The sequence below is a fragment of the Lemur catta genome, unplaced genomic scaffold (genome assembly GCF_020740605.2).
Source record: "Lemur catta isolate mLemCat1 unplaced genomic scaffold, mLemCat1.pri scaffold_55_ctg1, whole genome shotgun sequence".
NCBI classification, from domain to species: Eukaryota; Metazoa; Chordata; class Mammalia; order Primates; family Lemuridae; genus Lemur; species Lemur catta.
In genome coordinates, this window is record NW_025423860.1 from 773,281 (window position 1) to 839,846 (window position 66,566).

The window sequence follows — 66,566 nt, forward strand, 5'->3', positions numbered from 1 at the left end:
GAAAACATTAATGAGAAATATAAACAACTTTCAATGACTATACAATGTAACACATATGTGTGTTCAGAGTACTTAACTATTCTTTTCCTTAGGTTGCTTCTAATCTTCAATTTTATAAGGAATACTGCTATGAAACTTGTGTACATGCTCATTTTACATTATTGCAATAAGATAGGTAACTAGAAGTAGAATTAGTTTGTCACCAAGAGACCTTTGAACTCTAATATTTAGTCAGTTTGAGTATAGTTGGCCCTTTATATCCATGGGTTCTATGTCAGTGGATTCAACCAACGGCTTATCAAAAATATTTGGGGAAAAATGCTAAACAATAAAAAATAATACAACAATAAAAATAATGCAAAAAATACAATATAACAACTATTTACGTGGCCTTTACCTTGTATTAGGTATTATAAGTGATATAGAGATGACAGAGTATACAGAAGGATGTACACAGGTTTTATGCAAATGTACGCCATTTTATATTAGAGACTTGAGCATCTGTGGATTTTGGTATCTGCAGGGGGTCCTGGAACCAATTGCCCTTGGATCCTTAGGGGCGACTGTATCTGTTTGGGAAATCAAGTGTCCGTGGTCCAGGGAAAGACGGATGAGGAAGCCGCTGCAGCCCCTAATAAGAATGAGTGTGGAAACCGACACTTCAAAACTCCTGACCCGGCGGAGGAGCCAGCAAACCAGACGGAAGTTGAGCAGCGGCAGAGAAAAGAGCATTGATCAGCTTTCCATCTTCTCAGGACACCTATCCAACCATTTCATGGTGATCTTTGCTCAGGCAAATGGTTTTTAAGCATAATAGATTTTTGCTGAAGACCCAGTTGCTGTTTCAATGCAAGGGAACAGTGAGAGGCAAAGGAAGGTTATGTGAGGTTGGTTCTTCTCAACATAAATACAGAGAAGAATTTGCTGGTGCAGAATGAAGAACACATGTGAATAGAGCATTAGGATGAAAACCTCTGACGGTGTGTGAAATAGATACCTACTAGTTAGGGAAACGTCTTAGCATCAAATAGGATAATATCCTTCAATATTAATACAAAATTATAAAATGTAAAGAAATGATTTGTTTGGATAACTTAGGAACAAGGTAGTAGAATAATTCTGGAGGTAATAACTACACCTGTTTTCCTACTACTAAGGCCCTTTTCCTCCTTTCACAGCTGCTATTAATCTTGATCAGAGTTTCCCAAAGGGAGGTTCCCTGACTAATAGCATCAACATCACCTGGGAGGAAATGCAAATGTTTGCACCCTCCCTCCTACTCCACTACCCAGACCTACTGAATTAGAAACTCTGAGGAGGAGATAGGGTGCTTTGGAGCCCAGCAATCTGGTTTTTAACAAGCCCTCACAATAATTCTGGGTTTTTGTACATGAGCTTTCTGTTACATGACACATAGGCAGAGGACTTTAATGATAAGACTTTAATAATTCAATACAATTTGCTCTCCGTTAAATGAAATACATTTTTACTTCCCTGAGACATTGATTTTAAAGAAAAATGATAAAAGCAATATAACATCTGAGATCCTACATGTTTTAAGCACTATATATAAAAAAGTCTTAAAAATCATTCCATATAAAATTTTCATGTAACACACATTCATAGTTCAGTTTATTGGTAGGAATTTGTTAAAAATTTCCCTTAAAATTTGAAAAGTTAATGCCCTCATATTAGTAGACATTTAATATTCTCTATAATCCCAATCACTGTTCCTGAGCTCTCCATTTTAAAGTACTCCACTTCAGCACTTCCAACTAGACATAAATTAATTCGTTCTCAACAAATACTTATTGTGAACCTACCATGTGCCAGGTATGTTGCAGGCACTAGGAATACAGCAGAGATGGCCCCACCTTTCCTAGAAGTTACATTCTAATAATGGTATACAGATAATAAAATCGTAAATGACATAAAAGTAAGATATTTTCAGGTAGCAGGAAGTACTATGAAGAACATAAAACAAGATAATGGGAGAGACAATGATTTGGGCTAGGAAGTCATTAGATTGAGAGGTTGGGGGCACCTTTCTAAGGAGGAGGATACAACCTGAGACCCCAATAGCAAGAAGGGATGATTTCTTGGAAGAGGGAACAGGTAGCATAGGGATGAACCGGGATGGGGACAAACTTGTCCAGCCCTTAGAAGACAAAGGCCAATGTGGCTAGAGCCTAGTGGACTAGCAGGACAGTACCAAGAGATGAGAATGAGGCAGATGGAGACCAGTTCATGAATGGCCCACTGAGCTATGATAAAGTGTTTGAATTCTATTGTATGTTTAGTGAGAAGCCATTACAGGGTTTAAAGTAGCAAATTGACATGATCTAATTTTATGTCTCAAAAACTTAGAACAGTTACTGCTTTACAGAGAAAGGAAGGTATACTGGTGGGAATGGAAGTGGAAGACCATTTAGGAGGCTATTGGAATAATCTATAAATGAAAAGTCATGGTGGATTGGGCTAGGGTGAGAACAGTGGGGAAGAAGAGAGGAAAATGCCTTTAGGACACTTTTCAGGGATAAAAGAACAGGATGAATATTCCATTAGATGTGAGAGTGAAGCAAAGTTTTTGAAGTAAGAAAGACTAGAGGAACAGGGAGTTTGGGGTAGAAATCAAGGATTTAATTTTGGCCACATTAAGTTTGAGATGTCTATCAGATATCCAAGTGGAAAACTCAGGTAAGTTGTTGAATATAAGTCTAAAGTTGAGGTGAGAGCGAGATGTAAACATCGGGTGAGCAACAATGTTTAAAGTTAGGGATGCAGATGAACATATTTAGACAGAACTGGAGAAGAACGAGAGCTAAGGACACAGCTCTGGGGCTCTCCAACCTTAAAAAGTCACACAGAGAAGGAGGAACCAGAAGAGAAGAATGAGAAGAAACAGCCAGAAGTGAATAGGTTAAACGGGGAGGGAGTGGTGTCACATAAGCCAAGAGAAGAAGGTGTTAGAGGAAAGACTGGGCAGCTGTTTGGAATGTGATTGAGATCAAGTAGGCAGAGAGACAAAATGGCTGAGGGATCTAGCAACACGGAGGTCACGGTGGACTTATCAAGAGTGACTTCAGTGATGTTCAACAAGGAAGCCATTCTCAACGAGGATGAGGAGAGAACAAGAGGCATGGAAGTAGGAACAGTAACTCAGTAACTATAAGCGACACTTTTTTGGAAATTTTGCTGCAGACTGAAAGGGTAGCAGGAAGGGGGAGGGGAGCAGACGGTGAGGTTAGGGAAGGGGTGTGGATTATTTCAGCGCAAGTCCTGCAGTTGTGCTGTTAATCTTGTTTTTCAATGAAACAACAACAGATGATTCCAACGAATCCTATAAGTCCTCAAACATATCATATTCTCCCCAGTCTAATCAATTGGATCATAACTTCCTCCACTCACAGTCTTGAGTATTTTACTAAATGATTGTTATTAAATGGCTGTGTTAGTCCAGCACCTTTTTGCCTCACTATCCCTCTCCATGGTTTAAAATATTAATCTGTTACTGTCCTCCCTGTTAATGAGGCCGAAATACATCAGAATTAGATAACATCTCAGAAGTGCTGTAAGTCTCCTGGAAGTACCCTGTATCAGTGAGGCTTTTATTATTTTTTCCTCATTCACTCATTTCCTTTCTCTCTCTGGGAGGGCACTTTTGAGATTACATGAGGTTGGAATTTATGAGTTAGACAACACAAATACTTAACACAGTACTAGCACTTAAGGAAAAAGGGGTAGGGATCATTGGAAAATATTGTAAATTTTGGGACTAACAATTTGGTTTTGTGGGCTTTCTTCCTGAGGCTGTGTTCCAGAGAGGGCAATAAAGGGTAAAACTCGTTAGTGCATCATTATCTTTTGTCTGAAGGAAACAATGTGTGGTTTCTGGGCAGCCCACTTGGTGTTTGCATTGGTCCTGGAAACATTTCAAAACAAATATATTGTTTGAACAATTCCCCTTCTTGAACATGAAAAGACCACCACTAAACCACAGAGTTGATGCTAAATTACTAGATGATGACTCCTCTGGCTCCTAAAGGTTTCTAGATCTCAGTCATTGAACTCATGGATTTTTCTAATGTGAAAGATCTAAGCCTTTATGGTAGATCTCCCATGCAGTCCGCCACCCCATGCCACCCCCCACCCCCCCTATGCTCCATGGACTTCTGAGAAGTTTGGTTTGCAATCAAGGTCATTGAGCTCTCTCCACCCCTATTTTTCCCCTAAGAGATGGGGTCTTGCTATGTTGCCCAGGTTGGCCTTGAACTCTTGGACTTAAGTGGTCCTCCCCCCAGACCTCCTTGAGTAGCTGGGACTATAGGCATGTGCCACTGTGCCTGGCTTAACCCTGACTTCTAATAGCAATTCTGTAGGAACTGCAAAATAGTCTTAGATCAAATCTGCAAATTCACAGTTATGAGTAACCATATAATTCATTAATAGATTTGATAATGAAAATCCAGTCTGATTTCTCTTTATCAAAATGAAGCATTAAATGGATGTTGGCGATTTTATTTGTAATCTGTTATTCTCTAACCTTATGTACCTTCCATAGCTTCCTTGGTGATTTCATTGGTCTCTTTTTCTTTTTTTTTTTTCTTTTTTTGATTGGTGATAATCAGAAGAGCATTTATGAGGAAACCGTAAAACCACATTTGGGGCCATCTGGGAAGAAAACTCCTTTCATAAGGAATTCCAGTAAGTATAATGCCATATATGGTGTCTCTCCAAAAGAGTATTATTTGATTTGTTGCTTCTTGTAATCAGTTGTCTAGATTTAAACAACAACAGAAATAATTACCTATCTCCTGGTTTGTATTATTGCCCAATTATGAGAAAGTTCCGGGGTTGTAATGTCAGAGACCTAGAAAACTCTAAGTGCCAGAAGAGTCATCGTATAGTAACAGAGCCTTGATTCTGAGCCTGAATTGTGGGTTTTAATTTTTGTTATTATTATTATTCTACAATCCAATGATGCATTAATAACATATATTAGAAGATGGTAGTCAGGCAGGGTGATTTTGAGTGTGAGCCCTGGAGCTAGATCACCTGGGCTCTAGCCCCGTTTCAGATACTTACTATTATACTAATGAACACGTTAGCAAGTTTTTAAACCTCTTTGTGCCAGGATTTTCTCATATATTAATTGGGGAAAAGAATACCACCTGCTCATGATGTTATGGTGAGGATTAAATAATATAAATCTTCCAGAATAAGTAGGTTTGTCAATAAATATTTGTCAAAAAAATGAAGTCCCATTTTTCAGATAAGAAAACTGAGCTTCCACCACTATTAAGAGCCAGGATTCAAACTTATAACTTTCTGACTAGAAGTTTCTTGCTTTTTTCCTAATATATCACAATCACTTCCCTTTACCTTTTTATAGTTTAACAATTTCCTTTCCTATTGCATCATTTTAAGTATCTAAGGAAAACTGTAAACTAAATAATATTTAAAAATTGACACAATCCATTGTTGGGTCATCTTGAAATTCTTAGTAAATTTTGTGCAAAGAGACCCACACTTTTGGTTGTCACTGAGTCCTACAAATTATAGAGATGATCCTTCATGTAATCTTATTTATTTGGAAGGTTTATCTCACAAATACAAAATGACCCAGACTTCCTGGCCCTCTAGATTGGAATTATATTAGTGATGCTAGGATAAGCCATAGCATAGATTCTTACTTCTTTTTGGGCTAAGAGACTACATAGGCTAATATTTTAAGGAAATGAATAGTATAAACAATGAACAATGAATGACAGACAATGGAGACTCGGAAGGTGGGGGAGGAGGAGGGTGGATGATGAGAAAATACAATACCCTAAAGCAATCTACACATGTAACAAAATTGCACTTGTGCCCCATAAATTTATATAAATAAAAAGAAAATGAGCACTAAAATTCTCTTAAATTCATCCATCAGACCATACTTATTTAAGAGTTTACTATATGCTCAAAGAAGTGGTTCCCAAATTAATTGCGCACGTCATGGCACATGTGCACAAGCACAGAGATGGGAACACGCAAATCAAAGGGCTCCTGGGGGTCCATACATGAGCACGTTCAAACCTCAAGGCCAAGAATTCTGGGGCTTGGCTCCAGGCCTCTCCTGGCCATCCCTGATTTCTGAGGCACATTTATAATGTCTGGCATGTGGATTAGCAAACCCTTCAATAAATTCAAGAGACATTCCATGATTTTCAAAACAATTATGAATGTGTTGAAAATAACAAAAATTCTGAAATATGACATTATAGCTAGGAACACCCATAGTGCCAGCCAAAAATAGGAATCCTACTATATAGACTCACAACGTACCCTCAGCTTGCAAAAGCCCAAATCCTATGTGGCATCAATAAAATGCATTTTGGAGATGCTGAGAAAGTGAAGACGCTACTTTGCAAAGCACCAGCTTTCACCAGCAATGTTACCTCTATTCAGTTTCACAGTAAGGACAAAATTTTGTAATGCCTGCAAATCATGCCCGTTAAACTCGTTTCACAGCAGCTAAAGAGTTGGTTTTCACGTATCTAAAGATATCAATTTCTCCCAACTAAACTGGGGTATCATTGACCTACTTGTGCTCTGGGAAGGCACGTATATTCTTGGAAGGGCAAGGGAATAAAGAGATGCCGGTGTAGAAGCAAAAATCACAAAATCACAAATTTGGATAAAAATTTGCATGCATGGTTTGGCACTGCTAAACATTGCAAATTGGAAAACAAAAACTCTCAAAGTACGTATGGTCTTTACAAATGACAGCTTGCTTATATTTCTTGATGAATTTATTTCTTGACAGAAGGTCAGTTAATTCTAAAGACCAGTGTTCTTATGGGTTTTCAGGGTGCATTAAATTTTTGTTCTTATTGAGAGTATGCTGCTTTTTCCAGGTTTCCTGAATTTAGGGAAGGAACAAAGCTGATTGTCAGCTTCAAGATACATCGTCTTGGTGGAAGCCAAATATTAGGAATTGATTCATTTTTATATGTGTTAGGCTGAAAGCTCATAACTATGTGAAGGAATCTTACAATGGTTCTTTTAAAAAGCTGATATTTTTGGAAGGTGAAGATTCACTCCCTAAATTTTCTAACTGTACAATTCACATACTAGTTTAAGGAAAAACAAAGATTAATGATAACGTATGGGGCTACTTGCTTGCACAGTGAATGGTCGTAGATTGGGGGTAATTGGTATTTATTCTCACCCTGTCCATGATAATACAGGTAGCTCCTTGCTGATGTCACTGTTTGGAGACAGGGAGGGACAATAACTGAAATTTCAAAGAAAACCCTGAAATGAAGAGGAAAAGATTATTAGAGAAAGAGCCCATATTAAAATGAAAGAGGAAGTATAGAGCACAGACTCCTGAAATGACTCTGCCAGGCAAAGCCATGAGGAACACTCTGGGCAAAGCCCCACCTTGATCACAATGACTTTGGCTTGTGGCACATTCAAGGACCCAGTGAATGCTCTATCTTGGCAAAGCAGTTTTGGCGCAGTAGTAACTAAGAAGGATAGTAGAGATTTAATGGTAAATACATTCTACAGCCTTTCTGTTAATATTAACATCCAGTGGGGAAACAGAACAGGAACCACTAATAATGAAAATGTACAGTAAATTTATGAAATGATTCCAGGGAAATCTTTAGAGGTCCTTAGAGAAAGTCACCAGTGTCAGCAGTAAAAGGCACCTCTATGCTATCAGTTCCTTTTATAAGAATGTTTGTCCTTGGCCCTGAGAAAACATTGGCTTACACGTGTATAACTTCTAGTAAATTAGGTTACAATTCTCTCCAGTGTTTGCTGGGACCAAAGCCTGTTTGGTCAGATACAATACATCAAAATTCCACGCCCCTATTTTACTCTATTGTTTGGAGGACCTTTCCAGGAAAGAACACTTCTTCCATGTTGAAACAACTCGTGTATAAATAGATGTCTTGAGCTTTTCAAAAGAACAAGGAGCCATAGGGAAGAAACAAAACAAACAAGTCAAATCAAAGATTGTTCTTTACACCTCCTAAAAGACTTCTTTGTAAAGAGATTCAACAATGACTTTAAAAAAAAAGTAGATGATAATGCTACTTATTTATTTTTGCATGAATAGTGTATGTACATATAGGAACATAATTCAACAATTAGGAAATGGAATACAGTGAGGAGTTTCTAGCCCTCCCTAACCCTTGGCCCAATGGGTATATGATATAATCAGTTTGTGATCATCATTCTAAAGCAGAGTTTCTCAACCTTAGCACTGTGAACATTTTGGGCTGGACAATTCTATGCTGCAGGGAGCTGTCCTGCATATCATATTAATAGAATGTTCAGTAGCATCCTGGCTTCTACCCATCAGATACTAGTATCAGTCCCTCCCTCTCTCCCCAGATACCACACCAAAAATGTTCCCCACACATTCGCAAATGTCCTTCAGGGAGACATTTAACAATGTATCTAAAGAAAACTCTGTAAGGGTACATAAAGAGTATTCTCACTGTTTGGGGGAACTGCACAGTCATTCATTAAGTGAGTTCTGAAAATGTATTTAGCTGGTAACTTATTGATGATTCTTTATATATGTTTGCATTATTTGCAGTTCCATGCAGGGTTGCAATAAAAAATTTTATACATAGGTCTTTTAAATATAAATATGTAAAATTTTAACTTTATTATAAACTCCTGGAAGAAAAACTGCTAGGTGAAAGGCTGTGTGTTTGTAATTCTGACAGGTATTTCCAAACAGTTTTCTTTAAAGAACATACAAATTTACTTTCTCAGCAACAATATATTCTTGCCAACAGAGTGTGATGTTAACATTTGGATTTTTGCCAATCTCATAGGTAAAAATTGGTAGCTCAGTGTTTTTTTTTAATTTTCATTCCCACATTAAGAGGTTAAGTAACTTTTCATTTGTTTAAGATCTTATATATCTTTTTATGAAATGTCTATTTGTATCTTTTACTCCTTTAGACTGATTTTTAGAAGCCATTTAACTATTATGCTCTGTGTCTATTACATGCATTACTATATTTTTTTATCCAGTTCATTGTATTTTGATTTGATTTGCTTATGGAACAGGATAATGAGTTCATAAAAAACATGGTGTATGAGTGTCATGTGTGTGGTGTGTGTGGTGTGTGATGTGTGGTGTATGAGTGTCATGTGTGTGGTGTGTGGTGTATGAGTGTCATATGTGTGGTGTGTGTGGTGTGTGGTGTCTGTGTGACGAGTGCGGTGTGTAGTGTGTGTGTGGTGTGTGATGTGTGACTGTGTGGCGAGTGCAGTGTGCGGGGTGTGTAGTGTGTGGTGTATGAGTGTCATGTGTGTGGTGTGTGGCATGTGACTGTGTGGTGAGTGCGGTGTGCGGGGTGTGTGACTGTGCGGTGTGTAGTGTGTGGTGTATGAGTGTCATGTGTGTGGTGCGTGGCGTGTGACTGTGTGGCGAGTGCAGTGTGTGTGGTGTGTGGTGTGTGTGATGTGTGGTGTATGAGTGTCATGTGTGTGGTGTGTGGCGTGTGACTGTGTGGTGAGTGCGGTGTGCGGGGTGTGTGACTGTGTGGTGTGTGGTGAGTGTCATGTGTGCGGGGTGTGTGACTGTGTGGTGTATGAGTGTCATGTGTGCCGTGTGTGGTGCGTGGCGTCTGACTGCGTGGCGAGCGCGGTGTGCGGGGTGTGACGTCCGTCGCCCACAGGCGCAGGCCGGCGCAGCCCTGTCCCTGCCGAGCAGGCGCCGCGTCTCTGGGGCCGCAGAGCCGCGGCCCGCGGGAGCGAGGAGGAGCCCAGCAGTGGCGCGAGCTGGGACTTCGCATCTGACACGGGAGGACCCGGTCCGTGGGCGCGTGGTGGGGACACTGCGAGTCCCGGGACTTTTCCGGGGACTTGGTGTGGGGCGGTTGGAGCCGCGAGGCCCTGGAGCTCGGGCTGTCCTGGGACAGCAGGGCTGGTCCCGTGCTGAGGACGCGGGGCGCCCTGGCGGTGCGGCTCGGTCGCAGGGGGCACGTGGCCCTCGGCCGCCCGGGCGCTGGGACCCCGGCCCCGCCTCCCCGCGGCTCGGGCCGCAGCCGCCGCCCAGGTGCAGCCGCCGGGCGTCCCCGCGCGCCCCTCGCCCGCCCGCGACTTCCTGGTTTGCGGAAGGTGCCGCGGCGCCGGCGCAGGAACTGCGAGGCCGGCTGCGGGGGCGGCGGGGGCGGCGGAGAGGGGCCGGCCACGCCGCTGCTGTCGCGGAGGCTTTGGGGGGTGGGGGGCGGGCGTGGGCCCGCCGCCACCGCCACCGCCGCGGCCGTGAGGAGCCCCCTGCCCGGCGGCGCGACCCCGGCGCCCGGGGCAGCGGCTTCCAGGCCGGCGGGTGGCGCTGCCCGGGCGCGGCGGTGGGAGCGCCGGTGTCGCCGCGTCGGGGGGGAGGGGCGGCCGCGGCGCCGCCCGCTGAGGGGACCGGCCCGTCCCGGGTGTGTCCGGCGGGACGGTCGCTGCCCTGTGAGGCTCCGGGAGGGAGGAGCGTTGAGGTGGAGCGGTCGCTATTTGAAGCGCTTTCTGAGCATCCAGGTCACCGTGTCTTTCTGACTTGCATTGACCAGTGTGTCGCGGCTGTTCCTTCTGCAGTTTCTTCTCGTTAACTTGGCCTCTGACGTTTGTGGACGAGGCGCCGGGTCTGCATGGTGCCCGCAAATGCCACGCGACTAGACGGCACTTTGTGTGTGCGCTACAGTATCCGTCAGTGGCTATGTTACTTCAGGAGATTGGGTAAAAAGCGGTTTAATAACGATGGTGATTTTGTTTCTAGGTGTCTCGGAGGCGTGAGCTGCGCATTTCCCTCCTGAAACTCCGGGGAGAATCCCCCTCCCCGCCGCCTCCCGCCGCCCGCGCCCCGTCAGCGTCGTGTGTTCCCGTCACTGGGAACGGCCCTTCGGATCTCACAGAAGCATGACTGAACCAATGTTTAACTTTTACCCCTAAGAGAGGTACTAAAGGGCATTAGGCAAATAGGAAAATTGTGTCATTTGGAACTGTTTTCATTGTTTGACAGCTGGTGGAAAGGGGGAGTAAGTCCACCCGGGAGGCTGCAGAAGGAATCAGAGTTGAGATTTTTTCCCACTGAAACCGGTTAATGGTGGGAGGGCTGAGGAAATGTGTATCTGTGAATTAATTTATATGGCTTGTCACTTTCTATGTTTCTAGATCATGTCTTGTAACAAAAATTTTCTAAAAATCAGTATTTATTTAGAAGTCAGAGCTGGCTTTATTTTCTTGAAGGAGGTACGTGTTAAAAACAGCCAATGTGTAATACAGAGACACTAAAGTCTCATCAGCAGGAATAACTGAAAGATGGTAACACTTTGGACTTGTGGTATCAGACTAGGCCTATTTTTACCCTCTGATGGAAAGAGAGATAAAACAGAACTCTGTTTTGAAAAAAAAGTGTCTTGATAGATTTCAATTTACAATTTGAAATTTAACCAATGAATAGGTTAAATGTGTGGCAAGTTAGTAAAAACAGTAAGTTCTGACTGATGCAAATCAGCCTTACAGTTTGTAGCGGGAAAATTTAATCTGGGGGCTGATGTCCAGTTTCCCCAATGATAATTGGTATGAAAGAAGTCTTTTTTTGTTATCTTTCGAGTCTCTGAATAGTTTGCTACTTTAAACATGCCTAAGTACCGTAAATACATCTCAAGGAAAGTATACGCAAAGTATCCCATTCGTGGACCTTTACAAATGTCCTATGGTGATCTATTAATAGAACGTGGCAGGTGGAGCCAGGTATTCGTCATTTACACTCAGATTGCAAGTCCTTGGAAGAAAGGCTGAGAGCTTGTGTTAAGCTCCATTGGCAGGATCTAAAAACACTTAGGGACACACTGGCCTTCCAATTCTGGATGCAATAAGATAAAAGCGATGATTTGCATTTATACAGCACTTGATTTATAATGTAATTGCCCATATATTATTTGACTTGTAATACAATTATTCTGTGAAGTGGACAAGGCACTTTATTTTTTTTTTTAAGGTAAGAAAATAGTCTCAGAGGTTAAATGCTTTGCCCCAAGTCTCAGATCTCAGCTCCTAAATATCAGTAATCTTAAATTTCTAATCTGAGAAACATTTTCATTGTTATTTCTGCTATACTGTAGTCATATAGTTACATTTAATATGTAGAGGTAAGAACAAGATTAGTCTTAGAATTAAGAAAATACAAGCTTTATGGAGATGCTTATTTGTTATAGGAAATAAATATAACAAAGTTTTTTTTTTTTTTTTTTAGGGCCAATCCAGAAAGAACCTTTGACTTGGTATTGAAAGTGAAATGTCATGGCTCTGAAAATGAAGGTATGTGTGTTCTGTAAATTCTTCAAATAACTGATTGAGTCAGTCAAAGCAAGTGTTAACATTGTGGAGTACTGGAACATGATAGTATCAGAAAATAATAGTACTAAATGTGTATTCTGCATTGAGTGTCTCAGGTTTCTGGTAGTAACATAGATGCTAGGTCTTTGCCTTGGGGATATAGAAATCATGAATGTTATCTGTGCAGCTTGAATTTCAGGTGTGTGTTAAGCCCATATAACTTACAACTCAACTTTACCATGATTCATTGATAAAGTTACTGTTAGTTTTGGGAAAGGGTTTGTCTTTTCATTTTCTTTCATTTGTGTTTGAAAATTTAGCATCTTTTTAAAAACATTAAGGCAGATTCTCTGCCAGTATCAACGGAAGCTACACCAATTCCCTTCTAATGTTTCTGGAATGCAGAATGTAGACTGAGTAGCCCCTTGGGCTGGATTTACTTCAGTGGCATAGCACTTTCAGAGAGAGAGAAACAATGGCGTCACATTACTTGGAAGGGTTTCAGTTGTCAGTTCTGTATGATTTCCTGAAAATATGAGAGTATAGTACTTTAATATCATGATTGTTATAATTTCCCCCCACATTTGCTATATTGTACATGTGCATGTGTGTGTGTGGGCATGGGTAGCAGACAAGAATGAAGAATGTCTCCTTGCTTATTCTTCTAATATTTCTTTGCATGGTGCATCTTCATGGATATCTCCAGTGTAGGACCTTCCTTGTAGTGCACTCAGATCCTGGATAGCATGATGGTTAAGTGTGGGGTTTTGTGGAGACTAGTGGGCTATCCTAAAGCCTTGGTGGAAAGTTTACTGACACTCTTATCTCCAGAAACCAGCCAGCAATTATCTTCTCTTAAGCAGTTTAGAGCTGTACACCTTAAAATAGAGGAGCCCCACCCAGCTGTGGTGAAATGGGCACAGCTAATTTTAGGTAGGAAGTCACCCACATTTCTGGCTCCACCAGCCCTGCCTGCTGCACCTCTGGCCTATTTGAACTGCTGCTGTTGTCAGGTATGTCCACGGGCAGAGAGTGATCCTAAGTTGCAGGGAACATTCTCTGATTAAAGAAGTTATTTTGTGTTGTCCTACATGGAGTAAAGTTTGTCCATTTGCATTCTTTGCAGGCCCAATGAAGTCCTCTTTGCAGAATGGGTACTCAAATGGATATATTATTTTTTCAGTTCCAGTTTAAATCTATTCTGTAGTGTATTTGTTATGAATTAATCTTGAAAATAATCATAGCATTACCTAAGGTGTGTGGAATAATGCTCACCTGATGTTGTTGGTAAAATAGGCTAAATTCATTTGGAAAATGTGGATTTTCCATAACTTTAAATTCATGCTAAAGTGATCTTGAAAGATAGATCAGTCTGCCTTATATAACATTCAATCTATGCACGAGTAAGAGAGGTTGTTACCTTTTCATAAAGACTTGTGAGTGGTTTACTCCCTCCTTCCTCCCTTCACCGGTTCCTACTGTTCATGAACTGGTCATTCCAGTTTGTATCTTCTATTCCTGCCATGCTTTTATTACTGTCTTTCTGCTGTTACTGTTTAAATCACTAGTTTTTAGAAACATCTTCATGTGTATTTTAAGTTTATCCAGCTTAGTAAAATTTGAAATATAATAAATGATTAAAGTAAGCAATTTTGGTTTCTCTAGGTTGCGATTAATACATTCTATATGGCTAATTGGCACAAAATTCTAAAGATTTTTTTTAAAAGCTAAACTCACCCATGCAAAAACCAGTAACCTTTCTTCTTTTGAAGAAGGACTTAAGTAGTATGATAACTAATATTTTAGTGTCTAACAAGTTACAACTTTTTGTGCCCTAAAAGTAATGCTATCTGTAAAAGTAAAATTTTATGTTGAATTGAGTGTTTATGTAATGTTTTCTCAATTTTCTGTTTTATCGCTAAATCTTAAATGGATAAAGTGCAGAAATTATTTAAAAAGTTATTGGAATATTCCTATTTAACTGTCAGTACTTATTTTTTTTTTTTTTTTTTTGAGACAGGGTCTTGCTCTGTCGCCCAGGCTAAAGTGCAGTGGCATCATCATAGCTCACTGCAACCTCAAACTCCTGGGCTCAAGTGATCCTCGTGCCTCAGCCTCCTGAGTAGCTGGGACTACAGGTGCGTGCTACCACGCCCGGGTAATTTTTCTGTTTTTTGTAGAGATGAGGTCTCATGCATGCTCAGGCTCATCTCGAACTCCTGGCCTCAACCACTCTTCCTGTCTTGGCCTCCCAAAGTGCTAGATGTGAGCCACTATACCCGGCCCTTAGACTGTTATTTTCATCTGCATTCAAAGCTGGGTCACTAACTGTGTCCAAGTTTAAGCCACAGGACAGGCAAGAGAAATACTTAAGGGAAGAAATTTCTTAGGCAAGGTAGGGGAAAATTTGATACGTTACTTTCCTTGCTAAGAACTTAGTCACACAGTGATACTACTTAGGTATAAGGGAGATTGGAAAATGTCATCTTTAACTTTATGACCAAGTGCTGAGGGAAAAGGGAAAAAACATTTAAGTAGATCAACGGTCATTTGGCCACTCATGCCTGTACTGAATCGGCATCTTGTATGATTTTAGGAGCTCACCCCAGTCCAAGCAGCTTGGACACGTTATTGGCCCAAACTTGTTTTTTGTTCTTCCTTTTGTTTTTCATCCTTCACCTCTGATGCAAACCCTTACTTATCTAATTTCTAAACTTAAGCTGCTGTACGTATCAATGGATTTAAAAAGAGACAGCAGGGAAGAATGGTGGGAATGGAGTTACTCTTTGTGCTAATTCTAGCTCAGCTGGCCAAAAATGGCCAGTTACATTTGTAGTAGAAAAGCACTTAAAACTGTGAACAAGCTTCATAAAAGTGTCACATATTAGCTAAAAATTAGTTCTTACAGGAAAAACCTTGACTGGCCTCCATCATGCCATAGCATTCTCTTTTGTAGCCTTCCGTTATGTTTCTCCCATATTTTCTTCTTCCTTTTCTTCCCTTGTGCTTCATTTATTCTCAGAATGATTTATTTCTAACATTAAGCTTTCTTAAATTTTTAGAAGTTGGAAAGTTAATATATTTTATCATAAGCCAGATCAAATTTAAATTTTTAAAGGAAGCATTGAAATTCTTGATTTTTGGTTTGTTGGAGGAAGTGACTATACAGAAGTACTTTCAAATAAGAATGTTTTGTTATAAAGCATTCTTGTTTCCAAAGTTAAGTTACTCTATAAAATAATTAATTTTTCTATTAACTATGATAGTAGTCTAATGCTGATGGATGTATTAATATATAGTATATTTATGAGTATATATGCATACTTACTGATGGAAATTTGGAAAATAAAGACATGCATATACAAGAAAATATAAATCATGCCTAATCCCATATTCTAGAAATTACCATTGGTAAATGTTTCCTTCATGTCTTGAACGTACATACAATATTGATTTTTAAGAGTCATGGTTAATTGGTTGTCTCTTTTCCATCATTTTACTTAGGCATAATTCATGGACAGAAAAGATATTTAATGATAGGCATGATAGATCTATTTAATCTTAGGTTTTGTACCATTCTGTTAACTATTATACATATATAGATTTAACTAAATTTATTTTCTTATATTTTTCTGTTTTATCAAATGTTCCTTTTAATTTTGTTAAATTTTGTATACATTTTTTTTCTACAGAAGTAGGAATGAAATATTTAACATTTCCTGCCAGTCATTGCTTATGCATTTTGTTCCAAAGTCCTCAATTTAAATGGTGTTCTTTGCCAGGCTTAGATTTTCATGTGACTCTTTTTTTTTTTTTTTTGAGACAGAGTCTCACTTTGTTGCCCGGGCTAGAGTGAGTGCCGTGGCATCAGCCTAGCTCACAGCAACCTAAAACTCCTGGGCTCAAGCGATCCTACTGCCTCAGGCTCCCGAGTAGCTGGGACTACAGGCGTGTGCCAACATGCCCAGCTAATTTTTTCTATATATACTTTTTTTTTAGTTGTCCAGATAATTTATTTCTATTTCTAGTAGAGACGGGGGTCTTGCTCAGACTGGTCTCGAACTCCTGACCTTGAGCAATCCACCTGCCTCGGCCTCCCAGAGGGCTAGGATTACAGGTGTGAGCCACCGCGCCCGGCCAATTTTCATGTGACTCTTAAAAGAATAGCACATACTTCTCCAAATCAGACATCTGCTATGTATAAGCATTGATTTTTTTTTTCCTCATAAGAATAAATTTATTTCTTTTGTGAAGTTTGTTGGTCATGACCTATTGAAGTTGTCAGGCTAATCATCATTATGGGTTAAAAAAGGGCATGTTTATATTTCTCCTAAAATTTGGGGAATCAATTTATATTACTGTATGAACTATGTAACCCATGATTTATTCTTGAATTCTGAATACTATAGTCAGTGGTTGCACTCTTACCTCTCATGAATTCCTATCCATTGTAGCCTTTTGAACTATTCTGATTATTCTGCACAGTTTATTTTTTACATTATTCATGTTAAATATTATGGACAATTTTGAAAAAAGGAAAAAGATTCTTTTTATACCAATAACATAAAAATATCTATTTTTGTGCATTTCGTTTCAGATTTCACTATGAGCTTATTTAATATGATTATAATCATATATAATAAGTTTTCACTTAATAATTTTCAGCATTAGTTGTTTCCATGGATGTGAATTATAAGGTTATATTTTAAAAACTGTAGTCCTCCCCACAATCATTGTAAATATTCATGAACTCACCCATAACTTAACATACTTAAGGGAATTGTTTTTCTACTGACATCATATGACCAAATTTAAATTTGTTTAATGTGTTTAACATTTTACAGGTTAAAAAAATTTACAAATAGTTTTTATAAGTATGATTTGTTTTATGTATGACTTTACTTCTGTTTTAAAGCTTTAATTGAATATCTGCTTTTGGTTTACTATTTGTCTTTTGTTCAATATTAAAAACTTGTAAAATATATAAATATTAAGGGATGTGAAAAGATATGACAGTTTTCTTTTGACTTCTGCATTTTGACCAGTTCCTTCAGCGATAAACACAATAGTAAACTTTCTAACGAGAAATATCTAATATAAAAACTGCAAATAAAAAATGGTCTATTGTAACATTTTTGAATGTATCCTTTAGTTAGATTTTTAAGTGCAGGAGATTAGAATGTCATAAATAAGCCTGTGTATTATTTTAAGAGAGCGTATAGAGGAAGGGGTTGTATGTTAGTAAAATACATTTACTGACCCATGTGTGAATTGGTGACCGAGATTGTTAAAGCATTGAGTTCTAAAGGTTTTTCTCTTATCTTTATGTGCAACAATGGAAAGTTTTACCGTGTGGTCACATAACATCTTCATCAGGTTCTCAACAGGATACCTTAGTTAATTTTCAGCTGAGTGCTTGACAAGATTTTCTCTGGCTAGCTGGTTGGGTGAGAGTCTAGACACCGAGAGGCCAGGCTTTCGTTTCCTCACAATCTCATCATTGTGCGTGTTGAGTAGGAGCAGCTTCCTCTGATGTAGGGCTCCAGGCACAAACAAGGAAGACAAAGACACAGCTTTTGTTCTCCAAGAGAGGAGCTAATCCCACTGCCGCACACTGTGAAAAACCTTTTATAAAGAGAGGAAAAAAAACTTTCCTGGAAGGTGAAGGGTTAACAGTTTAACCTCTGACCGCAAAATAAGCCAGTAAGAGGGGAAAAGTGTTGGGTAAGGTAGAAGAGCAGGAGAAACACTCATCGAGGTCTGTGTGTTGTGTTTATGAAAACAGGTCAAGCAGATGACTGTCAGCGATGGATACTTGAGTTCTGATAGTACACATGTATTTCCAACTGTGTCTTTTGACTTACAGTACTTAAGCATATATTTAAACTTCTTAATTTGGAAAGTATATGTTGCAGACCACACTATAAATGCAGGAAACAATAGATATGTAATGTTTGTCTTTTGCTCTTTTTCCCTAATTAAAAAGCTGCATTACGGACTTTTGTCAAGGTATGAATATTTATTTCATTATACGAGAATAAAATCTGGATCCTTTTTATTCATTTTTCCCCAGTTTCCTTATTTAATATGATCGTGTATCTCTGCAGAAATAGAAAAGTTGGGTAGAGCACGTCTCTGGTACATATTAAGACTCCTATTTGGTCTGTGGCATTTTGGTGCCTATTCTGTTAGTACATACAGGTCTTCAGGTGGTCAGTGTTGTTATGAAATAGTATACAAGTCCAGGTAGGAGATGGTTGTAGTTCTAGTGTAAAAAGAATTTGGAGATTTCTGTCTGATCTTATATTGATATTAATGTTATCAATACTGAGAATTTAGTTATAATCCATTTAGAACTGATGGAAGTTAAGGTGCTAATCCCTGTGTCACCTGCTGGCTTGGACCTATCGATCTGGACCAATTGCTTCTCCTTCTCCTGTCAATCAGATATCAGTCTTGAACAATAATTAAGGTTTTCTGCACTTGGGCTCTTTGCTTGGCTGTGTTAATGTATGTAACTTATTCCTGAGAGTAACCACGTGTAGATGTGGGTGAGCAGCTGCTTGTGTTGTATTGTTTGCGGCTGTTCTAAGGTGCAGGATGCTGTGGTGTCATCTTGTGATGACTCTCCTCTTGCTCTGACTCCCTTTGGTAGTATGAGGCGCTTGTTCCCGTGGTTGCCTCGTTTCACTTTTACTCTGAAAAACAGAAAAGGAGAAAGAGGGGGAGAAACAGAGGCTAGAGATTGTGCTGGCTATCCAGTGATAAAGAGGTAAGGGCGAAGAAAAAGGGTAGAAAGTAGAAGGTGGCAGTGAGCTGAAGGAAAGAGACAAGAGGTGAAACACGTGAAATGTACACGTTAGGTCGGAGTGGGCGGTGAGCTACTGTGCAGCGCTCTAAGTTTTCAGCTAATAAATAGTTGATGAAAATTTGATAAGGAATCATTCCTTAAGACAGAAGTACGCAAGGATGGTGTAAAACAAGTGACCAGACTTAGGAAGGTCCTGGGGGTGGAATGAGGTAGATTTATGTGAAGATAAAGAAAAAATAACAGCCAGTCATTTTGCCTCATGCATTATCTCCATTCACCATGGCCAAATGTCTGCATCTGTGTCTTACCATTTTCCCCCTTTTGCCTGACAGTACTGAATATGATGATAGTTAATGACGTAAGGCTTCCGAAGTGTCAGGCGCTGTTCTAGGCAATGTGTGTATGTAGGCTCACATGGTATTCATGAAATGTTTAATTATTTTTCCCAACATAAAATTAGGTGATTTTTTTTTCATAAAAATTCTAGCTTTTCTTGAAAAATCACAGTGTCTGTCAACACTGGGCCCACTTTCCACGTGGCTGGAGCTGGATGATGCTGCCTTCTTGAGAAGGGGTCTGGGGTCTCTTTTTTACTGCATCCTTGTGTTGTTTCCTGCAGGCTCACTGCACTGATTTACACCACCTGCATCTATATGTGTGGGTACACCTGTGTGCTCTAAAGGCATTTCACCTTGAAATCTTTTTCTCCCTTGTACCTATAAAGAGGGAATATATTTATGTAACAAATAAATAATTATACCTTGACTTTTTCATAGGTTTTAAAGAAGATCTTAATTTTTTAAAAGCTTATGCGACATTTAAACATGATTTTATGCTGTTTTCTAAATTCTTTGTGTTATGCCTGTGCTTCTCCACATGGAGTCTGGGGGGCTGTGGGGATCCTCTGGAGTCCTTCGGGGGTTCTGTGAGGTCAGAACTATTTTCATGATAATCCTGATATGTTATTAGCCTTTTTTACTCCCATTTTCACAAGTAGGTGGTGGACTTTTCTATAGGCTTTGGGATGAAGTTATTGCTCCAATGACTGATGAAGTGTGTACTTGGGACAGTAAACATCATTTGCAGTAACTCACCTAAACAGTAGTTCTTTGATGACCTCAGTGATATCTAAGAGTAAAAATAATTCCTGAGACCAAAAAGTTTGAGAACTTGTGTTCAACGTTATGGAGGCTAACTAAAACACATCAGCAGCCAATGTCCAAGGACAATTCTGCATAATTACTATTTATTCTATGTAATTACTGTTTAATTGACCATTTATTTCTTGAAGCGTGGTGCTTTCTTAATTAGTGATGGCTTTACCCTGTTCATTTGCTTGTTATCTTTAGTGAAAACATATAAGGGTGGAACACTTGACTCTCTTTGATATCAACAAGTATTTGATTCATTATATTGCCTTTAAATCAGAATTGATCAGACTTATATTAAAGTAGGCTAGCTACTTAAAATAAGCACGTTGATATAAGTAAATTAATGTCATGAGATTTACTCTGAAAAAAGTGATATGATAGGGAAGAATTTTATATGCATTATATATTTCCATTGGCTGGAAGGAATGAAAAATAAATTCCATGAAAAAAAATTGAAAAGACTGCTTTTATGAAGTATACAGAAAAAATAAAAAACATGATTTCTGCCTTCAGGATCTTTATTTAAGTGAGGAAATATAAAATAGTTAAGTAGAAGTGTAAGGCAGTATAACATATTTCAAAATAACTGGCTTAGATGATATGTATTGCCTGGAAGTGAGACCGTCCGTGAGGTTGCAGTGTTTTGGGAAGGCCTCACAGCAGTGGTCCAGAACAGAGCAAAGAATTTGGAGATACAGATAAAAGTGAACATAGTATTTGAGGAAGGGGGTACAGCATGTATTGAAGTATGAGTAAATCCTTGGAATTTGTCATTTTATGTACGTGAAAGACTGGATGCCTGGATTGAATAGAAAATTTATATTGGAATGTAGAGGGAAATAAATTTTAGGTAGGATGGAATTGGGTCAGAAGTGCCAAGTTTGCTACATTGACTGGTCTTAATATGTAGAGTTATTTATTGTGTTAAAATTTGAATATTCTACTTGAGGTATTAAATACCAACATAGATTGAGGAATTGGGTTTTCTCAGTGTAAGCAGTGAGAAGCCACTGAATATTTTTCTTTGAACAGGGGCATAATAACATTATTTTAGGCTGGGTGTGGGGTGGCTCATACCTATAATCTCAGCACCCTGGGAGGCCAAGGCAGGAGGATGGCTTGAGCCCAGGAGTTCAAGGCTCTAGTTAGCTATGATTGTGCCAGTGCACTTCAGCCTGGGCAACAGAGCGAGACCCTGTTTCTAAAAACCAAGACAAAGGACAACACTATTTTAAGGAATTAATTTAGTGGCAGTGGGATGAGAAGAGCTAAGTGTCAGCCAGACTAGTTAGTAAGAATTTAGAGTAGGGTTAGAATATGACAGAAGAGGAATGGATGAGAACTACATTTCAAAGGAAGAACTAACATGATTAGCAGCCGATTAGATGTAGAGGATGAAGAAGGTGTGTTAAGGCTGATTCTGAGATTTTCAGCTTTGGTGCCTGGGTTTCATTAGTAGAGTGAGAAGGGTATGATCAGTTTAGACACTAAGGGAATGGTGTAATGAAGTCATTGGAAAAATTTGGCTTAAGATACGAAATTTTGCTTTATGCTTATGAACATCTATAAAAAACACTAATGTTTTACATGTGGAATTATGTATTATGTTGTAGTTTTGAGTCTAGTTTGAAACACCTGAAGCTTGAAAAAAGGCTGAATTTTTTTTTTTTTTTCCAGAAAGATTGAGGTAGTTGTTCCCAACCAGCGCTACACATTAGAATCACCTGGGGAGTTTTAAACAAAAATTAATTGCAGACATTTAGTATGGTATGGGATAGGGTAAAGAGGCCACCTTTTTCTTTTTTAAATGATGTTCCTTAGGCAATTTAATGAACAGAAAGGGTTGAGAACCACCACATTTATGTAGAGGAAATAATTTGTGAGATACGGGAAATAGAGTTTCAGTAACAGCTTTTGGGTTTGTTTTAAATTACATGTGGTGATGTTCCAGCTTTTCAACAAGAGAGAAAAGAGTTAAGTTCTCTTGTGAGAGATTTAGTTGGACATGGGGAAGAATTTTTATTTATTTTTTAAAAATTTTTATTGATTTGTGGGGTACGTGTGCAGATTTGTTACATGGACATATTGCATAGTGGTGAAGTCTGGGCTTTTTATGTCACCTTCACCCAGTGAGTGTATTTAGTACCCATTAGGTAATTTCTCATCTCCCACCCCTCTCCCACCTCCCACCTTCCACCCCCCTGCCCCTCCGAGTCTCCAGTGTCTGTTCTACTGGGAAGAACTTTTTAAGACTGGTCAAGTGAGGCCATGGGAGTGGAGAAGGGACAAAGGAATCTGTAACTGGTTGTGATCAATTAGTTGTAAATACCACTGCACTCAGACCATCCTACTGGGAAGAACTTTGAACCATTAGATTTATTGGACACTGCAGGAGGGAAACTTGGGAGGTTCGTGGTAGTGTGTGTGCGGAGTGTAAATGGATACACCCAGTTTGGTGTAATGTGAAGGAGCCGGACACGCAGGGAGAGGGAACAAGGCCTCTTGTGACCCCTCTAGCCTATAATCTCCAGTACATGGTTATTTTCATAGGTAAACTCACGTGACAAATAATCCGTGTGAAATTGTGTTTGCTCTTGCAGTCTGTGTATTATAGAAGTAGAATTCAGTCTAGTTGGCCTCAAAACCAGATCACTGTTTTCTATTCTCAATACCTAGCAAGGTCTTTCTAATATAATTCCCAATAACTTGATATTATGTGTTTTAAGAAAAATGAGTGAAAATTACTCTAGGAGTTAATAATTGGTAAGCATGTTCAGACTAACAGCTTTCTGTCCCTACAAGGAAATGATTCTTTTTGCCAATATCAGTGTTATATTTACCAATCATAATATTGACCTCAAAGGTTAATGGTATAAACTCATTATTAGTTAAGGAAGATGCTATCAGGGAAGATTTTAGAATTAAAAAAATGCTTAATTAGTAACAGTGAAATATTTGTTCACATCTCTACTTCTTTCATAGTATAGCAAGAGAGACCTGAAATATAATACCTGGGTTATGCTTGTTTTGCTTATCATTGTACTTTGTCATTAACAAGTTTCTTAATTTTATCATAGATATTTTAAAAGTGTTGCCCACAAGTCCGTAGGCATCACTAACTTGAGGGTGGAGATGACACATTGAAATTCAGACTCAGTTGTTGCAGCTTGATGACCTTTATCTGAGCGCCTTCTGGGTCTTAGTCCAGTTTGAGGTGTTCACTTTGGTTCCTATGTCCGTGGTCCCCCAGGGGCGTCTCACAGGTGGAGGAATTTCTCGTCTCCCTCAGCTGCTGTGCCTCATGCCTGTCCCTGCAGTCGTCTCCGTATGACTGACGCAGTCGTCTCTCCAGACCTTGCTTGGTGCTCCACCAGGATGATGCTGGTGACGCTGGCTGGTGCTGGCAGGGACGCGTGCCATCACCTTCGAGCACTGTTTGAAGTGCACCCTGTGTCACTGCTACTGCTCTTGTCACCTGGGCTGCCATTCGTGATGGTGTTGCCGGTCCTTTGTACTTTCAGCGCCACTTGATCCTTCACAGCCCGGACTGTGAGTCCAGTCCCTGCAGAGTAGGGAGGCAGCTTCTTATGGTCTGTGTTGAAGTTCTGCAGACCTAGAGCTCATTAGTCATTCTGTGAAACACTTTCCACAGTGCCCGCTTGCTGACAAGGTCCCTGAGTTAGATCAGGTTCATAAACACCCGCTGTAATCCACTGGGAGAGTTTCCCTCTGACTCATAGGCCTCTATTGCTCTTGGGATGAATTCTGTCTCAGGAGGGTGGATCATCTTATAAATCTTATATTATTTGCTGTCTTCCCTGCTATTTCACCACAGATTGTCAATATATGTCTGAATTCTAGTCCTAGTATCTATAAGGTGAAAGTTCTTTTCCCAGGATGTTCATTTAAAATATTATTTGAATTATTCAGTAGCCTCATACCTGGGCTCATTATTTTGTCACTTTTCAGTTTATGCTCAACACAGAAGCCAGAGTGATCCTGTTGAAATATGTGAGACCATGTTACCTCTCTGCTCAAACTGTTCTGTGGCTTCCTTTCCCAGAGTTCAAGGCAAGTTCTTCTTTATGACTCTTAAGGTTCTTTATGTTCTCCTTGTTTCCTCTTATCTTTCTGGCTTCATCTAGTCTCCTTTTTTCATTTAATACTGTATTTTGTACATTTTTTTTCATATGAGCAAATGTAATTTTTTCAAGACTGTAATCTTTTTCAGGGCTGTATAGTATGTCATAGAATAATAATAATATAACCATTTTCATATTGATGGACATTTAAAGTTATTTCTAAAACTTTGTCAATTGCAAACAGTGCTTCAATAAACATTGTTGTATATATTGGTCTGCATACATGAAATATATGATTTCTTGCATTTTACACTTTCCTTAGGGAGAATTATTCTTTTTTCCTGCTGTTACAATCTTTAGACACTCCTTTAGTGAGAATCTGTTCTTGGTGCATGTTTTAGTTTTTGTCTTTCTGAAAATATCTTTATTTTGCCTACATTTCTGTTTACACGGTTTTAAATGACAAGGATACTTTCTTAAAGGTTTTGAATATATTATTCCACTGTCTTCTGGCTTCCATTGCTGCTATTGAGAAGTCTGCTATCAGTGTAATAACGTGTCTATTTTTCTAGTTATCTCTTTTCTCTGTAGGATACTTTTAAAGTTATTGACATCATTTTGTGCTTTGCAACTTCGTTATCAGGCCTCAAATGTCTTTCTTGAGCTCTAGCTTGGGCTTGTTGTGCTTTCTGAATCTGAAGCTTATGTTGTTTGCCAGTTTTGGAAAAATCAGTCTTTATTTCTTCTAATATTATTTTCTTCCCTCCCCCATTACACACACTCCATTCTCTTTGGTCTGATTTTTTAGAACTCTAAATAGATCTGTGTTGTTATTTTGGTCCCCATTTTTCTTAACTTCCTTTAGGTTTCTCACTGTTTTTATCCTTGTGCCTCATTCTGTTTACTATCTTTTGTGTCTGATTTATTTCACTATTTCTCTTCTCAGTTTTATAAGATTTGCTATTTATTCTATCCATTGAGCTTTTAATTTCAAAAATTATATTTTTGAAGTTCTAGTTTTCAAAATCTGTCTTTAAAAATCTCTTATTGTTTGCTCATACTTGGAATCCTTATTTTCTTTTTTAAACGTTTTAGATATTTTTATTATATATGTTGTTTCAGATAACTTTAATATCAAAAGCCTTTGAGGCAGGAGCAAAACAAAATATTTTAATTCTGTTTCTGATGGGTTATAATCACAGGTGTTTAGATTTTCTATAGTAATTTTGAATTGCAAATTTATGTTTGGCAAGACCTGAGTTGAGTATTTCTTCTTCCAAAGGATATTTATATTTGCCTCTGTCCTGTGCCTGATATGAGATCTCTGTGGGATTACAAAATCAATTCCTAGGCTTTGTAGATAAAAAGATAAGTAGTTATTGCATTTACAGTAAATTTCTTAGTGAATTTATTTGTTGAGTCTTAAGTATATTCTACATTTAATTTGATCCTAACTTGGATGTATTCTGAAAGAAATGTGACACATGGCTTAATTTGGTTCTTTAATATTTTGTTTTATTGTATTTTCATTTTAAAATATTTTTAGTAATTCTTAATGTAGCTTACAAATATTTTCATCTTAGTAAACTTTGAGTCATTTTAATAGTAGGTATGATTCTACTCATAAATTTTAGCTTATTTCCAAATTATTGAAACTGTGTGTTATATCTAGGAGTGCCAGGAGTCTGTTGCACTTCAAACTATCTTTATGTCAAATGGGAAAAGCCTTCACTAAGTTTGCATTTCTACACAGAATTATTTTTTGGTGTAATATGAAAATTAAATGTTATGAATAAAATGAAACTGTTTTATGAGAGGGTCAGTTAATTTTACATTTCTGAAGTTTCACGCTAAGGCTGTGTTTCTTTAAAATGTTTTAGTTCAAAGAGTTAAATATAAGGGATATTGTGAATAAAAATACATGTTGTCTTTTTGTTTAATCACATACTTGTAGGAAGAATTATTAAAAAACACTGTCTCATGCTAAATTAAAACATGGCCTCTTGTCTTCCTTCCTCTTTAAGGGAATCATAATAAAAGCTATTGCTTTAGGATAGGATGCACATCTTAGCTGACTAAAAGGTATATCAGGTTTTGTATGACAGATCATCTTTCTGCAGGCAACCTATTAACTTCTTTTTCCCCTGTGTTCTTATAAAAACTTAGTGTTGGCTTTTTATGATTGATATCTGAAAAATGTCAAAACATTGATTCTCAGTTGGAAGTTCCTTGTCATAGATTAATCAAAATTGAACATCTGTGGAACAGCATTTCTTTCCCTTTTTTGTTGTTGATTTTTTTTTTTAACTCTCATGAAGGGCCCTTGGGACAGATGGCCCCTTACTGTTGGTTTGATTACCATGATCACCCACAGCTTCAGAGGAGTGCCAAGAAAAGAAATTGCTTTCTTTGTCAAGGTGTTTTCAATTCAATTCTCACCCATTAGCCCTGTTTGGTTAAGTTTGGAATTACTCTATCAGGTGATTGATGAGAGTTTTCATTTTATTATAATAGGTCTTATTTAAAAGGAGTGGAAGTAGTAAAATGATATATCTAACACGGTATGGATTATATGAGATTCTTAGAAGTTTCATTTTCATTACCTTAGTTAGAATTTGCTAATCTATGAGCAAAAAGAGCTTCCTTATTTTGAGTTGTGATGCTAATTTTAGGTTATTCTGGGGAGAAATATTTAGAATGACTAGAATTATCCATTAAGTTGTTTCTATGGTTTGCATTTCAAAAGCACCAAAATTATTTTACAGTAGTAGAAGCAGTTTGATTTTCCAGATGACTCTTTAGAATGAAGATAATCACAATGGGATCATTACATTAGATTTTATTTCTATCACTGCTTATGTACATTTTTAGGATGGTGAACAAATGGACAAATTTCCAAATTTGCTTGCTTTTAAATGTGTACATCATATAAAGCAACAAATAGAAGTGTGATCTCTATTTTTGCAACTGGTTATAAAGTAAAAGATCTTGAAATAATGTTTTCATTTCTATAAGGTTTTTGTGCATGTAAGTCAAACTTAACATGATTATATGAAGAATTATTTTAATTCCAGATTGAGAGGATATTAATTTGAATACTATTAATATTCTTTACAAGGTTTCTTCACATACAGATTTCCAAGTATTGTTCAGAGGAAGTCTGTAAGATTTAGGCCATTGTTTTACAAAAAAAAATTTAAATACTTGTTTTGCTGAAAATATCTTCTTGTAGATAATTAAGTGTGAATGTACTTTAAACTAGTGTCCAGTGAATGACCATTAAAGTCAAAGGTAACCAACCAGAGCAAACTGGGTTTACTTGTGTGGTGCTGTACGTGCAGCGGCGTGTTTCAGAGAGGATGTCCTGCTAGAAGCCGGGATACCTGGATTCCAGTCTTGGCTTCGATAGTTACTAGCTCCAGAACCGCAGGATGAAATATAACTTTCCTAAGTCCGAGTGGTAAAAAGTACCTTTAAGGTCCTTTCTCATTCAGAAAATTCTAAGATTCTATCCATATATAATGAAACTTTTTGTGAAAATACAAAATAAACAAAAGCCTTAAATTTTTTTACATTCACAGATACACCTACTGTGCATTTACCCTTCTGTTGTTCAAATTGGAACTTAATTGCTTAAATTCTACAAAGCAAAGCATTCTAAGAAACCACAGCAAAAAATATTTCCTCACGTATCTGACATGGAAAGGTACAGACAGATGTCTGTCTTGTTTAGATATGGACTGTCAATGTGTCTGTATGTGGCGTACATAGAGGAAATGAATAGCCAGTATATCTTTATGTTCACATAACTAAAGTTCTCCATCAATTATATAGGTCCAGTGTCATAAAACACTCAATTTTGAAATAAAATTCTTTTCTTTGGGATATGGAAGTAGAATTATCCTATTAGTAGACTTACTAGCACAGAAAGGGTTTTAAAAACATTTTGGTAGTGTTTTTCTTTCTAAAAATATTTCCTGCTGTAATTGCTCTGGGTGGTGTTTCTTCTTGGCCCTGTGAAGATCTACCTATCGTCAAATAAAAAAATATGTAATAAAGAGAATTTTTAATTATTTATTGCCATATTAGAAAGAATATTTACAATCAGGAAGTATTAAATTCCTTAACATGTGACACATAATGGTAATCGTTGTGAGAGATACATGATCTGTGCTATTAGCTCTCAAAGTCTGGTGCTTAGACGAGTAGTGTCAGTATCACCTGGGAACATGTTAGAAATGCATTTTCTCAGACCAGCCTCAGAAGTTCTGTGAGTAGGACTCAACAGTGTGGATGTGTAGACATTTCTGTTGCATGCTAAAGTTTGAGAACTGCTGAACTAGACCTTTAAAAAGATACTAAAATTCTATATTCTCATCTACATGTTAGCTTTAAAATAATTTGTACACACATCTGATTATGTTTTATCAAGATTATTTTTAGTCTGAATTTAAGATTTTTCAGCAATGAATTTGTTTTTGTTTTCACTATTGCTTGTAGTCTTAACGTTTGTAATGTTGTGCAGTCTGTAATATTGTGTTTTTTTTATTACTGCTTTGTCAGAATGAGTGATATTTTTCCATCAATGCTGTAAATCTGTGTTTTGCTGGGGTACATGCAAGGAAAAATGGCATGGTGTTGGTTCTCTGGCTTTCTGGTTTCGCCAAGGTCATTTGTGGCCCTAAATGATTGAGATACTTCCTGAAATCCTTTTTTGCAATCAGGCTGAATATAAAATTACAATGATTAGTGGGTTTGAAAACTACTTTGCAGATGTAATAAAAATTATAATTTTAACTGTAGTTATTAAACTTCGTGCTTTTCAGGCTTTTTCATATACTAGCACATGTAGAAAATGATAGTTACATAGGATACTTGGATAAGCAGATGAGACACTGTTCTTTTAAAATCAACTTAGAGAAGTGGAGAAGGAAATTGATTCGCTATTTTTCAATACCTGCGTCTGATCACAGACGGAAAGCATTGTGTTACTCATAGGTAGAAGACCAGAACTTAAGCTGCCTAATTTCATAATTCTACTTATGCTTCCATTTATTTATTTCATCTTATTTCTCAATCCTACAGTCTTCATATATATGTAGTATATCTTCAACTGAAAATAGCTGTTTTAAAATGTATTTGCATGTTTTGGTGGCAGAGAGCTTCCTACTAAACAAAAAAAATGAGCAACTTTTACACAAAACTCTTATTTTTGTACCACAACAGATTTACTTAGATTTATGGCTTTCTCTTCTGTTTTTCCTGTAACAATGGCACACGTCCTCCAGCTTCTGTCTAAGGCTCGTCTCACCGTCCTGACCAGGATTCCAGCCCTGGCTGTGTTCTCAGGGATCTTAGGCTCTTTCTTTCTCTGGTGCTCTGCTAGCTCATCACTTCCTGTCAGCCTTTAAACATGTGCAAGTCTGTGCCCGTCTGAAATTAAAACACAACAAATCTGTCAAACTTAACCTTTCTACCCACCTTTACTTTCTTCTGCCTTTTATAGCCTTTCTTAAATAAATTGCCTCCATACAGTCTCTCTTTCCTCACACTCTTTCCATAATCTTAAATCTGCATCCTTCTTCCTGCCTTTCAATTGAAGCCCATCTGACTGTGGCTGTATGTCTTTAAATACAGTTGCAGTTCTTCAGTTGTCACTTTTCAATGTTTGCAGCATTTTTGAGGATTTCTTTTAGATGCACTCTGTTCCCTTGACTTCATGACAACACACACTCCAGCTGCATTCACCATACCTTTCTGGTGGTTCTTCCTCACCTGGTTTGTGCCATGTCTGCTTCAGTGGCTTTCCTTGCCAATCCGGCTTCATCTCTTGACGTTGTCTCCCTCCCAATCTACATTCTAGATATATTAGATTTTTTTTCAGTTTCTAAAAGGTGTTCTGTTTTCTTGTAACCTCCAAGACTTCACGCATATTGGTTCTCCACTCAGTAGCATTTTCCCTTGCCCACTGTATGGCACAAATCATCATTTTCTTATCTAACCTGAGTGTCAGTTTTCCTGTCCTTTCCTTCTGAAGTCCTGTAGTGGCTCTCTAAATAGGTTAGATCTCCTTATTATGTGCTCCTGCAGCATCCTATGCAGCTAGTACCATAAAATTTTACTGTATTATATGTTTTGATGCTCCTCTTTTCTATGAGTGGTAAGGACTCTGCTTTGTTCACCATTGTATCCCTACAGGTGAAAGAACAAAAATCACACATTTTCTTTAATGATTTCTGCTCATTTATGTTTAGAAGACCTCATTCCTTCATTAGTCGTGTTTTCTGACGTTATTAAGCCAGTGACTCTTCAAGTTGAGTTGAAGAGTTTCTACCTGATAACCGTGCCTGAGACAATGCTTTGAACAACTAGGTTTCTTCCATGGGTGTCGTAGGTCAGTGCCCGGCAGGGACTTTTCCCGTTTCTTTAGTACCGCATAGCTTTTTCAATGAAATAAATTGAACTTAAGTTAAATGTGCCACAAAAATGTATGAATTATTGGAAATTATTTAAAGTAAGTATTCTTTCCATCTCAATTAAGAAAGCTCCAGGCTCTGACATTAGCTAGCTGTATGGCTAAGACAAACTCCTCATTGTTTTGACTTTAATTTCCTCACACTAAAGTTCTGATTCTACAATGTAGGTAAACCAAGTACAGAAAGCTATAATCATGCAAAACACTAATAGGATACATTCTACCTTTTCAAAAGTAGTCTCTGATTTGCAATTTTACAAATGTGTGATTTTAAAGATATTGTATATTTCATCATTGAATTCTACAGAATTAAATATTATTCACTTATGAAAATTACAAACTTCTTCCTGCATAATTTTATAGTGAAGTAGAATCACATTAGTATTCTAAGTAATTTTAACTTTTGTTTTTAATTAAGGGCCAGAAAATGTGAAATATCTGATTGGGAAAGAAAAGACAATACTGCTGAATTTATCTTATTTTACATTTTAAAAAACCCTTAATGGATTTGGAATCTTTGTGATGGTGGCACACAAATCATACTTTAAATATTCACCTTCCAAATTTACTAATTTAATAAAAATTTGTATTTTTTTTACTACACTGTAACATTTCTTATTAAAATAAGAAATATTTATGTCAAAATGAAGTTATATATTTTTATCGTTACTTGGTTTCTAGATTGTTGGCAGCAAAGTTTTTTTTTAAATTAAGATATGGAGTCTCTTTTGAATTACTAGTAGACGTTAGCAAGAAGAAAACGCAGTGTGTATCAGTCATCACTGGCAGCGATTATTCCCACCAGCGGTTCTCATCCTTTCACTCATAAAATCAGCATAAAATTGACCTAATATTGCCAGATCAGATTGAGTATCTGGAAAGTAATCCTCAGGGAACAGAAAATTCGGTCTTTGTGCATAAAGTTGTAGAATCGGATTATTTTTTTCAGAGCTCTTTTGTTTCTTCCTTTGCAGTACTTCTGAAAAGTTGCCACAAAGATGCATCAGATGTGCTCTAAATCTAATCACATAGGCAGGAACCAAGTTAATCCATCTCAAAATATGGATGCACATGATTATAATAAAGTTTTGAGTGCTGAAGGATAAAATTCATTTAATGAGAAGAAAAGGATATTTTCCACTTCGTGATGAAACCAGTAGATGCTATTTTCATGTATTTACTTGTTTTCCCTGTGTGGAAAAGCAGAGTGTACAGAAAAAACTGGTGGAGTAAGAGATGAGGAAAAGCGAGACAGGAAAACACACTTAGGTAAATGCTGCAAACAGTACAGGCAGACGGTAAGGGCTGCACAGCAACGTGTAAGAAACTTGTCACAAACGTTTTCTCAAATGAGAACTACAAAGTTGAGTTGTTTAGAAGGGTTGTTTGAAATATTCACAGTGAAACCTCTTAATTCCATTGTTTATGAGAACATTATGTAACATTTCTGCATTATGATTTGTTTACATGGCTATTAGTTATTGTAGTAATTTATCAAGGTAGTAACTTTTGTTTCCTATTTGATGGAGATTCCATCATATACTTTTGTCTTATGAGATTTAGATCTTAGCATCTACCATTTTGCTAAAATTGCCACATATGTATATTTTTTCCAACTGGGAACATAGTTATCCACAGGACATTAATGTTTGAGTATTTTATGGTGATGAATAATGCATTTCAAATTTATTTTAGAAATGGAAACATTTTGTTTTACATGAGGACATAATCATTTAATATTACCTTTATAAGTTTGTAATACATTATTTTCATATAAGATGTTTTAAATGATTTATTTATGTTAACTTATATGGGAACTTTTTACTCCTTAATAAGTAAAAAGTTTAATTCTAGAAAGCATGCTTTTTTTTAAGTTAAAATATTTGAAAAATATTCTGTTAAATAAAAACACAGGAGGAACTAGCTCCTGCTAAAAATGTTGCTAGACATTTATTAAAGTTTGGAATTAAAACTTTTGAAATTATACATCCTTAAATAATATTTCTTAAAAAGCAATATGGAGTAGTAGAAATAAACTGTAGATTTCCATTGGTTGAGTACCTGGAGTGTGGATCTTTGGTCCACCAGGGCCTTTTCCTTGGAGTGGAGTTCGAACCCTGTCATATAGGTTGTACTTGTTGTTCATATTTTATCTTGGGCTTTCAAAGGTTTTTGTCAGAAGTAATAATCTATTATTAAACACTATCCTTTTAAGAGACATTTAAAGTATTCAGAAGTTTTTGACAAAATTAAAAAATAAGTGTATGACCAACATATTTATTAGTGATTATTACAACTAAAACTTCACTTTCTTATGCTAAACAGAAGAGAAGTATTGTGAGAAATAAAGAAAACAAAAAGCTGATGTGAATATTTATAAAGCAATATTGATTTATATAAATTACCAAATTACTAGCTATATTAGAAAAATTTCTCTGAACTGTCCTGCAAATACCAACTGTATTTTAAATAAGCTGCCTTATACCTGCCTGCCAACTCACCTATTACGGCAAAGTCTAGGACTCTTAAAGCCAATATGAAGCAAACATTATTACAATTTTTGTAAATTTTTATTGGGGATTTTAAATGGAAATTTAAGCTGTATATTTTAGACTAGTCCCTGAGGGCTATAATGTATGTGATTACATGTTTACCACATTTAAAATTTTCTTTTCAAATTAAAACCAATATTTTTGTAAGCATAGTTAAAATTGAAAATTCAAAGTTCAGAATCTTTATGACATGTAAATAAAAAAGTGAGTTGCTAAAAGAAATACAGTAATGGTTTTTGATGGCCTAAGTTACTAATTTCATTTATTGTATTCCAAAGGTCATTAAAACCCTTAAAAGTTCAACATATTTAACTCAATCAAGGAAAAGAAGTGAACCTCATCAACTGTAAATGTTTCAAGAGAAATTTAAAAATTATAATTAAAGTAGCTTTGACAATTTTAAGAGTATTTAACCAGGACTGTTGCTTTAAATGTGTTCTTTTGCCTCTGTTTAAGGATGTGTGTCAATTATTTACAGATCCTGTGGTTTTGTGGAAATTCCCAGAGGACTTTGGAGACCAGGTTGGAACCACATAATTTTTTGTAAAAAATTTAAAATTGAAATATTACAATTACTCCTACTCTTGCTGCTGCTGCAGCTGCTACTACACTACACATAAGTAGCTATAATTATTTTCTCTTGATCAACTGTGAGGAAAAATCTTTGTCAGGTAATTCTAACATTTCTGTCAACTTGATGTTGGAATCTATTGATTATCTTTTTTCTTTCATTTTGAGATCTTCCTAGTTCTTGGTATAATAAGGGATTTTCAACTGAAACGTGGACATTTTTGTATTACATTACAAGACTTGGATCTTTTTTAGCTCTTTTAATTGGCTTCCTTTCTTGGGTACTACCTCATCACCAGCAGGTGGGGGTAGAAGTCCAGATTCCTCACTCGGCCTCCACTGACAGGTGAGAGGGATTCTTGTTACTGCTGGGTGGGGATGAACATGTTCTAGTGCCCTTCCCCGTGGTCTCCCCTGACACAGTAGCAGGGGCAGAAGAGCTCACTACCCAGTCAGCAGAAAGCCCCAGCACCCTACTTGGTCTTCTCTGACACCCCCTCTGTGGGGGTGTTGGTGTGCCTTGTTAGCCTTGCCAGGGTGGAAGTTTAGGCTCCCCATTTGGCCTTTACTGGTGTGGGCCATAGTTTTTGCTGTGATGCTTGGGTAGAGGAGAGTGGTTATTGTGTAAGAGTTTTCTCTCTTGTTCAGCTGCCCCTTTCCTGGTCCTGTAGCTTCTAGAGAGAGCAGGCTTTTGTTGGGACTTTTTTCATCTGTACCCATTGGCATTTCTCGGTTACCAGCTTGTTCTCCTTCAAGTCTGAGATATATGAGGCAAAAGGAAAACCCAGGAAACTCACCACCATAGCATCCCTCAGGCTGTGAAGTCCCTGGCCCGTCTGCCTTTTTCTCTCTCCCATGCAGCGTCATCTTTTTATGTATATGTGCAATCCGCCACATCTCTTACGCTCTCTTTCACATGTTCTGTCTTCAACTCTCTATAATATATAAACACACACACATATATAGTATCTAGGGTTTTTAGTTGTACTTAATGAGTGAAACAGGGAAAACTACTTATCCATCGTCCTGGAAGCAGAAGTCCACCTTGGCTTTAAGGGTAGTTTTTGTACATCAAATGGTACATTAGGTTGTTTTCATGCCCCCCATCCCCCAGCCTGTGCATATAGGACCCCATTGCTTCTGACCTTTGGAGTCTAGACACCGAGTTTCTTTGTGGGGAATTTTTCCTTTTTTTTTTTTAATTGCTTTTACAGCCTTTGTCTTTGGTCTGCAGTTTCACAATTACGTATTTATGTATGGATTCTTATTTATTCACATGATTCAATGTTATTTTTTATTCTAACAATCCTTTAATTTTCCTTCTATAAAATTTTCACCCATTAATTCTTTTAATGTTGTCTCTCTACCCCCATTCTCCTATTTCTTTTTTTAATTCCAAAATGCCTTTTAGACCCTTTCCTTCAATCCTCCCCATCTCTTAAGTTCTCTATCATATGTTCTATCTTGAACTCTCTATACTGGTGCCTGGTAATTTCCTCCAGTTTCTATTCTAATTCACTACTTCTCTCTTCAGTCTTGCCCACTTTGCTTTCTAACATATCCATTGAGTAATTTTAATTACTGTAATTTTTATTTGTAGATATTCTAGATTCTATTAATAGAAATCTATTAATTCTTTCAAGACATCCTATTCTTTTTTTTTTAGGATTCACTTCCTTTTTTATGGTATTGATCATATTGAAGATACTTTATCAGGTTGTTCTTTTTTGTGTGTTTTGCTTTGTTTTGAGACAAGGTCTTTGTCTCCCAAGCTGAAGTGTGGTGCCACTATCGTAGCTCACTGCATCCCCAAACTTCTGGTCTCGAGCAGTCCTCCTGCCTCAGGCTCCCCAGTAGCTGGGTCTACAGGTGCGAGTCTACAAGTGTGCACCACTGTGCCTAGCTAATTTTTTTTATTTTTTGTAGAACAAGGTCTTGCTGTGTTGCCCAGGCTGGTCTCAAACTCCCGGCCTCAAGCGACCCTCCTGCCTCAGCCTCTGAAATTGCTGGCATTACAGGTGTGAACCAGCACACCCAGCCTATCGAGTTGTTCTTTTATTGAAATCTTGAAGGACTAAAGTATAGTCTGGCTGATTCACTCCTGGTGGCTTGTTTCCTTGAGTGTTTTGTGGTCTTACGTTTATTTTTGAAGCAGCGGTGCGTGTGGGGATTGTGTGTGTTGGGTGAGGATATGTCCTTCCAGAGTGATCTGCGTTTGCTTCTTCTGGGCATCTCAGTGATACTCCTTTCTAGAGCCACCTTTATTTTTGCTAATTTCCTAACTTGGGGGTTCATTGTCCACATGGTTATTTAAATTTGAATCCCAAGCCTACTTGTGGTACCAGCCCATAATTAATTTTCAAAGGGGAATGTTTATCCCATTCTGCTGAGAGAGCAGGCAGAGTCAGGGAAGATTCCTTGCCTGCCTGAGCTAGTGAGTGTGCTTTTGTTTTTCATCTCACCCTTTCACTTCTGGCCTAACCCTGAAGAAAACTCAGATTCAGTTCCGTACTCTCTCTGTCACGTGGACACCAGCTCTTGTCCCATCCCAAACAGACACTAAAGCCAATCTCAGTCTAGCAGCCCCCCACCCAAGGCCCTCATTGCTTTTTTCAGTTTCTTCTCTGTTCTAAGCATCTGAAGATTTCCTAAAAGCTCAGCTATGCATTTTTAAAGTATGATATACTTTATCTAGCATTTTTATGTATTAATATTTGATCCCAAAAGGTTTTCAAACCAAAAGATTTTATATTTACTCTAAATAATTATCTTTTTGTTTGCTTATTAGTTTTTATTTTTAATTATTATGGATATATAATAAGCAGTTGCACATATTTATGGGATACATGTGATATTTTGATACAAACATATAATGTGTAACATTTGAGCTACAACTGCAGTCTCCATCCCCTGGGCCATGGACTGGTACTGGAATGTGGCCTGTCACTAACCAGGCTACACAGCAGGAGGTGATTGGCTGGAGGAAGAGCCAGCAAAGCTCCATCTGTATTTGCAGCAGCCAACCATCACTGCCCAGTGCCCGCATCACCGCCTGAGCTCCATGACATATTTGTAAATATGGTAATTATATATCTTTTGTCCAGCAAGGTACAGTTCAATAGATATATTACCCTTTGGCTAGTTGAGACTATGATGCAAGCTGGATAGTAATAATAATAGAGTATATTTAAGCAAAATTACCATAGCAGAAAATGATGATTTTTTTTTTATGAGACAGAGTCTTGCTCTGTCACCCAGGCTAGAGTGCTGTAGCATCAGCCTAGCTCACAGCAACCTCAAACTCCTGGGCTTAAGAAATCTCCTGCCTCAGCCTCCCAGGAAGCTGGGACTACAGGCTTACACCAGGACACTTGGCTTATTTTTTCTATTTTTAGTAGAGATGGGGTCTCACTCTTGCTCAGGCTGGTCTCCAACTCTTGAGCTCAAGTGATCCTCCCACCTCAGCCTCCCAGAGTGCTAGGATTACAGGCATGAGCCACCACACCTGGCCTGGAACAAATATTTCTTAAAGTCCATGCTTAGCTATATGAATAGTTTAAGTTCCAGGATTACACGGATTTGTGAAATTCATTTTTCTGTGTACCTATGTACAGAAACATTTGAATCTTTAAACTGTGTTATACATTGTTCTTTTTCTCTCTTAAGACATGCTATTGCCTACATGTTGCCAGCTTCTTGACCTGGTTTTCTTCTTCTCTTTACAACTTATACAATGTATTGGGCTTTATTTCTTAAATAGAAGAGGGTCTTGAACAAAACTCAGAAATTCCAATATTTGGGCTGGGCACAGTGCCTCACGCCTGTAATCCTAACACTCTGGAAGGCTGAGGCGGGAGGATCGCTTGAGGTCAGGAGTTCGAGACCAGCCTGAGCAAGAGCTAAAACCCCATCTATACTAAAAATAGAAAGAAATTATCTGGACAGCTAAAAATATATATATAGAAAAAAATTAGCCAGGCATGGTGGCACATGCCTGTAGTCCCAGCTACTCAGGAGGCTGAGGCAGGAGGGTCGCTTAAGCCCAGGAGTTTGAGGTTGCTGTGACCTAGGCTGACACCACGGCACTCACTCTAGCTGGGCAACAGAGCGAGACTCTGTCTCAAAAAAAAAAAAAAAAAAAGAAATTCCAATATTCTTGTTAGTCTGACGAGCTTGACCATTTTCCCTTCAATTTCTTGGGTTGTAAAAGTACTCAATGAAAATGATTAAGCCTGGCATGCATTATTTATTTGTTTGTTTATTTTTATTATGGCAAAATATAGGTAACATAAAATATACATTTTATGTGTACAGTTCATTGGCATTAAGTACAGTCACATTGTTGTACAGATGTCACCACCATCCACCTCTAGAGCTTTTTCATCTTCCAAACTGCTGCTCATCCCCATTAGGCAGCAGTTTTCCACTCTCCCTCCTCCTGCTCCTGGCAACCACAGTTCTTCTTTGTGTCTCTGTGAGTTTGACTCTCATTTAAGTATTTGTCCTTTTGTGACTGGCTTATTTCACTTAGCACAGTGTCTTCAGGGTTCATCCATGTTGTAGCATGTGTCAGAATTTCTTTCCTTTTTAGGGCTGAATAATACTCTGTTGTGTGGATATACCACATTTTGTTTATCCATTCATCCTGCTGACATAATCCTAACAGCACTATTCTTTGAGTTCAATTGCCTGTAACCATCTGAATATCATGAGAAGTTGAATAGGGTTCACCTCTGAGTGATGATGAATATAGTTCTTAAGAAACAGGCAGGGCTCAGTGGCTTATGCCTGAAATCTCAGCACTTTGGGAGGCCAAGGCAGGAGGATTGCTTGAGGTCAGGAGTTCAAGAACAGCCTGAACATCATAGCAAGAGCCCACCCCCATCCCCTACAAAAAATAAAAAAAATATTAGCCAGGTGTGATGGCATGCACCTGTAATCCCAGCTTCTTAGGAGGCTGAGGCAGAAGGATCACTTGAACCCAGGAATTTGAGGTTGCAGTGAACCCACTGCATTCTAGCCTGGGCAGCAGAGCCAGACACTGTCCCAGAGTGACAGGGCTGGGCCAAATGTCAGGAAAGAAACAGACTATTGGAGCTTAATGTGGGGAGGGAAGGTAGCCAAGGTTAGGGAGTGTTTGATCTGGAAAAGGAGGAGCGAACAAGGGAGCCAGGACTACGGAGCAGGATGTTCCAGGCCACACAACGAGCTGGGCAGCAGTGGGGCTTGGTGGTGGTGAGTCAGGATCGTGGGTGAGGGCTGGGCTCGGCAGTGGAGTGAAAGGGAGAGGGAGTTGGTGTTCTCCTAAACACTTCAGTTACTGTGCTAAGCAGAACGCAAGTTCTTTGCTAACCAGAAAAAGTGAAGTGACTCACCAAGGAAGGTTAAGTCTCCGGTGGCCTGGCACAGTGGGCAGGGGGACAGCCTGAGCACAGGGCTGGCTTTGAGGACTTGGGCTGCCCTGGAGAAGGACTAAGGCCCGCGAGGCAGCGGGGTAGCTGCCAGGCGACCGCAGCGTGGGGGCAGAGGCCTGGCGGTGGTTGGGTGCGGAGGGTGCAGGTGACAGGGGAAGGCGTGCCTGGAGCAGGATGTGTGGGGTGTGAGGGATGGGACTTGGCCGGAGATTGAACGTGGAGGTGGACAAAAAGGAGTCGAGGATAAACGTGGGGGTGATTTGCTGTGGAGCCTGGGCGGGGAGTGATGCCCCTTCCTAGGCCAGCATGGGCCTGGAGGGAGGGACCAAAAGGAATTCTGTCTTGTAAATGTGAAGTCTGCCGTGTTTATCAGGCAGTCTCATGGCCATGTGGGGGCATCAGTGGGGTCTTAGTGAAGCAGTCTGAGCTGGAGACAAAATTGGAGTCGAATGTCACCAGGAAAGAGAGGCCAGGACCCACGCAGTGGAGCTGCAGTCCCCACAGGGCAGATTGAGAGGGTCCGGCGCTGGGGTGGCGGTGGCCGGCAGGTGCGAGACCCGGAGATGGCGAGCCGCAAAGGCGGGGTGGACGAGGACAGGAGTGCCCACTAGTTTTGGGCACACGGAGCTGGGGGACCTCGGCAGGCTGCTGCGGAGAGTGTCAGAGACAGACCCAGGGCGGGCGCAGCAGAGAAGGCGGCGGAGGCAGGGCTGAGGACTGCGGGCGGCCGGAGGGAGAGTCGCCGACAGGACCGCCAGCATGTTTTTGGTTGGTGTTTTAGGATGGTAGGTGCCAGGGCCACCTCTATTTTGCTGATAGGAAAAAGATACAGCAAAGGGGGAGAGATGGGTAATGCGGGGAGAAAGCGTGTTACTGAGAGAGAACAGTCCCGCGAGTGTGCGCAGGGCACGGGGCCGGGGCTCGGTCTCCTGTCTGGTGATGGGCAGCGGTGACCGTGGATCCTGGCCGGGAGACGAGGCGGTTCCCATCTGAGGACATCCCTGTTCCCTAGAAGAGGCGGAGGGGACTCTGGGGAGCCCGCCTGGGCTTGGCGGTGGCTCTTCTGCCTGCAGATGCCTCGCCCTCCTCAGGAGTCTCAGGGCAAGGTCCACTCGTGGCTGCTTTGGCCCTGAGAGAGCGTCCTCCTGTCCCAGGCCGGCCTCCCCACCTCCTGTCATTCCTGTGACCTGGTTTCAGACAGCACAGCTCCCCACACGTGTGTTCAGTGTCTTTCAAACGTTTCTATATTAGAACAACGTCTGCCCTGTGTTGTGGTTCACAAAGCAAACGTGGGTGTTTTTGTGGGAAGATGGTATTTAGTAGTGAGGGTCTCAGCTGGTTGGAAGTAAAGCCAGTGTCACTCTTCCAGGTCCGTGACAAGAAATTACTACAGAGGCGCAGCCGGGGTGCTCCTTGTCTGCGACATCACCAGGTGATGCCAGCTCCCAGGGTAGAGGAGGCCGCCCAGCACCGCGTCTGCAGCCCGGCCCTGGCAAGGCGCCCTGTGTGCCGTGTGTGCCGTGTGCTGTGGGTGCCCGGGCAGGCAGTGAGGCTGTCACCCAGGTGTCGGGCAGGCGGTGCGGCCGTCACCCAGGTGCCCGGGGCAGGCGGTGCAGCCGTCACCCAGGTGCCCGGGGCAGGCGGTGCGGCCGTCACCCAGGAAGCCCCTTACTTCCATCTGGATCTGAGAGGTCTTGGAACGAGCCCCCACCACTACTTTACCACGTAGAGAAACATGTTTACAAGGTTTTAGGTAGATAAAGCAATTTTTCATGTTTCATTACATTTCTTAACATGATGCCTGGACACTTTCCTCAAGGTTCACGAAGCTTTCTGTGTGGTGAGTTCTTAGAAGTGAGTTACTCTGGGTGGAGATTGCCTGGGTTCCAGTCCTGGTCCCGTTACCAGCTGGTAACAGGTGCTTCAGCCGCCTGGACCTTGGTTCCCTGGTCCGTAGATGAAGGTGATAATAATCATGTCATCCTCGTGAGGTTATTGGAGGTTTAAATTAAGTTAACGTGAAACATTTATATTGTAGCTATTAGCTACCTATGGCAATTTAAATGAAATTAAATAAAGTAAAAAATTTAGTTCCTCAGTTGCACTGGCCACGTTTCAAGTGCTCAGGGTCCACGTGTGGCTGGTGCCTTCTGTGTTGGACAGGGCAGGTTAGAGAACATTCCTGCCCTGAAGAAATTCCGTCAGATAACCCTGACCTCAGTGTTTGCCAGCACAGACCTAGAAAGGTGTCGTCTAAACGGTATCATCAGGGGTTCCTTCCAGGTGGGAACCAGTTCAGTGAGGGGACATCACCCGGCTGCTTCCCTGCTCCAGGCCATGTCCTCGGAGCTGGGTGCTCTGCGAGAAGGCAGGCAGCTCCCGGCCCAGCCCAAGCTGCGCTTGCCCGGTGAGAGGCTCAAATGTGAAGTCATCAATCAGGGTATCAAAGTGTGATGGTCAGAAATTTGTCCTTAGACACATGAGAGCTGGAAACAGCAGGTTTGAGAGTGGGTCCTGGAGTCAGCAAGGTCCTGGCTTTACCACTGGCTGCTGTGTGACTTTAGGCAACTTAATTAATCTCTCTGGGCCTCAGGTTTCTCATGGAAAAGGGGGGGAAATAGCAGTCCATCACAGAGTCCTTATAAAGCGTCAGTGTGATAAATTCCTACAAAACAACCCTGCCAGCACGTTGCAGGGTTGACTCGGTGGCAGCCATCAGCTGTCATCTTGCTCACCAGTCAATGTCTGGACCGTGCCTGGCACATACTAAGAGCTCAACAGATATTCATAAAAAAAAGGAAGGAAATTCTGTTTCCTTTTGCTTGAGCAAACAAAAAACAACAAACTCTCTGGCTTATTGTCTCATTTTTCTGGAAACAAAATGAAAGAGACCCTGGGAGTGTGTCATGTACTTGGTGCATTCAGGTTATGTGAGTTACCTTAAAGGTGTTGTTGCCATTACCTCAAAACGTTGAAAAGCAGTGTGAGTAGTGAGAATGACTAGAAAGAGTTGCTAGCTTTATAAAATGCATGTATTATTTTCACAATCTTATATTACGCAGCTGAGAAACCTACAATGCGCTTACTAATTGGTTAACAGATGCCAGAACGCTAGCGAGTCAGAACATTGTGATCATCCTCTGTGGAAACAAGAAGGACCTGGATGCAGATCGCGAAGTTACCTTCATAGAAGCCTCCAGATTTGCTCAAGAAAATGGCAAGTGACCTTTTATCTCTTACTGTTTTTCAAATGGCAAATTTGGGGGGTAACAACATTTCTTTGAGTTTAAAACATCTATTGGAGTTTCAAGGTTATATTTAGGAAATGTAGAATTTGAGATTGTTTTTACTATAAATTTAGACTTATTTAGTGTATTTTCAGTATATTGCATTCTGCCTACAAAAGTTACTATGATGATAAAAGCAAATCTATTAACATTCATATGACTTTTTAGTATTAGATCTTTGAATATTAGAGATCTTGGGTTAAAGTGAAATTTATTTATTTATATATATGCGGGGGGGGCAATGGACACACACACACACACACACACACACACACACACACACACACACACACACACACACACACACACACACACACACACACACACACACACACACACACACACACACACACACACACACACACACACACACACACACACACACACACACACACACACACACACACACACACACACACACACACGTCTCTCTCTGTTGCCCGGGCTGGAGTGCAGTGGCGTAATCATAGCTCACTACAACCTCAAACTCCTGGGCTCAAGCAATCTTTCTGCCTCAGCCTCCTGAGTAGCTGGGACTACAGGCATGCGCCACCACACCTGGCTAGTTTTTTGTTTCTATTTTTAGTTGTTCAGCTTAATTTCTTTCTATTTTTAGTAGAGACGGGGTCTCACTCTTGCTCAGGCTGGTTTTGAACTCCTGAGCTCAAGCAATCCTCCCACCTCGGCCTCCCAGAGTGCTAGGATTACAGGTGTGAGCCACTGTGCCTGGCCAAAATTCAGACATTTTAAATAACTTTAAGTTTTAGAACCAATCAAGAACTACAATATCCTAATATCGGTGTTTGATGGGATTCTAGGACTACTGTATTACATTCTTGGAAACTGACTAGTTTCTTGCTAAGAAAATAAACATGAGAGAAACACATAAGCCAGAATCATGACAGTTTTCAAAGATCTGTTTAGAAATACAGAAGCTAAGAATGTTAAAAGCACAAAAGGAATTTTCATGTGACTGAAATGTCCACATCTTTACAAGTGAGGACACAAGAGGCTGGAGAGGTCGTGGTTTGCCTGGAGAGCAGCGAAACAGGCCTGTCTGAGGACTGGCAGTCCCTCTGCTGGGTAAAAGGAGCGCTCATTCCTATAGGCCTTTCCACGGGCAGAGTGACAAATTGTGATACAGTCCCCTAGAAAGTACAAAGACGTGTAGATTGTACTTGTGGTAACATACAGATTGTTTGAAGAAGGAAATTGCTGCTTTTGGCAGAGCCGTGCGGCCGGTGCCTTCTCCCGCTGGGCAGTCGTGCCGGCTGCAGAAGCCTCGTTGCTCCTTCCGTCTCTCCAGTGGATTAAGTGCTAACACAAGATGGCAGCTGCTTTTCAGAAAAAGTTAGAATGCTTCTAACATTTTAAAAAACATAACTGACACATATTGATTTTGTATTTACAGAATTACATAGTTTTATGTCATATTTTGTCTGCTGTTCTAAGAATGCTAAATGGGCTCCTAGTAAGTGAAAATTATGATTCATCTTCTAAATGTGGTGTTGTATTTTGTTTGATATCAATTTCAGAGCTGATGTTTTTGGAGACAAGTACGCTGATGAGAGAATGTGGAAGAGGCCTTTGTACAGTGTGCAAGAAAAATACTTAACAAAATTGAATAAGGTAAAAGCCTTTCCATTAATAAACTTTTCATCTGCGTGTTTTTACTCTCTAGCTCAGTAATATCACCTTTTAATATTTTCAGGAGCAATTTGGTCAAAGAATATTCTCTCTGCACCTGCCAACCTAAAACCGCCACTTACGGGTTTGCAGGTCACATCCCGTGGCTGCGGTGAAAGCTGCCCTCTGGCCAGGATGGTTTCCACAGCGATGAAAGGGACGGGAGACCAGCTCGACTGGGGGGGGCAGTCAAGGTTTCAGCCAGTGTTTGCTCTTAGAGCCACAGTCTCCCTGGGCTCCTTCGCTTAAAGGAGGAGGAACAGGCCTTTGTCCACTCTCTGTCAGCAACATGCCGGTTCTGTTGGGCCTGGGCCACATGTAACGGCATGATGAGCGCATCCTGGAATGTTGGCAGTTGCAGATGGGGCATCATGGAGCTGTGCAGTCAGGAGTCATTTTATTTCTGAAGCTAACTGAGCATGCCTCGATTGTAACATGCCTCATTGTTATATTTGTTGCTTTGGTAAAAATAACTTGAAATAACTCTAATGTGGGCAACTGATGAAATACTATGTAGTTGTCCCTTACTAGAGTTTTTATTTAAATATTACCGAACATATTTGGGTATTCACTTTTTAATCATTCAAATATCTGAGTGCCTATTCTTTGCCAAGTGCTAGGATACAAAAATTAATCACAATTCTTGCCCTCAAGAAACCATCTTTCAAGGGAGACAATCAAAAGATAATGATAATCCTGTGAGGCTGATGCAGCGATTGAGAGATGCACAGGTCCCTGGCATAACAGAGAAGCGGGGCCTGCCCCACCCAGTGTCTCGGGGGGCCTCCAGGAGGAGGTGATGGCTGAGCTCAAACTTTCAAAGTATAAGTAAGAGTGAGCCAGCAAGGGAGTGAGGGGGAGGGAGTGGCAGGAGAGAAGGTTGAAGAAAGGCAGGAGCCAGCCAGTGGCCCTAATCGAGGATCTGGAACTTTTTCCTGTAGGTTATGGATTCTCAGTGCTGGCTGGGTGCTAGAGTCGCTGGGATGCATGGGAAACTGTAATCCCAGGCCCCACCTCTAGGGACGCCAACTTCACTGGGCTGAAGTGTGGTTTAAGCATCAGGCTTTTTACATGTTCTCTCCTGTGATTCTAATGCTCGGCCAAGACTGAGAATCACTTCAGTGGCGGGGTGGGGTCAGCTGGTGGGTGACGTGGTCAGGTTGTGACTTGACATCAGTCATGTAGCAGGTGGTTATGTTGAGGACAGATTGAAGGGAGGATAAGGCTAGGGGCCAGGATATCAGTTAAGGCATTTTTGAGTAATGCGAGTAAAAAATGACTGATTAAAGCTCAACAGGGGCCGGGCGTGGTGGCTCATGCCTGTAATCCCAGCACTCTGGGAGGCCAAGGCGGGAGGATCATTTGAGCTCAGGAGTTCGAGACCGGCCTGAGGAAGAGCGAGACCCCGTCTCTACTAAAAAAAAAAAAAAAATAGAAATTAGCTGAACAACTAAAAATATAGAGAAAAAAAGATTAGCAGGGCATGATGGCGCATGCCTGTAGTCCCAGGAGTTTGAGGTCGCTGTGAGCTAGGCTGACGTCACGGCACTCTAGCCCGGGAAACAGAGCGAGACTCTGCCTCAAAAAAAAAAAAAAAAAAAATATCAGGGAGGAGGCGTCCCTGCCGTCTTCATTGCGGGCCAGCCTGCTGGCAGGTTCTCCACAGGAAGAAACGTAACTAGACAAAAGAAAGTTCATGTCAAGAAGGCACAGCAACTAGGCACACGATGCCCCAGATATAAACCTACCTTTGCAGACATTTCAGAAAAACTGCTGCACATTCAGCAAACATGTTGCAGGATCCATTGAAGAGCTGCCTGGGGCCGTGGGGTCACCCAGGGTTATGGGTCCCTGTGTGCTGTGTGTCCTGCCTGCACCTGACAGGGTGTCTGGGGGGATCTCTTCCTCCTTAGCTCCTCACTTGTCAGTGCACTTTGCACTGCCCTGTGACCTCTGTCTCTCTCTCTGTCTTTGTCTCTCTCTGTCTGTCACCCCCATGGCCAAGGCAGCTGAGCTGTGCCCAAAGCAGAGGAGGGGGTGTCCTGCCTCCTTTGCGAAGGGAGGCCACACGCCATTGGACCCCCCCTTGTGCTTCCCATCAGGCCCCACGGGGTGCTCAGGGGTCTCACCCCTCCTGCCTTCATCTTTGGTTCTTCCTCTCCCCAGTGGGCCCAGTGAGCTGCAGGAGGATGCAGGGACTGCAGGGCTGTCACAGGCACTGACGGAGCAGGGTTTCCCTCCTGGTGGTGCTGACCTGTCTGACTGCCGAGAGCCGATCAGAAGCGCCGCCTCCCTGTCTGCCGAGCCTGAGGTCCAGTCTGTTCTGGATGGAGCAGGTGAGTCCTCCCGTGATGAAGCTGGTCAGTCTCACTGGCATCCCAGGTGGCCTCACTGTGCTCAGTCCTCTGCCTGGGCTGAGCAATGTCCCTGCAGGCTGACTCAGGAGACCCTGTTGGTTCCCGTCAGGTGCTTGGACAGAGTTTCCTGCACAGAGGGGAGGTGGGTCTGAGAGCTTTGCCATCTTCCCAGCACCTGGCCGTGTCTCTGCCAGCCTGGCCCCCACTGCCCTGTGCAGGCCGCAGATGCACAGGCAGGTCCCAGCCCCTGCAGCATGTGCACAGCAGGGTCTGCCCGAGTCTCCCCTGTGAGTGGCATCTCATGTCCCCTGCATGTCCTGGGCGGGGCCTCCACTCTGCAGGTGGAGCTGCAGCTCCATGAGACCCATTGGCAATCAACCAGGGGCTCCAAGGTCCTTGTCTCTCCCGCCCTGTCCCCAGGGTCTCTGCTCTCACCTTGGCTGTCCTGGGGCCCTTGGAAAGCTCCAGGCTCAGTCGCACAACCACCCCGCCAGGCCTGGGCTCCCGTGAGGAGGACGGGAGATGCTCAGACACAGGTCTCAGAAGGGAGCTGAGTGTGGGAGGGGACGGCCCTGCCAGGCATCACTAATCACGGGCCAGGAGAGGCCAGTTCTCCTCTGCAGTGGGGTCACAATCACAGAAGGCCACCTCCTGCGTGGCCTCCCTGCGATAGTGTGAACCGTGTGTGTGTGCAGTGCCCAGCCGGGCCCGGCAGCGGTGGCACAGGCGGTCTGCCCCGCCCACCCTCCCCCTGCAGGGAGAGCCCCGGCAGACACAGCACGAATGTCACCTAAATGACACGTGGATGTTTTAGCAAGGATTTTCTCCACGTAGCCGTGCAACACCAGGCACGGAAGTCGGGAGTGTGACGGACGCTGTCCCTCGCCCTGTGCTGGGACAGCATCTCCGTCTCCGCAGCGTGGGTTGCGCAGGCTCCGCCCGGAGGGAGGAGGCTCTGGGCAGCAGCAGGAACGTGCCACATGCCCAGCCGTGCTGTAACCGTCCGCTGTGGGACCAGGCTGGGGAGACCTGGCTCTGCAGCCATTCAGGGGAGGGCGGGAAGAGGGTCCACGCAGCTCAGGGCCACCAGCAAGACCAGGCTGCGTGGACAGCCCCTCGGTCTGCGTCTGCAGTGGTGCAAATGGAACGTCCCCGCGGGAGGACAAGACTCCCCGGGGCAAGGGTGGGTTAGGGACACCTGTCTAACAGTCTATGGAGGAGGGTCCGGAATCCGTGAGGGCCACACGGCTGGACACAGGAGAAACCTGACAATGATCACCCTTGACATTCGACACCATAGTGTGGTGACGCCCAGCTCAAATATTTGAATGACCTAAGGGAGCCGAGGGGAGATGAGCTTTGTGACAATCATGAGGCTAAATAAGTAAAAACGTGAAGGAGCCTTCAGGGCGTCAGGAGTTGGCCACGTTCCCAGGAAGGTTCCAGACCACCACGACCGTGCAGGGAGGGAAAGGCAGGTGGGGAGGGAGTGAGTTCACCTCCAGGGACAGTAGAGAAGGGACCAGGTGACGTGCTGGGTCCTGGGGGAGATTCCTGCCTCAGTGCCCTTCAGTCCTGCCGAGTGTGCGACGCTCGTCCCTGGGCTTCACAGTTCCTTCCACAGACAGGCGTGTCGGGGGGAGATGTTTCCCCAGGAGCCCAGCAGGAACTCTCACCAGCTCTTAGTGAGTGTCCCACTGGAACGATGGTTCGCGGTGGCAAACTGTGCCTTCAGTCACTATGGGGGCCACCAGGCCGAGGGAGGAGCCTGTGCACAAAGACCTGGATGCTGGAAGGTCCCTGGTGCAGGGCTGGGGGGGACAGCCTGACCCCAGGGGACGATCTGCACAAGGACAATTTGGGGGGAAGTGAGGTTGGGTGAGAATGTTGGGCCACAGTGAGCAGGACCACAAGGTGGGGGGGGGTGACGTGCGTCGTGTCGTGGGCCGTGGAGAGGAAGGTCTTGGAGGCAGAGCAGGACGTGGTGAGAGGACTGTGGGGGCTGAGCCCGGTGAGGGACTGACAGTGTGGAGGTGGCAGCATCAGGGTCCCAGTCGGGAGGACACTGGGGAATCCAGGCGGTGATGATGAGAGTCTGACACAGTGTGAGCTCTCAGGAAGGTGACACAGAACACTTGGGGGTATCTAAGTTTGAGTGTCTTCCCCTTTTGCCAGCAGAACCAGGGAGCCCCTCGGCTTCTTGCCATTTTCTCATGCAGCCACCAGAGGGCAGTGTGGGACTGCTTATGACAATGCCATTGTTCCACTTCAATACTTTTTTTACAGGTTAGCATTCAGAATGACTTCTACTGTCTTAGAGAATTTTTTTAAAAATGTTTACTTGCTATTATGCTTTAAATCATTTGGAAATAATGAAAACTTCGTAGAAGAAACAAATATAAGTTTATCCCACTGACTGGAAGATCTCTTTACACATGTAGACATGTAAAATTATCAATCAATGAGTCAAGGTGGATCTTAACCAAACAAAATATTAAAAATTAACTGAATATGGATAAAATAATTAAATTTAAGAACTAAAACTAAAGGTCTTAGAAGAAAATGTAGGGGGAAATCTTTATGACCTTGGATTTGACAGTTTTGTAAACATGTCACCAAAAGCTTTAGCAGTAAAAGAAGAAAGAAAAAAACAGATAAATGGGGCGCCAACAAAATTAAAAACTTTCCTGTCTCAAAAGACACTCACAAGAGATTGTAAATACAGCTCATGGGATAGCAGAAAATACTGGCAAATGATAAACCTATTAAGGATTTTATACCCAGAAAATATAATGAACTCTTATAATTCAAGTACAGAAACACAAACATCCAACTAAAATGGGCAAAGGAATTATATAGACATTTCTCCAAACAAGATACATGAATTGCAAAGAAGCACATGGTAGATGGTCAACAGCATTAGATATAAGGGAAACGTGGAAGAACCCAACAATGAGACCCCAGTCCATACCACTAGGACGGCTATAATTAAACAGCATCAATAGTTGCGTGAGTGCTTGATTGAGGTCAAAGCCTGGATGAATCCTCTGTGACGTGGGGCTTTGCCTCTGGGCTCTTGGCTCTGCACATATTTCATCTTCATTGGAATCATTACTTTTCTCTTTCTTCTCACACTCATTGCTTCTTCCTCTTCCTCCTCACGACAGCACCTTCCCTTAATGGCTTGGGACATGCTTCCCACCCAAATTGGTCTCACACTGACCATGGCATGGTTCCCACTGTCTCCCGTGGGGGCTGCCCTCGTGGTCTCAGGCTCCTCGGGGTCCTCTGTGCTGAGCTGACTTCTGCCAGTCCCGACTGCTTTCACCTCACCTGGATGGTTTAAGGGAAAGTCCAGGACTGCAGAGAACCAGAACCAATCTCTGCCCGGGCTATCTCCAAGGGGGAGAAAATCAGAGGGATGTTTCTAAAACAATGACCCACATGAGAGCTGAGGTTCCCCAGCAATTAAATCAGAGGGAGAAACCTAAAGGAGAATGGAGGAGCTAAAAGCCAGGCTGGGGAAGTGGGGTTCCCACTTGTGTCCCCTACCAGGTGGGACACCTTATGTGGAAAAGGGGACAGTTCCCAAAGGAAGGCCACCATGGACATGGGACGTGGTCTGCTCTAGCTGAGTTGTTCCTGTGGCTATCAGAGTTCTGGGGACCTTTTCCCAGGATGTGCATTTAATGGTGGCCTTTTTTCTTACGTGAGTATCTCTAGGGATATTTCTCTGAAATAGATTCCTGGGCCTTATCTCCAGAGATGTTTTAACAAGTGTCCCAGTGACTCACATGCATGTTCTTTAGCTCTGTGTCTAGTAAAGTCCGGGATGCCTTTCAGATTCATGTTATTCTATTTAACCATCCCAAACCCTAGTGGTGACTGCTGCCCTATTTTCCACATGAGGATTATAGCCTCAAAGAGGGTAGAGAAATTCTCCTTTGAAGCATCCCTGGCCTGCGAGAAGCTGCATTTGAATCTCAGATCTGCTGAGCCGACGCTGTGCTGTTGTTGCTTCCGCACTGACCCAGGATGGAATTTGGCTGGGACGGTGGTTGGGATGAGAGGTCTTTGGTAAAAGTGAATGACTCTTAGTGACGGGGAATGATTCACTTGATTAGTACTGACTGTTTACCGTAGCAGGTGCTTGTGGGGACACTGGAGACCTGTCATCACCAGGGCGGACAGAGTCCCTGGTCTGCTGAAGATCATCTTCCTACTGAAGAGATTATAGATAATCACCTAATATACTTCTTTTGTGATTCTGTTACATATAATTTATCCTTTGTGTTTCTTTGTCACCTGAGACCAGTCATTGATTGAAAACTGAGTATAAATAATAGAACTGGATCAGGCATAGTGGATCCAGCCTGTAATTTCAGCACTTTGGGAGGTCTAGGAGACAGATCACTTGAGGCCAAGAGTTCAAGACCAGCCTGGGCAACATAATACCACAGCATTTCTACAAATAATATTAACAATAATAATAATAAATGAGCTCTGGGTACTGGTGGGCACCCGTTGTCATAGCTACTCAGGAAGCTGATGCAGGAGGATCCCTTGAGCCCAGGAGTCTGGGGCTGCTGTGAGCTGTGTTCATGGCCCTGCACGCCAGCCTGGACGACACAGCAAGACCCTCTTCTTAAAGAACAAAATATAGGGCTAAGAACTATAGAACTGTGACAAAAGATATGTCCCAGGATGGAGACATCTGAGATGTTTTAACAGTGGAAATAGCCATGTTGGATCCCAAATCCCAGAAACAGAGATGTGAGTTCCTGGTGGTAGAGCTCGGTGCTTTGGACAGGGAAGCTGAGGCCCAGGCTTGTGAGGTGGCCCTGCTGCCAGCAAGGGGTGAGGGAGCTGGGGAGAATCTCTTAGTCCTTCTGGGCCTCAGTTTCCCCATCAGGAAGTGAAGGTTCCAACTGCACCTCTCCCAGGGACCTTCCTGCCGGGTTTGCTCTGAGTCTCTGTGGGCAGAGCTGTGGTAAAGGTGCCCTGCGACCCGCAGTGGAGACCTGACCTTGGTCCCTACTGTGACTATCTCCTGCAGGGCCCTGAGCTGAGGCCACACCCTGAGAACTCAGAACTGAGGGAGCAGATGGAGGAAGGGGAGCCGGCAGGTTGGGGGATGAGAATGACCGAAACAAGGACACGGGAACGGTGGTGCAGGTGGACACACACGGGGTGAGAATGAGGACAAATTGGGTTTAGAGATCAGGAGTCACTGAGAGATGCCTGTCATCACCCAAACCCTCCAGGGCCAGCCTGGACAGAGCAGTGGGGATGGGAGAGGAGCTCAGGGCACTGGGGTCCTAGGCACCTGGCCAAGGACACCCACAGGCTGGACTCAGAGCTGGTTCACACTGAGGGAAGCACCAACCCCAAGAGGAGGAAGAAGTGACCGTGAGACCCTGCCCAGCTCCAGCAGCCTCGTCCTTGGGGCTGCCCTGGCAGTGGACGCCCTCCAGGTCAGGGTGGGCTGAGCAGGAGAAGGGTGGACATGCTGCTCTAGGCCAGTGACCCGGGGACAGGGGACCCTTGCACATGAAGTAGTGACACTTGGCTATTCTCTGTGCCTTTCAGTTGAGAAAGGTCTGGTGACAGCCCAGGGAACGGGCGGAGAGGTCACAGACACGTCATCCCCATGACGCAGTGAACAGGAAGGGAATTCCTGAGAGCAGTCCCGGTGTCACCAGACCCCCACAGGGGACTGTCCCTGAGTTCTGATACTGTAGGGCAGGGGTCTCTCTACAGAAGGAGACGTGCAGCTCCCTGGCAGGAAGGAGGGTGTCTCTCACAGAACACTCAGGGAAGGAGTGTAGACGGGGTGCTGGAGTCAGAAACCACTTTTATTCAGTCACTGACGACCACTGCGGGGAGCCCCCTGGTGCCGGGCCTGAGTGGGAACCGTGAACACGGAGTTGGTGAAACCGTGTCCCAGCATCCACGGAGCTCTCAGACCGGTAGGCCGTGCATCGTGGCAAGTGTGGTCACGGTGAGGGAGGGTCCCATGGGGTGTGGGGGTGACCTCAGTGGCTGTCCTGGTCCCCCTTCTGTTTGTTTCCAACGGCTGGTGGGCCCTGGGTGACAACACTCCTGACCTCCCAGGACACCACCAGCATCTGCCTCCAGGTCGTGTCAAGGTCAACAGAGCCAAGGTCTCCAGGGGGAGCTGCTGACTCCGTCATGGCCACCTGGAGACACCATGAGGCCAGTTTAGTGGGACCCTTAAGTCCATGTCTGCCAGAAAGGTGACGCTGGTCCCTGTTCTGGTGGATAATTACATGTTTCCATACCTTCCTAATCTCCCATCACATCAAAATTAATTAAACGATGACTCTATTTTTAGAATTTCAGTAGCTCATAATTTACTCTCAGATCTCGCAGTAAAGAACGAGTGTGGAGGGAATAAAGCTGTTTCCGTGTTTGCAGGGGACACGCAGGGACTGGGGCTGGACTGGCTTTCTGCATTCACAGGCTCGGGGAACATCGTGACTCTTGTGCTCAGAGACACAGAAATGTCCCACACCCTTGTTTCACTGTCTGTCCACCTTGTCCCTGTCTGAAAAATCCGACATCTGTGCTCACCTAGGGACGCTGAGCTAAGTCAGTTGAGCTCAGCGAGGGCAGTTCCTGATCCCTGTGGGTAGTGTCCTGTGCTCGTCACACTGGGGGGCAGAGGACAGGAGCTCCGGTCCCCACTGAAAGGAGCTGAGAGTTGTCTGCTCTGAATTCAGCCAGGGGTGTGTGTAGGTGGGGAATCAACAGCTCACCCCCTCGCTCCCCTGCTGATGAGGAAGAGGATGATGAGGAGCAGTGACGGCCCTGGGCTTTATGCACCTCCTCCTGATTCATGCCCACAGCATGTGGAGAACGTCCTGCAGGGAGGGTCCAAGCTTCCTTTGTCACAGTTGACTGTCACACATCCTCAGCATGGCTCCTCTCCATGTGTGTACGTCACAGATCATGTCGAGATTGTAGCAGTAAGAAGAGAAGCAGTGCAGTGACGGACTGGAAATCCTTGCACGATGTCTGGTCAGGCAACGGGTCTCTACAAAGGTCAAGAACCTGCTCAGAAAGTGACGCTTTGCGGAACACACGGATGAGCCGGGTCCAGTGTCCTGTGGTGGGAGACAGCTGACTGCATCTCGCAGCACCTGGTGACTTCAGGAGCAAAAACACTCTCCACTTGCCCCAAATGGTGGCCCTGTACACCAGATCAGAAGGTCTTTAATGCAGCAAATAAGCTGGGAAAATGGCTCTGCTTCTATGGCCAAGGAATGACATGGGTCTCCTGGGGATGACACAGCAGGAAGCAGATGGAACTTAGCACAGTGGCCACAATACAGCACATGAACTGGCTGCCTGCTGTGGAGCTGTGAGTGAGCTGCTTAGAGAAACAGAAATGTTATCTTTTCAAAAACTGTGTTTGGTTGAAATGGGGACCCAGTGGCCACTGGGGCTTAACATACATCTCATAACTGACATCATCCACAGTGTAGTGTGGGGGTGTTTTAGGGTGGAGGGAGACACTGTCAAACGTGGCCGAGCAGTCCTCCTTCCTTCACTCTGACATGAACGCTCGGGGCCCACGATGACATGAGTTCCTCCCTCAACTCAGGCAGGTCCAGCAGGTGAACTGCAGAGACCTGGGCCACAGGGCGTCTCCCAGGTGTCAGGCTCACCAGACCTGGGTGGGACTGGAAGCCAAGAATGTGAGGAGGTGGCGCAGGGGTCCCTCTCCCCTGCCTGCCTGTCCCTCTCAGCTCAGCCTCACCTGCTGTGTCCCTAAACCACATTGCATGTGGGCACCATGGAGGCTCATCACCCCAGCCAGAGTCATGACCTTGACCTTCCCATGTTCAGTTAGTGGAACACAACCACAGCTCAACCGTTTCAGGTCAACACACAGAGCTACAGAACAAGGTTTCATAAAGGTGCTCTGGATCCTTGTCCTGTGCAGCATGTGAATGAAATGACCAAAAATGTAAAACCTGCCATGAGGTTGACAAGTCTTTTCAATAGAGATGGTCACGTCATGTATTCAAGCACCTGCACATGAACTAGTTTAATCACTGTGACGGCTGGGAAAGGGAACACAAGGGAGTAGAAAGAAATCCATTAGCAGCAAATATGAAGTTTAATGTTCAGTGAGAGGAAGTAACAACCCAAAGCACCCCACACACGGGAGGACATAGGTGGTGGGAGGTCACACGTGACGCAGGTACAAGGAGAGACACAGCCCCCTGTGAGACGACTGAAGCCAACGTAACCCTGGAATGCAGCAGGGACACTCAGACAGGACAGAATTTTGTTCTATACTTTCTAATGGATTTGGAGGGATGGGAGAAGATGCAGAGAAGAAAGTCACGAGAGATTTACATTTTTACATCGCAAAAGTTTGACGTTATTTAATTTAGGAAAAGTCGTAAGATCTGTTTTCATGGTAAAGAAATGGTTGGGTGACTACACAACCATGAAGGAAATAAAACTGGGGGGGAAACTGTTCCTACCTAGATATTTCCATACAGACATGGGAATGGACAAGAGGAAACGTGCTGAGATTTACTGAGAAATGAAGGGGTCTGTGGCATGAGCACGTGTCTACACCACTCTGGAGCATGGCTGCTCAGGGGGTGTCCCCATCAGTGGTGTCCCCTTTAGGCCAGACCACCTGGCTTGTGCATCGGCATGGCCCAGGCACCTGGGGGGCAGGGCTCCTAACATTCCGTGCACCCACACAGAATTCTGTTATGGCGACTGAAGACCGTTACGTGGCTCGCTGAGCTCCACTGGCTCACTTTTCTTGGGCTCTGAGCTATAGTCAGTGACTTCAGCTCTGAGCTCCGGTGTCCTGAGCCTGATTGACTACAAAGTGAAGGACTGTTGAGTGCTGTGGGGTGTGGATCACGTTTTTCCAATAGTAAGTGAAGAAGTCCAGTGTTGGTCCTCCCTCAGTCCTGATGAAACCTATTGGATTTGATTTGTTGTTCACCCACCGTGTGTTTGGGTTTCTTCTCCCCAGTCCCTGGCTGTGCTTCTCCTGCCACAGCGGCCAGCATGGCAGGGTCCCTCTGCTCTCTGTCCAGGCAGAGGGCACAGATGGACATCTGGGAACAAAACAGGGAACTGCGCTCCCAGCTGGTGGAGGCTAAACAGCAGGTTCTGGACCTCAGGGAGAAACTGGACATTTCCGAATCAACTGCTTTCTCCCTGGCCAACCAGCTGCAGAAATACAGTAAGTTCTGTAGGTTCACCGTGTTCAGTGACAGATGGTTGTGTGTATTCTCTCTGAGGAAATAAAGTTTCTAGACTTGGTGCTTCTCTTCCCTTTATCAAAATAAATTTCATCCTGCTATATTCCCAAGAAGGGAAAAGGGGGTATTTTAACCCTGTTTTTCTGAGGATGGAGAAACTGAGGCACACAGAGTTTGGCCATGATTCCAGGTGAGGAGTAGGGTGGGGCATGAGGTAAAATGTCAGTTATTTATTTCTGCAGCTTCCAAGGAAGTGCCTGTGATTTGGGCACAAGCTACACCTGTTTTTCTTAGGAGCCTGTGTACTGCACAAAATCCTGCAGTCACATAACGTCACTGTGGTTGTAATTTCTGGGACTGATGAGCTTCCGTTCAATTGTGGTGAGGCCCAACAGGAAAGCACTGAGCTGCCCCCTGGGGAAGGTTGGGATGGACACAGCCCCTGCTTCAGAGGAGCTTCCAGAGGAGCGTGCTCCTAATGGCAGTTGTGACAATCCTTAGTGACCCTGTCCAGGGGGCTGACCCTGGTGGGAGAGAAGCTCTGCATCCTGGGACACCAGTTCTACTTTGAGTCCAAGAAAGTGATTTGAAACTTAGCTGGAAGGTAGATGGTGCTTCTGGTTATGTCAGGGACACTTTCCCACCTCTGTGTGTCCCCTGAGCTGGGGAACCTTCAGGGACACAGGACAGCCAGCAGGTGCACGTGGACCATGATGGCCTGATCTAGCAGATGTTGGCCCACGTGTGAACAAGGGACGAGGAGGACAGCAGCAGCCCCTGTGACAAGCAAAGCAGTGTGTGGGATGGGCCCCCACCCCCACCCCAGTGCGCCTGGCCACTGCCAGCCCTTGTCCTGCCCAGAAAGAGAAGCCTGAGCGACTGAGGGGTCCTGGGAGCAGGGCACGCGCACAGCAGCAGGATTGGAAGGAACCTCACAACTCTGAGGCTGAGCTTGCATCCTTTTCCTCCAAATTATTTTCCAATAAATGAGAGGATTATTTTTAATCAAAAGGAATTAAAGAGAAGATTAAAAATTGAAGCCTGTTATGGAGGTGAAGAGATGAGTTCTGGGAAAGGACAAACTGTGTTTTATTAACACCTTTCCATCTAATCATAACATAAGCATGTGAAATACTGTGAAGAGGAAGAACATGGAAGAAGGCTGAAGACCACGTGTACAGCAGGGACCCTGGGAATGTCTCCGGGCACCAATGCAAGTTGTTTGTCTATGGTGTGCCTCAGTTTCCTCCTCTGTTTACATGGTGCTATTGTATCACCTATTAATTGGAGTTGCAATGATACATTCATTAATTCCTGTGTCGCTTTTACAGCAGAGCCTGACAAGAGGAGCCACTGTGAGCTCGCAGGTCTCTCACTTCCAGTGTGACCCGAGCCTCACTAGCGTGTGGGAATTTTCTCTCGGGTCCTCGTGGTCTAACGCCTGATGTCTCCCACAGGCGCATCCGGATGCGATTTCCACCTGTGAGAGGCTGGTGCACTCTTTGCATTCCCAGCACGAGGGACCCACAAATCGTGGGGTCCTCAGGGCCTTCCTAGCTGTGCAAGTGTCACTGCCTCGTGCCCAGTTCAGTGATTTCCGTCACAGGCTGCAGCTTGGTCACGAGGCCCGTGATCAGAGTCAGACCTTGGGGGAGAGAACTCTGACTGTCCTAAATCCCAATTCGATTTTTGCCAAGTACCTTTATGTGCCTTTCAGCTTCTCCTTCCTCATCTTGCAATAGGAATTCTCAATGCCATGGAGACGGGAGGGTGAGAATTAAAGGTGTAGAAATCCCCACATAAGACCTGGGACTGCGGACACTTTGGTCCCTTGGAGGGACCCTGCCACCTCCCCTGTGGGCAGTGGCCACAGCTTCCCACTGAGGCCAGCGTGTGTATCTTTCTCAGAGTGTGGCAAGTTCAGGGATGTCCTGGAGTCCGTGCTGGGGGTGAGGCTGGACTTCTGGGAGGAGGAGTGGGCAGAGATGCCGACCCTGGAGGACGAGCTCAGGTAAGGCTGCTGTGTGTGGGGCAGACAGGGGGACGTGTGAGTCTCTGATGTGGGCAGCTCAGCTGGGACATCTAAGAGCCCACCTTGCCAGGGCAATGGCAGGAATGCACGAGGCCGGCATGTTTTTCACAGATATTAATAAAACAAGATGAAAACAAAACTAAGGATGTATTCTGGCCCACAACTGTGACTCAGAGCCAGGTTTTCTCCTTCCAAACAAGAAGTTGTTAGGGTGAAAGTCACGTAACATAAAGGTAACCAAAGGACAGTGACAACTCAGCAGCATTGAGTGTAGTCACACTGCGCATTCAGGTGATGGAAACACTAAAAGCCCTGACTCCACACTGTGCAATATATCCCTGTGACAACACTGCACTTGGACCCGTCACAGACATACAATTAAAACTTTACAGTGTTGTGCAGTCATCGTCCCATTCACTCTGAATCACACTCACCCTGACTGAATGTGGCTTCTGAGACTGTTACCCAAAGAACATTGTCCCCTTGGCCTGGTCATCCTGTGTCTTTCATGCTTTCAACTGGCCCCAGCTGGAGCTGGCACATTGCTTCCTGTGGCTGCGTGTCCAGTCGCAGCAGAACGTGCTGGGTGTGTCTTCACGTGGAAAAGGCCTTGGCCACAGTGAGGGACTGAGGGACACCGTTGTGAAGCCGATTCAGGAAGACACCTGGCTCCTCTACAGAAGGAAACAGGAAGGGAGCATCAAGGATCTCACAGGGACACTCTGTGATGCACGGGAGGCTTTCCCTGCACATTCTTCTCTCTCTTTGCCACAAGCAGGTCACCAAATACGTGCTAGAATTGCACTTGGAAGGCTTCCTGGGGACACCTTCACAGAACTGTCTGCTACTGTGCATATACTCTATTGTCAACTGTGCCTTTTCATATTTGCTTTTGTTCCCACCATAGGGAAGCCAACAGGCTCATTGACCAGCAGGCCCGAGAGCTGACCCGATTGAGGCAGGTGTTGTGAGAGGGGAGAGATGGCTCATTTCTCCTCAAGCAGCACCTGCAGGCCATCCTCCTCCAGGACAATCCTGACAGCTGCCAGGGCCAGGACCTCCGTGAGCACCTGGCAGAGGGGCACAGGCTGGCAGAGCACCTCGCCCGCACGCTCAGCCCAGGTGAGTGGCCACAGGCCCTCAGGACTCTGAGCTGCTCCCAGGTGCCAGCTCGCAAGACACTCCACTCACAATGTGGCTCTTCACCCAGCTGTCCTGGTTTGCACGTCACATTTATGGCCAAGACAGGATCAGGGCTGGCCAGCGGGAGCAGGGGACAGAATACTCAGGGTGGAGGTCCCAATGTCCCCACTCTGTCCTTCCTCCTGATGCACCGTGGCCTTGAACTTATCAATTCTTTTTTCATGGGTTTTGCTTTTGTGTGTTGTGTCCAAGGACCCAAATCTAGGTGACCAATCCCAAGGATTTGTTCTGTAAAATTGCATTCAGTCAAAAGGCCACACTCAAGGATCTGGAAAGACACATGTGGCCCCAAGGTTCCCCACTCCTCAGTGGACCTTATACATATGTAATTAGCTTCATACTTAAGAATGTCTTTTTTGAGCTACCTTAAATCGCATTGTGTATTAATTTGAAATTCCAGCTCTTCATTGCTGATATTTAACTCATCAATTGATTGCATATATTAGCTCTGTATCCTGCAACCTTGCTACCAATGGCTTATTCATTCCAGAAGCATTTTGTTGGTGCCCTCATTGCTAATTCTTTGGGATTTTTTAATATAGACATTAGCTTTTATTTCCTTTCTTTGTCTTATTGAAACAATTAGACCTTCCAGTGTGATGCTCAGTAGGAGTACACTTCTGAGGGTTTGGGCACTTCTGTGACTGCAACTGCCTATTGTTTTATTTCTCAAATTTCTGCAGACTCATACTCCAGCAATTGGTCAATTATGCCTTAGGTTTTCTTACCATAGAAACGGTCCACATGTAGAGATATCTGCTGGTGTTTGTAGGGGTAGTGTGGAGCTACTCAATGTCTGACTGGACATTTCTGAATTTCTATGCAGAAAACCACAAAGATCAGGAGGAGGAGAAGGAAGAAGAACCACCAGCCCCCAGGTAGCAATGAGCAAGCACGGCCTGGAGGAGGGTGGGTAAAATATGGGAGGGCCCAGTTGCACTGGTCAAGGTGTCAAAGTAGCCACAAATTTCACAGCAAAGGTGCGTGAAAACTGTTTGTTCTTTGATGACATTCTCACAACCAGTGAAAAATTCCTTCCATTAACAAGGTTGTTCACTGTCTTCAAGGCATTTCCCATTAACTAGGAGAAAAAGTCAGTCTTAAGAATTTCTACAATCACAGATTCTACCTGTTCTCCCTCCCATGGCTGAACTCAGTATGAGATGCCCATCTGCTTTCTGTGTGGTTGGCCTTCAAATGTTGGAAGTGACTCCGTAGCAGGGGATATGAGCAGACTGAAATATTTGCACCATGTCACCGTATTGCTAGACAGGGTCCTAGAAGGCACAAGAGCTCCTGACCTACACTGTCAGGAGCCTGTGCCCACTGTGCTGCTGCGGGAACAGTCAACACGGTCCACGCAGGAGGCTGAGCCACTGCGTGGTTCTCTGTGTGTGCTGCCTGCCAACACGGTACCAAGGGGACAGTGTCCCCTTCCTCACCATCTCCTTACGTGGCCAGTGCACAGAGCACTTGCTCCTCTCTCACTCCTGCCCTCGAGGCTCCCACATTCTTCCTTTATCATAACAGGATAGCTTTCTTTCTCTTCAAAATGAAAGCCCCTTGCACTCTGTGGCCAGTCCTTCATGCCTGTCATCAGCACCACCTTGGATCTGGTGTCCAGTCCCTCTTGGTTGGTCCTATTCTTTATCCCACGAGGTTGAGCAGTGTGGAGCAGGAGGAGAAGGTGAATGGAGTCCTGCAGAGCCAGTTGGGTGAAGGCCACCTGACTTCTGCCAGTCACCGTGACCTGTGTGACACCGACCAGCCTCCCTGCACCGGTGCCATCCTGTTTGATGAGCAGGGAGTCTCCAGGGCACTGGATGCAGCTAGTGAGTGCTCTGTTATAAGGGAACGACTCCACATTGTCCTGTGGGTAGGCTCCGTGCCTGCTGGGCTCCATGGCAGGTTCAGGGTGGTGAACACAGGGCTCACAGAGTAGGGAGACTGAAGAAATTGTGACAAACCACAGCCACCACTGACGCATGTGCACACAGGTGTCTGCAGGAGTCCATTCTTTGCAGATGGGATGTCTGTTGTCTCCTGCAATGTCCTTTCTAAATGCTGATCCGAACAGCGTACTCTGAGCATTAGTGACTGTCTGACTGGGTGGATATTCTTGCCTATGTCTTTGGAGATAGTGTTGACTCCTCAACTCTAGACCATGGTCTCTCTCTTCTCTATGTTGACCTGTCCTTGATAAATGGCCGTCTATCCACCAGAATACAAACACCTCTTGAATGAGTCTGGAATTATCCCTGAAAACAGGGCAGGGCCCTTGACACCCTCCGTATCCTTGAATGAAAAGTATCCTGTTCTCTAAGTAGCAGCAAAGATCTTTCCTATTTGAGGGTATGGAGATTGCACCCATCACCTGATCTCAGTGGATCATCCCATCTGTACCCATAGCAACCACAGCAGCTGATGGACTAAAGACGGCGTCTTGTAGCCACATGTCTAGAGCCACTAGGCAGGCTCTTCCTGTTCACTGGGAAAATATGTTTCATTGTTTGCCCAGACACAGGACAGAGGACAGTGTGACACTAATGGACCAATTCAGGGACAGTCTGCCCAGGGACTCAGAACAGGAAGCCTAGCCGCTTCTCAGAAGACATAGCCTGAGGCCTTCTGGAATATTCTCCAGGGAAAACTGATCTCACACCAGCAGTACTTTCCTCCATGCATTACACAGGCCCCTGGGTTTGTGTTGACCATGAGGCAAGTACCTGTGGTGACTGGTCCTGTCTGACTGTATTTGCAGCAACTCGAGGTGACAGCAACACACAGGAAGGACAAGAGCCCATGGAGACCAGGTGAGCGTGACAGTCATGAGCTATGAGCGCCACAGCACCCCCTGGAGATCTCGCTCCAGGGAGCAGCAGAGGGTGCAGCCTAGATCCCCTCACCCGGCCTGCCTGGCAAGATGCGTCTGTCGACCTGGTGGTTCTTACACTGGTTTCCACTTCCCACCAATTTCTCCAGTTTAATAAGCTGGAGTCCTGTGACCCCAGATGAGCTAACCAGTCTCAGGTGTCCCTGCACTCAGGGTGACCACCTCCCTCTCCCATGGGAGGTGACCAGGAGGACAGGCGCAGCTTCTCTCTGCAAGGGTGGCCTTAGGTTGTTGGCAGGGATTCCACAGCAGGTAGTATACGGAGACAAGAAAGAAAAAGAAAAATGTCACATCATTTCCCAGTACTGAGAGAACAAGGCCTAGAAGGCCCGAGATCTCCTAAAGGCCACGCTGCCTCAGGTGCGTCTATTCCCTGCAGCTGGGCAGGGAGAGCGGGACTCAAACGCACAGCAGCTGCGGCATGTGCTGCGGGTCGCTGCGCTGCGTGTCCTGATTGCCCCGTGCAGGGGAGGGCGGTGTCTGTCCTCATCACTGTGCCCTGTGGCCGGTGCACTGAGCGCCTGCCACTACCTCAGACCCCACGGCAGCCGCCCTGAGCCGCAGTCCGAGGAGGGCTGTCTTCCTGTTTCAGGGGTGGCCTCGCCGCCTCTGGGACCTCTGCCTGTGTCCCCTGATCAGGACCAGCCGGGGATGCCGCGGTGCCCGATCTCTCTCAGCTTAACCTACTCTCCTGTGCACCCCTAGGCTCAGCAGGGAGGAGGAGGAGGCGAATCCCACCCAGCAGACCTCACTTCATGAGCAGCGTGTCACCCTCTCCAGTGGCCAGGACCTCTCTGAGTCCCGCTGCCCTTCCCGCTGTCCTGCTGCCCGATGCAGGAGACGACTGCGCCTGCCCGGGTCCAGCTGGTGAGTGTGTCTGGTATAAAGTAGATGAGTCCCAGTGTCCTCCCAGGGAGCCTCCACGTTCTCTGTGCCCCGCACCTGTCACCAGGTAGAGAGATGCCAGCAGACTCTGGAAACACACTGATGTGGATGAGGGTGGCCGCCTGAGCGTTAGGCACAGACGTCAGGGGTGTCAGGCAGCCAGGTGACTCCCGAATCCCAGGCCAAACACTTACCCAGGGGACACAATGACAAGGTCACAGTGGGCACCACAGAGCTAGGCAGAGTGGGGAGACTGCAGAAACTGTCACCGACTCTCAGCCACCGCTGATGGCCATGCACGGCAGGGGTCTGCACGAGCCCGTTCTTTCATGTTGGGACTTGGGATCTGTCCTGCAGGGTCTGATAATTGTTACAAAAGCACCAGTGACTGTCCCAGTAGGTTGGTGTCTTGCCTGTGTCTGTGCAAATGGTACCGTAGTTCCTGGATTCCAGGCACAATCTCTCTGTCCACTCTAATTCAACTGCTCCTTGCCCAGGGTGTGTCGGAATACCAGAGGAAATACACCTGTCATGGCCACATGTGGAGTTGTCCTTGATATCAAGAGAGACGGGACACATAGCTGGAGAAATCCAGAAAAAACCCGTGCAAGTGTCCTGTGACCTTGAGACCGAAATATAACTTTTCCCAGTAAGTTCAGAGCTCACCATGACAACGATCCACCATGTTGGGGGCATTTTACAAGATGGATCAATACGTGGTCCCTCCCTACTTCGTCAACGTCTGCAGACGAGATGGGCACAGCTCTCTAAGGGTGTCCGAGGTCACATGGGTCATCTGTCTCCAGGCACAGATGGGCCCAGCGTGTGTCACGGTGGGAATGGCACTATTTAATGTCTGGACATTTCTCAATTTGTTTGCAGAGAACTATGAAGAGGAGGAAGACGAAGAAGATCTAGAATCACTGGCCTCCAGGTGACAATGAATTATCAGGGGCTAGAAGCAAGAGTACGACATGCCAGGGCAGGGTGGTGTCTAAGGACAGAATGTGAGGCCAAAGTCACCAAGATTTCACGCTCGAGGCAAACCCAGCCCACTGGTTGTACTGATGCCTTCACTGCCCCGGAGGTGGCAGAGCCTTGCAGCAAGGGTGTCACCTCCCCCATGGTCCGTCTCCTTCGTGGCCCTAGTAGCGTGAGTCTGACCAAGGGAACTGACCAGTCTCAGGGTGTCTTGCCCTTGGATAGATCACGTGGTCTACTGCATGAGGCTGAGACCAGCAGGGTGTGCCTGTCTGCTGTCCACACTGTGGCCTTGGGTCATTGACAGGAATGTCCTCGCAAACAGTCTCCCCATGGCACAAGTTTGGAACAGCAGACCTAGAACACACAAGATCTCAGAGAGTCTATAGGGCCTCAGGCCCCATGTTCCCTGCACTGCTGCATGTGAAATTCACCGTCATCTGTCCCCAGGGTTGACCCAAGGTTATGGGTCCCTGTGTGCTGTGGGTCCTGCCTGCACCTGACAGGGCATCTGGGGTCTCTTCCTCCTTAGCTCCTCATCTTGTCAGTGCACTTTGCACTGCCATGTGGTCTCTGTCTCTTTCTCTCTTTCTCTCTGTCTCTCTGTCTCTGTTTCTCGCCCCCATGGCCAAGGCAGCCGAGCTGTGCCCAAGGCCGAGGAGGGGGTGTCCTGCCTCCTTTGCGAAGGGAGGCCACACGCCATTGAACCCCCCCTTGTGCTTCCCATCAGGCCCCGCGGGGTGCTCAGGGGTCTCACCCCTCCTGCCTTCATCTTTGGTTCTTCCTCTCCCCAGTGTGCCCAGTGAGCTGCAGGAGGACGCAGGGACCACAGGGCTGTCACAGGCACTGACGGAGCAGGGTTTCCCTCCTGGTGGTGCTGACCTGTCTGACTGCCGAGAGCTGATCAGAAGTGCCACCTCCCTGTCTGCCGAGCCTGAGGCCGAGTCTGTTCTGGATGGAGCGGGTGAGTCCTCCCGTGAGAAAGCTGGTCAGTCTCACTGGCGTCCCAGGTGGCCTCGCTCTGCTCAGTCCTCTGCCTGGGCTGAGTGATGTCCCTGCAGGCTGACCCTGGAGACATCGTTGGTTCCTGTCGGGTGCTTGGGCAGAATTTTCTGAACAGAGGGGAGGTGGGTCTGGGAGCTTTGCCATCTGCCCAGTGCCTGGCCGTGTCTCCACCAGCCTGGGCACCTGGGATTTTTGCTTCCCCAGGCTCACACCTGACTGGTGACATCTCCTTTATATACTCAATGTGTTGCCAGAGTCACTGGGTGGTCTCACTGACCCACAGGGACATCAGAAATGGGTGTTCTGGGAGGACGTAGCAGAGAGAGCACTAGGATTGTTCCCACTGAAGCCTCTTCTCCTTTCAACTCCCACGCAGGAGGCCTGTCCCCAAGGGCCTTGGAGTGGAGACTTGAGCCCCTGCGTGTCACAGGTGCAAGCTGCAAACACACAGCTGCAGCCAAGCGCCCTGGTGACTGACTGTCTGCAGCTCCAGCTGGACCAGCAGTGGGGTCGTGGCTGTGGCTTTGCCACATGGAGCCTCCCCTGTGACCCCTGGATCCTCGCAGCCAGCGCTGACTCTGGGCACCAGTGGCTGCTCCTCCCAGGTGGGCAGGACAGGGGAGCAGGAGGCTCTGATGTTGGGGTTGCTGTCACCGTGCAGGGGTGGAGAGGACTTTGGGGCCCAATTGTTCAATGAAAGCTGTGACCATGTCATGTCTAGTCCTTATATCTTTCGGTGATTTATCACTTACATAGTGATTTCACATGGATTTTTTTTAACAGTGTTGATCCTGGGCCCACAGGTCAATTTGCTCACATATCCAGGTTTTATTCCGTTTCTTTAATCTTCTTTTTGAAGCAAAGCACAACCTTTTTTTAGAAACTGTCCAAATCAGTCTCCCCTGTGACTGCCCCTCTAGTTCATCACCTGCAGGCATGGCAGGGCCATGTCCTCAGTTTCCTTCTCAGAAGGACCCACTTTGCTCAGACTGTCTTAACACAGCCCTCCCAGGCCCCACATCCTGTCCTGCCCCTCCTTGCTCTCTGTCCCCTCTATCTCCTCCTGGAGCCTGTGGCCTGGGCCTCCTCTGTCAGGCCATGCCGTCATCTGAGAGGTGACAAGCCCCAGGTACCCAGGATGAGACGAGAGTCATGAGAGGTCAGGAGCCCCAGGCTGGCCCCATGGGGAGGGCTCCTGAGAAGTGCCCAGTGCTCACAGGATGCGAATCCCAGACCCCTGTCCTGGTAACTTGTATCATCTGAGCCTCTGCCCTTCCCTCTGGTCTGTCTTCTAGTTCTTGGATTCCCAGGAGCCCAGCCAAGACTCCCCGCACTGGCCCAGACGGTCTCTCCCCTGCTCGCTGGCCCGAGTGCCCTGAAACCGAGGATGAGCGAGAGAAAGTTGCTGTTCAGCAAGTGGAGAGTCACGTGCAGTTTCTCAGGCCTGCAGCTGCGGGTGCAGAGGTAACCCCACCTGCGGTCTCACACACACTCCTGCTGCTCTCTGTGCAAGCGGACAGCTCCTCTCCCGCTGCTCTTTCTCTGCCACGTGTGTTCCCTCCAACAGCCGCTGT

At 43.9% G+C, this 66,566-nt stretch overlaps 1 protein-coding gene and 1 long non-coding RNA gene across 9 annotated transcripts; both read left to right on the forward strand.

Annotated features, from left to right (window-relative positions):
- The first annotated feature begins 10,368 nt into the window (after positions 1 to 10,368).
- On the forward strand, positions 10,369 to 42,615 carry LOC123629866. The gene is made up of 4 exons (XR_006732341.1): positions 10,369 to 10,961; positions 12,263 to 12,327; positions 33,895 to 33,938; positions 42,501 to 42,615. It is a non-coding gene; the product is annotated as an uncharacterized LOC123629866 (long non-coding RNA).
- A 1,615-nt stretch (positions 42,616 to 44,230) lies between these two features.
- Positions 44,231 to 59,015, forward strand: LOC123629865 (putative neuroblastoma breakpoint family member 5). Of its 8 annotated transcripts, XM_045539230.1 has the most exons (6): positions 44,231 to 44,316; positions 46,540 to 46,709; positions 52,594 to 52,699; positions 52,807 to 52,987; positions 57,902 to 58,004; positions 58,933 to 59,015. In XM_045539230.1, exons 2-6 carry the CDS (start codon positions 46,701 to 46,703, stop codon positions 58,951 to 58,953), a joined length of 420 nt encoding a protein of 139 aa, XP_045395186.1. In that variant the 5' UTR covers positions 44,231 to 44,316; positions 46,540 to 46,700; the 3' UTR covers positions 58,954 to 59,015. The 8 variants fall into 8 exon arrangements, 2 of the variants coding, with proteins under 2 accessions (XP_045395186.1, XP_045395187.1); XR_006732335.1 differs by lacking the exons at positions 57,902 to 58,004; positions 58,933 to 59,015 and adding an exon at positions 51,787 to 51,920 and having other exon boundaries at positions 44,232 to 44,316; positions 52,845 to 53,087; XR_006732340.1 differs by lacking the exons at positions 52,594 to 52,699; positions 52,807 to 52,987; positions 57,902 to 58,004; positions 58,933 to 59,015 and adding exons at positions 48,343 to 48,415; positions 50,874 to 50,884.
- Positions 59,016 to 66,566: the final 7,551 nt, after the last annotated feature.

Coding starts and splice junctions, on each gene's coding strand:
- LOC123629865 (XM_045539230.1), top strand. Junction 52,700..52,806: donor TCCACGGAGCTCTCAGACCG/GTAGGCCGTGCA, acceptor TGTTTCCAACGG/CTGGTGGGCCCTGGGTGACA. Junction 58,005..58,932: donor ACCCTGGAGGACGAGCTCAG/GTAAGGCTGCTG, acceptor TTCCCACCATAG/GGAAGCCAACAGGCTCATTG.